General features: G+C 33.8%; 2 protein-coding genes across 3 annotated transcripts; one reads left to right on the forward strand and one right to left on the reverse strand.

Moving 5' to 3' along the window:
* Positions 1-8,128: 8,128 nt before the first annotated feature.
* Positions 8,129-26,247, forward strand: LOC120078328 (calmodulin-binding transcription activator 2-like). 2 transcript variants are annotated; one of them, XM_039032567.1, is made up of 13 exons: positions 8,129-8,302; positions 13,137-13,256; positions 14,113-14,228; positions 14,475-14,563; positions 18,772-18,814; positions 19,858-20,035; positions 20,241-20,366; positions 20,504-20,826; positions 21,825-22,358; positions 22,627-23,312; positions 23,814-24,414; positions 24,940-25,266; positions 25,789-26,247. In XM_039032567.1, the coding sequence occupies exons 1-13, from the start codon at positions 8,263-8,265 to the stop codon at positions 25,900-25,902; spliced, it is 3,297 nt and encodes a 1,098-aa protein (XP_038888495.1). In that variant the 5' UTR covers positions 8,129-8,262; the 3' UTR covers positions 25,903-26,247. The 2 variants fall into 2 exon arrangements, with proteins under 2 accessions (XP_038888495.1, XP_038888496.1); XM_039032568.1 differs by having other exon boundaries at positions 20,244-20,366.
* Positions 26,248-46,856: 20,609 nt separating this feature from the next.
* On the reverse strand, positions 46,857-56,788 carry LOC120077288. The gene is made up of 2 exons (XM_039031178.1): positions 56,438-56,788; positions 46,857-46,982 (listed from the first exon to the last, which is right to left on the reverse strand). The coding sequence occupies exons 1-2, from the start codon at positions 56,786-56,788 to the stop codon at positions 46,857-46,859; spliced, it is 477 nt and encodes a 158-aa protein (XP_038887106.1).
* Between the last annotated feature and the right edge of the window lie 15,301 nt (positions 56,789-72,089).

Consider the following 72,089-nt stretch of genomic DNA (forward strand, 5'->3'; position numbering starts at 1 on the left):
TAATTGATACTTAAATATTTTGTTAAGCTCCAAAATTCACATGAAACGTCCTAAAAGGCCTCTCAAACTTAACATGATTTAGGCCAAAGAAATAATTCAGTCATGGAGATATCAGCTCCCTTTTCTTCCATTTCTCGATCTCTAAAAAAACTACTCCTTCAATCAATGGTATAAGCAAGAAGAATAAAATTACTAAGAGACCTTAGGACTTAAATGTTTTAATAAAGTTGTATATATTAGTAGTTGGCTATGAGTTAATATGTTTAGATTTATTAGACAAAATAATACACATGTTAAGAATCAAAAAAATTGAGGATGTCTATTTAAGTTGTTTTTAAATTGGTTATTTCCTAACTCAAGATAACGTTATAGAAATTAATTGTTTGGGTAAAGAGATTTCTTATATTTATGTTTGAACCAAACCGAGAGATTTCTTGTATTATTTAAAGTCTTGATATTTAAGAAGAGATATGAGTATTGAAGTAGTAAGGGAAGGAAATTGGAAGAGGAATATGTATGATGGAGTATACAGATAAACTGTTTGGTCCATATACAGAAAAGTTAATGAAACATTCAAAATTTTAGAAGTATTTTTGAAACAAGATGCTAACATTTTTTTTCATTCATATCTTGATGATAATAGTTTTTTTTTTTTAATTTTGTTTTAAATTTAAGGGTATTAGTGAAACTTTTGAAAGCTCGTGAATTTTTTAAGAACAAAAAAAACTAATGGTAATGGGATATTTTTTAACCTTTTGTACAGGTTAGGGATATTTTTTTTGGACTATCTTGAAATTTAGTTTTACTATTAAAAAAAAATACATGTGCAATTAAACTCAACCCAAATCCTTAACATTTTCAAATTGGATCGAGTCAGATCATCGAGGTGCTCGAACTTTTTAAAGAGAGAAGAGGAAAATGGGTTGTGAATATGCATTTTATATGGAAAAGAACCCTATAAAGGTAAAATATATGTGAAAAAAAATATAACTCGATTCAATTTGATTTTAATTGAATTGAATTTCAAATTTACGAGTTCAGAAATAGAATTGACAGTTCTTAAAATTCTAATCCAATCTAAATTAACTTGCTTAATCTACTTCAATGGTTCAAGTTACTCGAATAAATGGAATATCCGACAATAATAATTACTCAAGAACATTTTCAAACCATCTATTGAAATTTGAATTAATTTTGAAAATAATAAACATGAAAAAAGAAAGAGAGAGAGAGAGTCGCATTACTTTTAGTAGAACATATGAGAATGAAGAAGAAAATTTGGTAAGGACATGAGGAGTCCGACAAGGATCATTAGGAAGCACATGTAATTCAATAATTTATTTAAATATAATTTTTTAAGGAAAAAAAAAAGGACAAAAATTCCAAACGCAATGCTTGCCAATTGTCGTACAAATTTATATCTTAAATAAAGCATTTTCTCACATTCTAATAATTCTTATTTTTTTTCCAATTTATATAATATAATTATGAACTTTGTAATTTGGTTGAAGATTACTTCTTAATTTTTAAAGTTTCGATAAGAGAGTTTAAAAAAAAATTAAAAGAAATACCTTTACCATATACTATTGATATTTCATTTCAAAAATAGCTTTAAGTTTTAAAAGTTGTATTACTATTTTATCTTTTTTTTTGTTTTTAAAAAAAAAGAAGAGAAATTTAAGAATTTTTGCATACTTAAAGGGTATTTTTGTAATTCAATAATTTAATTAAATAAAACTTTAGGGGAAAAAGGGACAAAAATCCCCATCGCCATGGTTGCCAAATGTCGTGCAAATATGTATTTTAAATAAAATATTTTCCCATATTCCAATAATTTTCATTTCTTTTAATCAAATTAAAGAAAATACTCGTCAACTTTATATCTTATTTCAAAAATATTCTTTAAATGAAAATAATTACTTTGTTTCAGAAATACATATTAACTTTCAAAGTATAAAGAATATTCTTCAATAATAACCTAACACCTTTATTGTAAGTATGTAGATGAAATCGTTAGTACTTCATTTCAAAACTAATTATTAACTATGAAAAAAAAAAGGTAATATCAATCTACACCCTTAAATTTTGGGTTGTATCAATTTAAACCCTAAATTTTGGAAATTGTATTAATTTAAACCTCAAACTAATAATTATATCAATTAAAATACTGGACTTTCATATGTGTATTATTTTAAACCCTGAACTTTCACAAATATATCAATTTAAACTTTGAAATTTTATAAGTTTATTCAAATAAAACATAATGATGAGTTCAAGATAATACAATTAGGAAAATTCAGAGATTAAATTGATACGCTTATAAAAATTCAAAGTTCAAATTGATAAAATTATTAATTTAGGGGTTAAATTAATATAATTTCAAAATTCATAATTTAAATTTATACAATTATTAGTTTAGGATTTCAAGAAAAATTTGTAAGCAAAAAATGAACAAAAATGGTTGCTAAATGCCAATTGTCGTACAAATAGGTATCCTAAATAAAATATTTTCTTTTCACATTCCAATAATTCCCACTTTCTCCATTTTCCTTTTTGCCCTTTTAGTCCCATTCCCATGTCACCGTTATGGACACACCGCCCTTTCCCTTGCTCCCTATAATAACCCTTTATAATTTCCAACATTTAATATTCTTTTTCATTTTTCTTTTGAAGATGATAATAGCCATCATGTTTTATTTATTGAGGGAAAAAAAATGAAGTTACGATGTTGAATACATAAGGTTAGATTATAAATTAGTACTCCAAATTATATGAACTTTCAGGAAAATGGAAATTGTGCGTATTTGACCTCTATACTTTAAAAAGTTTATATATATTCTAATTTTTGTATTTAATTTAATGGATTGGTGTCATGAATCCTGTTAATTTGACGTTTATGTTGTGTTTGCATGCATATGAAAATATGTAAAGATTGCGTGGTAAGTTGATTTTGCACACGTTTAGATATTTGGTAGCGCAAGCATTATACCAAGAGAAAATTAATCACGGGTCTATTAAATACAAATTTGAAGCTTATGAATATACTAAAATCCCTTTGAATACAAGGATTAAGGAGACAAGTAGACAACTTCAAGAGTTCATATGTCAAGGCCCTGTTATTGGAAACAAGGTCTAAAGGCCAAATTGATAATTTAAGTTTAAAGTATAATTTTGGCGCTTGGTCTATCTAATATCTATTTTTTGCCTTCAATTTCTATTTTTATTTTATTGGTTATTTAACCAATACTTGAATATATCAAGTTGAAAACATATTAGAAAATTGTCTATTTGTACATAGTTCAGTTGGTCATGACTAAAATATTAGAAATTCAAACAACTTCCATTCAATTTAAAAATACTTATGAGGAAAAAAAAATAAAAGACAACATCCTATTCAATAAAGTTCTTTTTGTTGAATATTGATTTAACATGATATCTATTATCAAAGGGTATGAGGTTTATATAATTTTAAATTCAAATTCACGTTGTCATTTTCTTCTTAGTTGATTTTAAATAATTCACTTGTCAACCTTGTAAATCAAACTAATCTATATGAGCTCATAGGTAAAGAAACATTTTGAGATATTACTTTTAGAAAAAAGAAAAAAAAAACTTATGAATCTAAAATTTCAAGTTTAATAGTCACTCCATATAAAATAAAGTAAAATATTAATGTTAGACATTAACTTTATATTGATTGGGTTATATTTCCAATATTCTAACAAAGAAAATAAAGGAAGATTGAAAGCAAAGTTTAGATATAAAGTTAGCAAATTTTGACATGTAAAATTGGCTTTTGTTTTGTGAACACATGACCTTAATTCGGATGGATTGAAAAGGTACTAACTTAAAAAGGGAGCCTTTGCTAGATCAAAATATTCTAATTATCTTTTTCACAAGGGAAAGAAAAAAAAAAATCAAAATGAACCAAAACATATGTTGTCATAAATGTAAAGGTTGAGTTCATACTGCTTTATTACTACCTTAAAAGGATTTCTGATCATATATACATATGTGACGGATTCTTAAAAACATAAAAATAAGGAAAATTATTTATACAAAATAGAAAAAATTAATATTTTAGACTTCTATCCGTTTCTGTTGTTGATAGACACTGATAGACTTTTGTCAGTTTCTATCAATGATAGATTTTTATTAGTTTCTATCACTGATAAATGTTGATAGAAATTTAACTGTGTCTATCAATATTTTTTTTACTATTTCTGTAAATAGTTTGACGTTAAAAATTGAAATTATGAAAACTTGCTCATTTTGTGAAATGGTGTAACTTTATAAATAATTATAAGTGTAAAATGTAATTTTATACAGCTGAAAATTTAAAAATGTAAATATGGTTGTCTTTGTCATAGACATAACCTACATTGGGAGAGTGCAAAATAGTGATTTATGGTGGATTATAGTGAAGTTGATAATAGGATTAGTAAACATATGTTTGGTAATTATTTTATTTTTTATTTTTAAAAATCAAGATATTTTTTTAAAGATATATATATATATTTTTGTAGTTTCTATATTTTTTTAAGTATAGGATTTTAATTCTTAACCAATTTTTTTTTTTAAAACAAAATTTTAAAACCTAAAAGATGATTAATCGATAGTGAAAGGAAACACACATAAAAGAGTCTGTTTGGTTAGTCGACAGTGATTGAAGCTAAAAAGATTTATTTTAGTCTTGAGTTTCTTCAATTGCTATGTTCTCTTTTTTAGGAGAAACTTTAGGTCCCATTTAGTAATTATTTAATTTTAGAAAATTAAGCATATAAATACTAATTAAACCTCTTTGTTATTTACTTTCTAGCAATGTTTTTTGTTCGTTTATTTTTGTTTTTAATTTGGCTAAAAATTCAACTATTTTACTTAAAAAAAATGAAAGTCATGGTAAGAAATTGAGAAGAAACATGTATGGTTTTCAAAAATCCAAATGATTATCAAACGGTTTTCATAATTTTGATTACTTAATTCATATTAAAAGGTTAATTCAAATTTAAACGAAAAAAAAGATAAATGGAACTTTGAAAGTTGAATTTGACAAGCCTTGAAATCTATGTAAGAGTTGTGGATTGAATGTATAAGATGGTTGCTAACGGTTAGTTTGAGGTTGCAATTTTAAAATGATTGCTGGCGTAGCTATGCTTTTAAAAATTCAATCGTAAGATTAAAGTAAATTAATGTTGAATAACTTTGAACTTAAACTAAAAAAAAAAAGTAGATTACATTGTTTGGTAATTAATAAATATTAAATTGTCTTGTTTTAAATATAATAACTAAAGTAGACCTATTATAATAGTTGTAAATGATATATTTTGTTTGCTCTAAATTAATTTTAAATATTAAGGAAAATAATTTTATTGCTTTAAAAAATCAATATGGTATTTTTTTTTAAGAATGGATGTATTCCACGTATGAAAATTATAATATAGATTTGATTAAGTGAAAAAAAAATAGATATATAAAATAAAATTCGATTTAAAATGATAAAATTAAAACTAAAAATTAATTAAGTTGTATATGATTTGAAGAGAATCTAAAAGCCGATAGGAAAATGATTTTAAAATATGTGTCAAATGTGTGTGTTTTAAAATGTGATTTTAATCAATTTAATCCCAATATATTTTACCAAACACGAAAATTGTTAAGATTCCCCCCTCTAATCCCAAATGCACCCTGATGGCAACCATAATTATTTTGAAATTATCCTCTGAATCAAAAGAGGTTAACCTCATTTAAATTAAAGACATGTTTAGGAGTGATTTGAAATGGTAAAAACCATTTTTGTCATTCTCAAAATTACCTTGTTGTCAATCATTCAAAACCAATTTTGATGATAAAAAAAATTGCATTTAAAAGTGTAAAATTAAATATTAAATTAATTTTGATTATCAAATACGTGTTTCGAAGTGATTTTAAAAATGACAAAAATGATAAAAATGATTTGAACAATTTCAATTCACTCCAAACATGTACCAAGTCTCGTAAATCAATATTCAATGTTGAATTTTTGTAGTTCAACTATGTATCGTTTCTTAACATTTTAGCCTGTTAAAGAAAATATATGATTAAACTAGCTAAGCTATACTCTTGATTGACATATCATTATTTTGAAAAACATGTCATAGCCTATTTATAAGGCATCAAACTTTTACTAACAAACTCAAAACATTCCTTGATGCGTCTCAAGTCTCACATAAAAGTTTCTTTCATACAAAAGAATGGAAAAAATTATCTGGTCCCTAGATTTAGAGTTTAGTTTTCATTTGATTTATAAACTTCAAAATGATACACTTTGATCTCCGATATTTGGTTTATTTTCTATATGATCCATAGGTTTGATAATGTTACATTTTTACATTTTTTTTTTCCTGATTTGGTCTCTAAGGTTTCAAGATTTGTATTTTTTGACCTTGATTTTTCTTATTAAATACTCGCTTTCTGCCACTGCTGTAAATGTATATTAATTAAATTAATTATAACTATATTAATTTTTCATCCCTATTAAAATTAATTGAAACATTTCACATCATAAATATTTTAAATTAGGTAATTGAAAATTAAAGTCAAATACCAAAATGAGCATTAGTAGATAGGCAAAAAGTAAAAAAGTAAAATACTGAAATCTAAAAACCAAATTAAAACTAAACTTAAAATTTAAGAATAAAAATGTAACAATTATAAGTAATGGATGAAGTTGTAAAATCGAAGAGTTGTGAACTCTTAAAACTCACTCATAAGAAGTCGATAAGATATAGAATCTATATTTTTTAGTTGTGGTCCACATACTTTTTAGGCCAACGAACAACATCATTCTTTCGAATACCTACTCCACCCGACTACTCGAGTTATTAAAGGGATGTTTGGTCCACAAACGTCATAAGTTGGTGTTAAACAACTCAATTTCAATAGTAATTGTCTATCATTCATCGAAGAACTCCATCTTATAATTTTGTATTTCAAATACAAATATTTTAACTTTATATATTAACTCTACACTTTATAACTCAGTATCCCAAACAAGCAGTAAAAAAAAGAGAAGGTAACTTTTTTGAGAACTTGAAAATTAACCTTACAAAACTTAAAGCCATCGAAAAAGACCGTTCGAGGAAAACGATTTAAAATGTTGGTGACAAATTTGATTTATATATAAAACAAAAGAGCAGTCAAAATAATCTAAAATAAAAATATCCATCCAAATATCTCTTCGTCCAATAAAAATTCAAAATACATAGCAGCGCTTAAAAAAATAAAAAAAATATAGCAGCTCGAGATTTAATATTCCGTTGCATTACATTATATATAATTTCATAATGTACATACGGAATGAAAGAGAAATGGAATGATCTGGGCGAGGGGATATTTGATATTTCCCTGTTATGAGAAAAAATAAAAATAAAAATTAAAAAAGGGGACAAAGTGGGTCCCACGGTCTGAAAATTAATTTAATTTTATTGATAGTAATAATAAGATTAGCTTTAAATACTATTTTACCTCTGTATTTTTAACGTGCTTTCAAAATGTTCATTTTAATTTTTATATTTTTAACTTTGAACTTTCAAAATATTCGTTTTAGTATTTGTACTTTAAAAAAATTGATCATTTTAATCCATTTATTTCTATTTTTATTTTGTTTTAAGGGATCAAAATATTTACTTCGAAAAGTTTAAAGATTAAAATGAATAAAAGTTGAAACATATAAAGATTGAAATTAATATTTTGAAAATATAGAGGAAAAATTATTTTGAATGATAAAATTATTGAAAATATTTACAAGATATACTAAAATTTTATAACTATTTATGATAGACGTTGATAGATTTTACTAATAAAAGTCTATCAGTATCTATCTTCGTCTATCATTAATAGTTCTAAAATTAGGTTATATTTTATAAATATTTTGATTCATTTTTTTATATTTAAAAAAACCCCTAAAATAAATAAAAATTAAAAACATAAAAACAAAAAATGAAAATTTAAAAAGTAGATTAAAATGGACAAAAGTCTAAAGGGGAAGAGGAAAATAATATTTAAAGCATAAAATTATTAGAGAGGAAAATATAATAAATGTGCTCTTTTTAGTTTTCCCCTTAATTTCCGAGTTTCCCCGAGGTTACGTCATTCACATTCACAAAGCTGACTGCCAAAGTCCTTTCCCCAAATTTCTACCTCTACCATTTCCCTTTCTTCACTTTCCCCTTTCCCCCCCTCAAATCTCTTTCTCTCTCTCTCTCTCTGATTCACTCTCCTCCCATGGCGGACCGTGGATCTTACGGCTTGGCTCCTCGTTTAGGTCAGATTCCAATTCTCCTTTTCTATCTCTCTCTATTTTATCTCTTATGGCTTCTTTCTGTTCTTTGCTTACTTCTGTTCTTTGCTTACTTCTGTTACTTATTCAATTCTACGATTGTTGCTTTTCTTTGATTTTATGTGGGTATTTCATGGGTTGGGAGGAACGGGTTGTTTTTCTTTTCTTCGGGCGAGGGATTTCTTCGGAGCTTTTGTTGAATGGAGGAGGGTCGGGTGGGGAACTGGGGATCAATCAGGGCGAATGTGATTCCGTGTTCTCTGTTTGTTTGAGCAATTATTGAGTGTTTCAAATCTTGGCCTCTTTTGTTCAAAAGAGCATTCTGGGTTCTTAGTTCTACTCAGCAGGCGCTCGAACTAGTTTTCATTAGCTGAAGTTACATCTGAATGAGTTTTTTTTTTTTGGGTGGGGGAGGGGGCGAGGTGTTCTTTTGAATTTGTGCTATTGACTTGCTTGGAATTTAAATTTTCGATGGGGAGTTCAATTTTTATCATTATGCAGACGCAGTTCTTTTTGGCATGAAGCATATGCTCTGTTTGTGAGAAAGAACTTGGGGGATTAAATATTTGACGGATCTTGTTAGTTAAATACCTTTTAATGACCTTAGTGGTTACTTACGAGTATTTCCGTGGAAACTGAAGCTTCCTTCTGCAAACAAACTATTCAAGAACTCCTTGGATGTTGGATCTTAGACTGGCGACTGTATTTGTAAATCTTCTTAAAATCCTGCAGTTGGCCAGGTGATGCTGTTAGTTAACTTGTTTCTGAATACCTCAAAAGGATTCAGTTTTCCACGTTGATGGTAGCTGTAGGGAAATTCATTCAAATCACTAATCACTAGTAGTCCGGCTCAAAGAAAAAATCCCAGTTTGGGCTCAAGTCCCTAAAAAAAAAATGTCTAGTGCAAAAGCTTGGAGGAATAGGTTGTTCACCTTTCAATCATGTGATCCTTTTCACACTTACTTTGAGGAAAGTTATGAAGTTATTTGACATCGCATAATTTCCTATTGATTGATGGTTGTGGTAGTTCGTTGGTTTCAAGGCCAATGCTAAATTTAATTGGCCTGTAGTTTTAAATTTCCTTGGAAGTTTATAAGGAAAAAAAAAACCCACTTTAGTAGGCAGTATTCAAAGAGGAATGATTTTACAATGTTGTAGTTTATTTGCCTACAAATCAACAAATAAACTATCTATGACTACATGGAAATTTCAATCGTGAGCATATAAAATTAAGAAGTTCATTCTTTCCACATTCCCTAACAAGTATTGAGAACAAGATTAATTCTTAAAACCTTAACTTTGCCAATAAAGGGATGATTGGTGAGGTGTTGAACAGAAATATGTAAATTGGTGCACTTGCATCATTTTTGGATAAGAAATATAGAACACCTACCACCAAGTTTAAGTCAAAACTGATGAATAATTATAGATGTTCATGGTTTTCCTCATTTCCCATTGTGGATGCATCATTTAAGTGAAAGTTTGGTTCAAATTCTCCTTTTATATTTTATCACAAGTCCTCACAATTGTTAGAACTTAAACTTTCCACAAGACATGGGATAGCATGGTTTCTTTCCAATGGATCTTTATAAGCAGCTTGGTAGATTCTATCTACAGGTGCTGGGAAAAACAGACAAAACAATGAAATTGGTCAAATTGTTTGGTTTGAGTTATAGTTGTCGGTTAGGCAAATTTTCTGAATATAAAATAAAAAGATGTTGGTTGCTTCATTTTGGATAGTCTTTTTTGGTAGTTTCATTCAATTTGATTCGGGTGATTTGGTGCCTGGTTCATTTGGTAGTTGGTTCGGGTTATAGTAAAACAATGATTTCAACATTGATTTTGTCCAAAATCCCTCTCGAACTGATTGCAGCCCTACTTTTTTTCCTTTCTGACCATGCAGTGGAAGATAAGATTGCTCGCAATTTCTTTGGCTTGATGTTGCTAAGATTTGTAGTAGAGGATTTGGTGTGAAGGGATAAGAGGACTTTAGGGAAACAAAAGGAATACATGCAAATGTTTACGTCACTCTTAATAGCTGCCAATTAGAGCTGTCTGTAATTGTGTTTGTTCTCTTTTCTTCATCCATATCAATTGAGATATATTTTGTAAGTTCCTTTGGATTTTAGTTTGAAAGATGGCTTATCTTTCTTATCGTTATTTTAATGAGAAATTGATTTTCATTGAGAAGATTGAAAGATTATAAAAGGGTATACATGAAAACAACCCAACAAAAGAAGCCACAAAAAAAACCCATCGTGGCTTGGCCTAGTGGTAAACAAGGGACATGGGTTAATAAAGAACTTAAAGGGAATGGGTTCAATCCATGGTGGTCACCTACTAAAGATTTAATATCTTACAAGTTTCCGTGGCCTACAGATATTATAGTAGGTTCAGGCGGGTTGTCTGATGAGAGTAGTGGAGGTGTGCGTAAGCTGGCCTAGACATTCATAGATAAAAGAAAAAGTCCAGCTATACACCGAAGGGCTCCATCCAAGAAAATCAAATCTAAGGGGCAGGTGCAAAATTCCTAGGAACAAAACCTTTCCACACTACTATAAATCTCCTATTACTCTCAAGCTTATTCTCTGTCAGGTAGCAAAAAACCAAAGCACCAAGAAAAAAAAAAGAAATACAAGGGTAAGCAATAAGTCGCCCACAAAAAGAGAAGGTCAACTACAAAAAGGGCCTCCAACCAAGCAAAGTAAGACCTAAGTCTTAATGGATGAATACAAAAAGCTTTGCCACCAAAGGCCAAAAAGAATCTTGTTTGGAGAATACTCAAGTTCTTTAAAAACTCTATCGTTCATCTGACCCCAAAGCCCACAGAAAACAACACATACCCTGTCGACTATAGAACTAGTATATATATTGAAATGGAAACAAACTTTTCATTGATATGATACAAAGAGACATACAATGAGACATATAGATCACAAAATTCAAAATGAACATAATAAAGGATCAGCAGGTGCATCGAGCCATCTCAACGTGGTTGACACAACCTTAGCACCCTCATCGAATCCCAAATCCAAACATCTTAAATCAAATTTTATAGAGCTCAGAGTAATACATCATAAGACCTAATACATGAAAACACAATTAAATTGAAGAGATAAAAGCATTCCAAAGGCATATATCTTGAATGGAGTAATCATGAAAGATCTTGGATTTTGAGCACCATGAAGATGTAAGTAGCCCTGCTGAACCGAAGCGATCTGACCAATCAATGGCTTTGTTGTGAAAGACTCTTTGATTACACTCAAACCAAATTTCTGAGTATAGCTACTAGTGTTGCCCTTCCATTATTGAATTGATTGATGAATACAAATTTTTCTTTTTTGGTTTTACACCAAAAAGACTCCAAAAAATGATTTCAAATCGATAGCAAACTTACATCACCAAAAAAAAAAAAAAGTGAGCCAAGTCCTTTGATGCACCATGGTGGCCCCAACAAAAAGAAGGAACGCCTCAAGATTATCATGGTGTATATCTCATTTTAATATTTTGTGTGTGTCTTATGCCCTCTCCCAACTCCGAAGTCCCACCACACGAAATAGAGAGAAGCTTGGACTCAAAAGGCTGAGAGCCTATCTTTTATTTGTGAAAAGGAAACAGACCTTTAATTTTTTGTTTTTGGGATAAACAAAAAAATTTATTACTAAAGAGGAGAATATAAAAAAAGGGGGAGATGAGATATCTCACCTCACCAAAGGGGTTACAAAAAAAGGCTTCTAGTTTCTTACCCAATAAAAAAGGCTCCTAGTTGGCGTAAATATGAACTACCTCATACCACCATATCTGCAACTTTTACCACATCCCATTCAATGTTACACCCTCTTGCTTGAAGTTTCGCCTTTCCATGACCAGTTTAAGTCCAAATAAAAAGAAAACCATGAAGTTCAAGATGCCTTTAATGGAACCTCCTTTTTGTGGGCATTTTTTTTCTTCCTTTTCATGTTATTGTATAAGACCATTCTTTCTCAATGAAAGCTTGGCTCACATTTGGAAATTGCATCTTCTATGCCTGTCTTTCCCTCTTCCAATTTTGAAATTTGCTCCCCAAAAAAAAAAAAAATCCATTGTTAGAGAACACATGGAACTAAAGCATTCAAGATTGGGATTTTGGTTTGAAAAGACACCTTGGTGGTGTTTGGTGCGTTTTTGTGAAGCCTGAAATTTGATTGAATTTCTTATTCCGTTTTTTACATGAAGAAGAAGAAAGCTTCCATTTAAAAAATAGTAAACAGAAAGTTATTTCATCCCTTTTTACTTTTCATGAGAAATTATAGGTTTAGCATTTTAAGCCTGGGTAGACTTGGTAGCATTGTATACCCTGGGTTTGGGTAGTTTGATCTTTTGCAAGTTTTTATTTTTTTTAAAAATTGTTTGTTGTATAGTGGACTGTTCAAACTGTTCTGTGAGGAGAGAGATTACGTTGATATTTTGCTGATGTGTGCAAATACATGTTTTATGGGAAATATTTTAACCAACTTGTTCTTGTTGTATGTACCGTTGTTTTCTGAAAATGAATGTTCATATCTCGTTAGGTTCTGTGTGAACTCTTGCTTTTAGCTCTCTACTAGTTCTCGAAGCTCCATGTTGGTCATACTCTTGCTCACATCTCACAGCTGTTAAAACTCCTCTGTTGGGTACTGCCCGATATTGAACAGTTTTAGCAGGCCATAAAGCATACTTTTAATATCTGCCATTGCCCATCATTCCTACTTGCTAATGATGCATCTACTTTTTGGGTTTGTGAAGTGAACTACTGTTTTAATTTCTTCTTTCACGGCTAACACAGCTTATATTCATGCAGATATTGAGCAGTTATTGATAGAAGCAAAACATCGTTGGTTACGTCCAGCTGAAATTTGTGAAATACTCCGTAACTATCCTAAGTTTCAAATTGCTTCAGAGCCTCCAGATAGACCATCAAGTATGATTCTCACAATCATTACTAAAAAAAGTTTAAACTATGTGAACTTAACTGCGGAGGTTGCTTGAGGGTTTCTTAATCACTGTCATATGTACTCTATTGGTATCTTTTGTTTTTCTTTTTTGAGATGATAAACAAAAGTAAGATAATTGAAGGTTTATACCAGGAATATTGCCAACCCAGTAAATAATTTGACTCCAAAGTAAAATATTTACTTGATCATCAAGGAATATTTATCGACAATCTGAGTTGTAAAATCTGAAAATTGAAGGAAGTTAAAGAAATGGTGATTGGTAAAACAGAACAAAGTCCTCTTTCATGTCCTATCACACTTGATGCATGGCCACATCTAAACAGAAACTGGAAATTTTATTTTTTCAGCCATGTTGAAAAGTCGTCTAAAAGTCGCACTAAGCAAAAATCTGCACATTTTACTAGTATTCTTGTAAAGTTGCTAGTACAATCGTCTAAAAGTCACACTAAGCAAAAATCTCCAAGGTGAGTGCCAGTTTGAAATTTTTGGACAGGGCTGCCTCCGAATTGCAGAGGCTCACCTTTCCCTTGGTTATTTCCAATGTCACCCTGAACCCACTATGCCATTGTACCAGGAGCTGTGTGCCTTCCCAACCATGTATAATTCAGATACTATTTTAATACTGCGTTTTATTGGAAAAAGAATGATATGGTTAGATCTTATGATGAGAAATGGAACATAATCTCTCTCTTTCGTGTCTTTTTCTCTTTATCTCATCAACTTGAAATAGTTAAAACTAGTATTGTTTCATTTACCACTAACGACTAAGGCTAGCATTCCTTGGACATACTATTGCCGTTAAAGTGTATTTGTACCTTTCAGGTGGGTCACTTTTTCTTTTTGATCGGAAGGTTCTGAGGTACTTTAGAAAGGATGGTCATAAATGGAGGAAGAAGAAAGATGGCAAAACTGTAAGGGAAGCTCATGAGAAGCTGAAGGTAACTTGTGGAAGGCACCATTCTCTGAGTCTAGATTTTGTTTCTCCACAATCACAAAAATAAGCTACTAACTATTTTATATTTATTTATTTATCTTGTTCTGATATTCTCTCTCTTTACTACTAGATCTTTGGGCCTTTCTTGTTTCTTATTTTTAAATTTTCTTTTCTTATTACTCTATTTAATGGGAACATGTACTTTATTATTTAGTTTTGGAGGTTAACTTTCTTTTAACAATTTTATTAGGTTGGAAGCATTGATGTATTGCACTGTTATTATGCCCATGGAGAAGAAAATGAGAATTTTCAAAGGCGCAGTTATTGGATGCTTGAAGAGTAAGTATGATGCTGATGTAAATCTTTCTTAGGCGGTCCCTTTTACATTCTCCTTGTAGTCTGCTTTATGCTTTGTTCTCGTCTTCATTCAATTTATTCTCAATTATTCCCTCCACAGCATCTCCCCACAAACTGTTTCAGAGAATGTTTGTTCAACTTTTATTTTGTGATCGTCACTCTACATTTGTGTTAGGATTATCAGGAAAGTGCTCTTTTTTTGGGATAAGATGTAGGACTATCATCGTGAAATATGAAATTGAAATTGTAAACAAATAAGGCCATGTAGAAAGAACCTAGAACTATAGTAGAGAGCAAAACACGAAAAAAAAAGTTTCAATTGAAGACCTAAAATTTCAACAAAATTATAATCTTGTTGCAAGCTCTATAAATATCAATGGTAAACTTGATTATATCTGGTACTTTGAACATTACTTTCATTTCATTAATTCAATGAAAAAGTCTTGTTTTTGTTTCAAAAAAGAAAAAAAATATAACGGTAAACCTAGAGATTTAAGATAAAATGGCCTTCTTTCTCCTTTCTGTTTTCACTTGTGGTGGACATTATGAGTAGGATTGTTCCTTTGGGACAATGGGGGACCTTTGGGACAAGGGGTGAAGTTGTGAACTCCATAGAGTTGTGAAGTCTGAGGAGTTGTAAATTCTTGGGACCTACAGTGTAAGGAGTTATTGAGGTATAAAATTGATGTATTTTAGTTGTGGGACCCACAAACTCCTTGGGCCAAACACCCCCTTGGAGGTTGACGACAACACCCTTAGGGGTTGTTTAGGACAAATGGTGGAATAGTGAGTTCTAAGGAGTTATGAAGTTTAGGGAATTATGCACTCTTGGACCTATAGTGTAAGGAGTTGATAAGATATAAAATTGATGTTTTCTTAGTAGTAGGACCCACCAACTCCTAGGGCCAAACAAGGAGTGGAGTTCACAACTCCTACTTCATAACTCTTTGGGCCAAACTATCAACTCTTTATACTGTGGGCCCCTAGGAGTTCACAACTCCCTAGACTTCATAATTCCTTACACCTCACTATTCGACTCCTTCCTTTAAACAGCACCCCCTTAGGGTTCTTAGGTGGGTAGAGACAAAATTGATTTTGTCTCTCCTACAGTTTGCAAACAATGTTGTAAAACCCAAGTAGAGGGGTACATGAATGAACCGAGATCTCATCCGAATTAGAGAGATCTTGAGGATATGAAAGTGTGGTTAAGAAAGACTTAAAAGAATTAATAGCTATTACCTATACCAATAAGGTGCACCTTTTTGGTGGCTCAATTATAGGAACTCTAGATGCACCTTTTTGGTGGCTCAATCATAGGAACTCTAAAGTTAAGTTTACTTGGTTTGGACAAATTCTATGTTATATGACTTTCTGGGACTTTTCTTAAGAAGCATGTGAGTGAGGATAAAACATGTCGAAAGGTCCTGTATTGATTTGTGGGACAATCTTTACTCTTAGAGTAGTCCAAGACAAGTAAGAATGATGCTGCAAGGTCACAGGGGTGCAGGAGAATGTTAGGGTCATTAGAAGCCGAATTTGGATCTTGAATCTTGATTTGAATCTTGGGCCTAGTGCGTGATGAATATGATCTTTTGCGTGGGAAAGACTCCTTTATTAATCTGAATTCCTTTGTCTTTATTTAGACCATGTAAGAATTAAAGATTAAAAGGGAAAACTGTTTACTAGACCATGTCAGAATTAAATATCAATAGGGAAAATTGTTTTTTTTTTTGTTGGGGGTTAACTGCGATCATTCTAAGCTTAGTAGATGGGCGTCTAGGGCAGTTTGTGCAGTAGAGACATCCCCCGGCTGTTTACCTTGGCCTTCCTCCTGGTCAGAATCCTAGGAGCTGTTCATTTAGGGTCTTGTTGTGGAGAAAGTTCAATAGTGTCTTCTTTTGGGAAGAAAAGTTACTTTTGAAAGGAAGGTTTGCCTTGATTCAGTCTTTTCCAAGTGGAATTTGGATGTATTTCCTTTACTTATTTAGGATTTCAGTGTCAGTCTGGAAGACATGAGTGATTTTTTTTGGGAGGGGCAGGTGAGGGTAAAGGCTCTCTTCTTTGAACATGGGTAGAAATCGTGAAGCTTGAAGACACCAAAAAGGAAGATATGATACTCCAGGTTTTTATGGGAGAGATACAAGAGCTCTCTTCTACTTCCATAAACCTTTTGCACGGTCTTTAATAATAACTAGCCCCACGTCCCGCTCTCCATCCATCCTTTGATTCCAAAAGATTTATGTTGGGATTGCACCATAATTAAAAAGAAGACTTCTTGTGATGATTGATACAAAATTCTTAGAGAAAGTTACTCTAGTTTTCCTATATTCTAGACTTATTTAAGAGATCGTTTTTTTATTATATTTTTTTTTGGGGAGGGGGGGTGTGAGTTTGGGTTGATAAACATGTGGGTTTAAGATGTTTGAATTTAGGAAACCAGTAAGGTATAGGTTTTGGAAGCTCTAGATAGTAAAGTATAGTTGTCTCATAATATAGTAAAAAAAATTTAAGCTACACAATTATTATTATTTTGAATTTACCTTTTTTTTTTTATAAAAATATATATAAACTCATTTTACTATGTTGAGATATTATTTGTGTTATTTTATAATATAATGTTTGTCGAAATCATGAGTTTAGATCATAATGAATTTTTGGGAAAAATAAGCTTTTCGTCCAAAGGTTGCCAAAAATAGGTGCGTTTGGTCCTTAATGTTTTAAATTGACCATTTTAGTCCCCGAGTTTTCAAGAATAGGTTTAAAAGCCCCCTCAACTAATAGATCTATTAAAATTAAACATAAAATTGAGTAAATAGATGATGGCAAGATGATTTGGAAAAAGAGTATATATTTTTTAATACTTGCTACCTCTCTCTTCTTTCTCTCTCCTCTTTACTCCCTCTCTCTCATCCCTCCTTCTTCTCTTCTCTAGTTCTCTCGCCTCCCTTCCATTGAATAAGGATGAGTTTGTCTGAATCTGTTGATCACAAATCTATGAGGAAAAAGATCTGAAGTAGACTTAGGGAGGACAAAACTGAAAACTATATCCACATAATAGCATTTCAGAGCGGGAAATTTCCAATTTCCAATGATTTGAGCAACTATAGACTTTGCTTTGACCCCTTAAACAAAAAATATACACGAGGATTTCGAGACGAACTGAATTCACTTGCCTACAAGACTAACAACTCCTAATCGACATGGTGAGTGTGGTGTACAGACAACATAAATGCTGCCAATTTCAATCTTGAATAGATTTAACCATTTCAGCAACCTAGTAGATACGTCCTCTCTCCTCAGCATTGGATAAAAACAGAGTTTCTAAGCTACAGTACAAAAACATTTATAATATAAATATTGTGAGATCTTCAAATGAATGGTTTGTAAAAGGAGAGACATGAAGATAACATCAAATCTCATATTCGAGATTTTGAACATTTTCATCCGAACTGTTTGAATTAAAAACAATAAAATCCTAGAAAGAACAAAAACACAGAAAACTAGAGAAGAGAAGGTGCAGGTGATGAGAGAGGAGAGGGAGCAAAAAGGAGAGAGAGAAGAGAGAGATGGCAAATATTAAAAATATATATTTTTTCAAGTCATCTTGCCACATCATTTCATCTAATCAATTTTATGTTTAATTTTAATAGATTTATTAACTGATGAACTATTTAAACCTATTCTTTAAAACTTAGGGACGAAAATGGCTTATTTAAAACATTAGGGACCAAACACACCCATTCTTGAAAACTCAGAGTCCGAAAGGGTACACTCCCCCCGCGCCGCGCCCCTCCCCCCCTCTTTATTTATTATGCAATTTTATTTAAATAAAACCAAAATATATGTATTATGCTATATCTTTAAATGCAAAATTCGAAATAATACACTTCTAAAATTTATTGTCATAAACACATTAGATTTGTTTTTGTTTTAATTTAAAAAATTGGTTTGTTGTAGTATAATTTATGACATAATTTTAATCTAAAAAATATTATCAAATGTAAATAATTTTTTTTTGTTAGCTATGATTTATAAAACAAAATGCTAACATTTTAAAAAAAAATTAATTGTTGCTTCGTTTTATAGTTTTTCTCTGTTTAAATTTAAAATTTGAAAATTATTCATTTAGTTTAATAATTTAATTTCTTTCTTTTCATTTTTTCCCTCACCAGCTTATTTGCTTGTTGCAGGCATTTAATGCATATAGTTTTTGTTCACTACTTGGAAGTTAAGGTAATTTAGTGCTTTAATTGTTCGCTCTTTCTGCTGTTTAATTTGTATAATTTTCCTTACCGTTATTGTTTTTAATTTATCTTGATTTCTCTGAGATTTTTTTTTTCTTTAATTTGTATGTTTTCTTTTCTTTGCCTTTTCACAATGACAAATCTAGCTTTCTTCTTTAGAAAAACGAAAGATAAATAAAAAACATAGCAATGGAAGAGGCTAGCAAGAAACAAAAAATTAATTTGTTGCTAATAAAATGCAAAGAAACACACTAACCTAAGCATAACTCAACAGGTCAAAGGATTATATCCTCGACCAAAAAGTTAGAGGTTCAAATTCCCACCCTCATATCTTGAACTAATAAAACGTATAAAGCAAAAAGCACATGAAAATGACAAGATACATGGATTCAAAGTGACGCATTAAGATGAACCAAACTCTAATACCCAAAAAAATTTATCTAGCAACGGCATCTAAATAAACCCTCCTATTTCTATCCAATGAAGTTGTGAACAAAATGGCAACAAACCAGATGTTTATGAGAACTTTTATTTGGGCCCAATGAGATTCTATTAATGTCCTGTATTAGTATCCTATTCATTGAGCTGGGTGAGTCCCATGGCTGCTTATGTTATTTGGTTCTACCAAGCTATGAAGCACATTGGGTACTTTTATATGTATGGGTGTTTTGATAAGAAACTAAGGGCTGCTTGGCAACATTTATGTTTCTCATTTCTTGTTTGGTTTCTATTGTCTTTTTTTAATGAGGACGATCGTGTGTCTGTGTGCTTTGCACTTTAAAAAACATGAATGCTCCCTCAATGCTTAAAAGAAACATGGAATGCTCCCAGACACTAATATGCTAAAGATCTTTATTAAATGGCTAAGATGAAATTCTTGATTGGTATGCGTCCCTAGATAGGATGAAGTATTCTCCCATCTTTTGCTGTGGAGTATTGTTGCTGCATCCATAGTTTTTTAAAAATAACTTGGGATTTTGTCATCAATATTTAATTTAACTATCCAACTCATATGATCATTTTTTTTATCAGGGTAATAGAACCAATATTGGAGCTGTTGTTGAGACTGATGAGGTTTCATCAAGTTCACAGAAGAGCAGTCCTAAGAGTTCTAGCTATTCCAGCAGTCATAATCAAGCAGCTTCTGAAAATGCAGATTCCCCCAGTCCAACTAGCACTTTGACATCATTTTGTGAAGATGCTGATACTGGTATGTTCATTCTCCTTGGCTGTTTATTGCTTGGTCTTTGAATTTTTTCTATTTTTATGTAGATCTCAGGGTCTTGAGATTTTTTATTCATTGGATGAAAAAGGTTAAACACATACTTGGTACTTTGATGTTTGATCTTAGTTACTGAAGTTTTTACTCTACATTTATAGTGGAGGTTGCTACTTGAATTTTCAATTTTGTGCAGAAGACACTTACCAAGCAACTTCAAGATTTCACTCATTTCCTACGTCACCAAAAATGGGAAATGGTCTTCTGGTGAATAAACAAGATGCTGGTCAATCAAATTTTTATTTTCCGCATTCCTCTTCCAGTAAGCCCATTTTAATTATTTTTTCCCCCAAACCCCGTTACAATAGTTAATATATACAATATAGTCATCAAGTGCTGCCTGATAGAGGCTTCGACATAATCTGACATTTCACAATGTCGACTTATGTAACACACCAGACAATGTTGAAGCTTGGTCATCAGTTCCTGCTGTGGATTATTTAACACAAGTTCAGAAAGATGGACTTGGGGGTAGCAAAGGTGATACTGGTGTGATGGGTTCTCAGAAGACACTCAGTTCTGCGTCATGGGAAGAGATCTTGCAACAATGTACAACTGGATTTCAAACCGTACCTTCTCATGTTTTAACCTCTTCGATTGAACCTCTGTCTTCTGGAATTGTCCTTGGACAAGAGAATTCAATTCCTGACAAGCTTTTAACCAATAATAGTGCTATTAAAGAGGACTTTGGGAGTTCTCTGACAATGACATCAAACTGGCAGGTATTTTGAAGTTTTTTCATTACCATTTCTTTGTTCTTAAATCCAATCTGTATATTTGATTGTTCGTTAAAAAAAAAAAAATCTGTATATTTGATTGAAGAAAATATTTCAGTCTACATAGGCTTCAAAGTCCCCACAAGAAAGCTTTAGTTGGTTGGGCTTTGGTAGACTAGATTGGGATGGTGAAGTTCAGTTTATAGAAAGTTTACCAGACTGGCATTGTATCACAGAGACGGACGATGGATTCTTAGCCTGGCCGGTTATTATAATTCTTCCGTTTCATACTCGCACTTAATTTAGTGACTGACTGTATAGTGTTAAAGAGAGCTACTAATATGACTGTACATGCACACATGTGCACTGACACACACGTATATTTTGAGTTCAACAATATGCAGGGTGGGAGATTCTAACCTCCGACCTCTTGGTCAATGGCAAAATGCTTTATGCAATTTGAGTTATGTTCATGTTTGCATACTTGGACAGTGACTCATTGCTTATCTGGGCTTCATGTAGTCACCCATCTATTCTGTTTCTAACCTAGATAGCTAACATTTTCTCTAAAATGATGAAGAAATATTATGTAAGAAAAAAATTAATTAAAAAAACACAGTTGAAAATGATGAGTCGTTGAAAGTCCTTTGGTCACTCTGGATATAAACTTTATGAATGTGATGATTCATGCTACTTTGTGGAGAGTTTGGCTTGGGTTGGTCGGACTCACGCTCAAATTCTTAGGTTGCTTCTAAAGTTGCAACCATGTTCTAGATCTAGACCTAGGCTTGTATGAGGTGGTAATGTAGGAAGGTTGGAGTTTTTAGATAAAAATGTTACATGAAAGTTTTTGGTCACCTCACCTCTTATTTTGAATGGAGGTGCCATTCAATTGTGTTCTTGCTCATTTGTCAAGTTATTCGACAGTCTTTAATACAAAAGAATTTAACTAACAATTTGCACGCTGCAGATAGTTTATAACTTTTTTCTGGATTCAACTGCAGGTTCCTTTTGAAGACAATACTTTGTCCTTCTCAAAAGAGCACGTTGACCAGTTTCCAGATTTGTATTCAGTTTATAACCTAGATAGCAGGTTAACTGAGCAAACATCTCACAATGCAGCTTTTGGAAGTGGTCATGAGATGTTTTGTGCTCATCCTGGCATAGAGAATGAGAAGATTTTGCCAAACCTTGAATTACAGTTCAAAGAAGGAGAATCGTATTCAGCTATGAGGTTGAGTTCTGAAAATGATATGTCTAAAGAAGGTACTATGAGCTATTCTTTGACTTTGAAACAATCATTAATAGATGGAGAGGAGAGTTTAAAGAAAGTCGACAGCTTCTCAAGGTGGGTATCTAAGGAGCTTGGAGAAGTTGATGATTTGCACATGCATCCATCATCTGGCTTGTCTTGGACCACTGTAGATTGTGGTGATATGGTGGATGATTCATCATTAAGCCCTTCTATTTCTGAAGACCAACTTTTCAGTATAATAGCCTTTTCTCCAAAGTGGACACTAGCAGATTTAGAAACCGAGGTAAACCAATGTTTGAAAAACTGAGAGAATAATTTTGAATTAAGCTTGAGAAAAGACCCGCCAAAGGCTTTGTAATTTATTGGTTTACTATCTCCATTTGTCTACAGTTTCTTATTTACTTCTGTCACTTCCCCCCTCTAAATATGTTATTTCTTCATTTCTATGTTTCACGTAATTTATAGACTTGTGAGACATTGAAGATTTTCTTTTTTTTTCTTTTTCTTTTTCAGAAAACTAAATTATCTCTATTTTCTTTAAACCCAATCAGGTTGTGATTATAGGGAAGTTTCTGGGGAACAATCTTGGCATGAACTGTCATTGGTCATGTATGTTTGGGGAAGTCGAGGTGCCTGCAGAGGTTATGGCTGATGGGATCCTGTGCTGTCATGCTCCGCCACATAGTATTGGGCGAGTCCCTTTTTATGTCACATGTTCCAACAGAGTAGCTTGCAGTGAGGTGCGTGAATTTGATTACTTAGCAGGCTCTGCGCAAGATGTAGATGTTACCCATATATACACTGCTGGTTCAATGGAAGAACGTATGCATTTTCAATTTGAGAGGTTACTGTCTCTTGGATCTTTAGATCCTTCAAATGACCTCTCTGAAGGTGCTTTGGAGAAACGGAAGTTAATCAGAGATCTGATCACAATAAAAGAAGAAGACTTGTATGGGGAAGATCCAAATCCTCAGAATGATCCAATTCAGCATCAAAGCAAGGAGTTTCATTTCGTAAAGCTGATGAAAGAAAAGCTGTACTCATGGCTTATCCGCAAAGTAATTGAAGGTGGCAAAGGTCCTAATATATTGGATGGTGAGGGGCTGGGGGTAATTCATTTAGCAGCAGCCCTTGGATATGATTGGGCCATCAGACCAATTGTAGCTGCAGGAGTGAGTATAAACTTTCGAGACATTAATGGATGGACTGCTCTTCATTGGGCAGCATTCTGTGGCAGGCAAGGACCCTGAAACTCGTGAAAGAAAACCCTTTCATTCATGCTAATCAGGAACTCATTGATAAAGCTAAAAAAGAATGCTTGGTGCCTATTCCTTTAATATCAACTATCAAGAAACCTTTACTTCCTCCTAAGATCTTCAAAATTTCTTAAGTTACAAAATAATGGTGCTGACTGGAATCAGACTTTGTTAGTTCATGCTAAGCATGCATGTAGGTACAAATAGATACAGTAGGTTTGGTGTAGATGCATGTAAGAACCTAAAAAGATGAAGGAACAGTAATGTTAAAATTAAAGTATCAGGGTCAATGATAATCTTTATTTTGATTTGGGAGGAAAGAAAAGCTATGAGATATTTGAGTGTAAAGAATTTAGTAAGTTATGTAATGGTAAATATGTAGAAAAATAATATTTTGTTCTCCTCTTAATTACTTCATCATCAACAACACTGCTCATCTGAATTTAAGTAGATTTCCATGCTGATGACCCTGTTTCATGCAGGGAGTTGACAGTTGGAACCCTTATATCATTGGATGCTGCTCCTGGATTGCCGTCAGATCCTTCTCCAGAATTTCCTTGGGGCAGATTGGCTTCAGATCTTGCGTCTGATAATGGTCACAAAGGGATCTCTGGTTTCCTTGCAGAGGCAGCGTTGACCAGCTATGTCGAATCCGTATCAATGGCTGAATCCATATCAATGGGTGAGACTGTAGAAGATGGTGTGCCAGATGTTTCAAAGACGAAACCTGTGCAAACTGTTTCTGAACGAAGGGCAACACCAGTAAATGATGGTTTTATGCCTGGTGATTTGTCCTTGAAGGATTCATTGACTGCTGTCTGCAATGCTACTCAAGCTGCTGGCCATATATATATGATGTTTAGAATGCAGTCATTTCAGAGGAAAAAATTATCAGAGTGTGGAACCGATGAATTTGGATCCTCAGATGATAGTGCTCTTTCATTTGTCAAAGCAAGGGCACGTAAGTCTGGACTAAGTAACAGCCCAGCCCATGCTGCTGCAGTTCAGATACAGAAAAAGTTCCGTGGTTGGAGAATGAGAAAAGAATTCTTGCTAATACGTCAAAGAATAGTGAAAATTCAGGTTTACACTCTCTCATACGCAATTAATAAGCTCCATTATGTTAGTGACGTGTTTAGTTGATTATGAATATTTAATTGAATGAGAATAGGAAAAGAAAACTTCAAGTTCTAACTGCTAAAATTTGCTTGGTATGAATTTTTTTGGGGAAAATAGACAAACAGGGCAAAATTTATATTACTTTTTTGGATTAATTTTTCCTCGGTATCTATTGATTAGTTTTCAATATATAATATCCTAGGATTCTGATATTTTAGTTTAGTGAAAAATAATTAGAAATGCAATGCAAAGATATCCCCTTCCAATTTTGGTGAAATAAAAATATATTTTCAAACTTATTCTAAAATATAGCTTGATGTAAACAATTTTTAGGATATTTATCGAGAACTGATTTATTGTGTTGGACCTTTATGTGCAAGGTGCTTTCCAAGGGCTTTTTACTTGATTTATGATTTATGATCAATGAACTTCCTTCTGCTACATGAACGATGAAACAGAAAATTAACATCTAATTTTCATAATTGCAAGGCCCATGTCAGAGGGCACCAGGTGAGGAAGCAATATAGAAAGATTGTCTGGTCGGTAGGAATGATAGACAAGATTATTTTGAGATGGAGACGGAAGGGGAGTGGTTTGCGAGGCTTCCGATCAGATGCAGTTGCCAAGGATCCACCCTCCGTGATGGCACCACCTACTAAAGAAGATGATTACGATTTTCTAAAAGAAGGAAGAAGGCAGACTGAGGAGAGATTTCAAAAAGCACTTACTAGAGTCAAGTCCATGGCGCAGTATCCTGAGGGACGAGACCAATATCGTAGGCTGCTTACTGTGGTCCAAAAGTGCCGAGAAACCAAGGTATTGAGATCTGTCCCTTTTCATTTATCGCTCGTCTTGTTTTGTTATAAATTCTAGCTCTAGTTCGATTTCTTTATATATAGTTGTGAATTTTGTATCTTTAAACATTCATGTCAGATGTTAACACCTAGTATTGGGTCAAATTGGGTGTTCTACGAACTCGATTTTATCAAAGTTTGTAGCTAGATAATTACCATCTTGCCTATTAGCCTATGGCAACGTGTCGGGTGTCAGGTGACACTTTGCTCAACTATTTCTGTTGTCCATCTGATAATATTTGTGTATGTAAGATATTTGTTGGATAAATTTTAACTATATTCTGAACTTATATCAGCCATTTAAACGTGAGTAATATTTTTCTCAAAGTTCTGAGGTAGTTTCTATTTTCATTTTGATAAAAGTTAATAACGTTTAGTACTTTGCTTTGGTCATGGAACTTTCTTTCTTCTACTACTGATTTCTGTAATCAAGTTGACAATTGTACATTAATGGCTTTGTTCTATTGTTTGGAAAATTTATCAGGGGAGTCATATGGTTGTTACTAGTACTTCAGAAGAGATAATAGAAGGCGATGACATGATTGATATCGACACACTGCTGGATGACGATGCTTTGATGTCTATGACATTTGATTGAGAAACAGATTATGTTATCAATCAGCCTTCTGCTCTGATGCTCCTAACTTCAGCTTTTGCTTGTAAATACAACTCTAACTAATGTATCAGATTCAGATCTTTATATTATGAACACACAGTATTGGCTCCCTACCAAAAAGGGTATAGATTTTATAGGTTGGTGATAGGCTTACCTGATGTTGTAATTTATGGAGGAGAACCGGATCGTGTCAACTGATTAAATTTGAACCAAATTACTAGCGAATTTGTATATGAAAAGAACACTTGTTATTGCTGCAATTTGTATGTTCGTGTCATATTTTGAAAGGTAATTTTGAAGTTTGATTGTATTGGACGTTTCGTTTTATTTTTCTACTCTAAAGAAATTTCATCAACTTACCATCTTGAAGATTTTATTCAATTTATTGTGAAATGTTTATATATATATTTATATTGGGTGTTCTTGTTCTGACTTTCTATTGGTTGTCACTATAGTTTGTTCTCACGGAGTTGTAACAACAAAACAACACAAAAGTAGACCAAAGAGATGCACAGAGACAAAACGAATTTGTATCACTTTCCCACTAAATTTAGAAACACGGTCGACCTTCTTTCCGTAAGTTTTCATTTTAGTGAAACAATTCTACTTTGTTATCATGTAGAATTAAACGAAAAAAAATAAAAATTTAAAGTAAATTACATTCCTCTGAAGAACGTGTTAGCGTTGTACTCAAACTTCATGAGGTTGAATTTCCAGCAAAAATATCTAAGGTCCTATATGTGCAGTCATAATTTGCTTAAACAACATTATTTTAATATCTGATTATATTTTAATATCTGATATTAAAATAATAATATATTTATACGTGTGTAAATATACATATATATATGTATACATATATATATATACATACATATATACATTTTAATATAATTGAATCTCATTCAAATTAAATATAGGGGTCTTTTTAAATATAAAAATCTATTTTTAGGATTTTTTTATTTTTAAGAATTTCTCTTAAATATATATAAATTTTATTTAGTGTATCTTAGTACATTAGCGCATATATATATATATATATATATTATATTTAATATATCAAATACAATAGATATGTTATTCTCACATTTAAGTATTAAGTATACTAAAATCAATTTGAATTTTTCAAATTTTTTTCCAACTAAATTGATCCCTAATTGTTCGTATGAGCTAGTAAGGGGACCATCTGAGTCTACATATTAAAAGCTCCAATGACATAAGATTAATTAATTAACCCATTTAATTAATCAATTTTCATTCATTAATTATAGGTCACTCCACTATATATCTATAGTTGTATTCTTGTGCATTGTAGGACAGGTTGTGTCCATAGATATAGTCATTATAAGCAAGTCGATTCTTCACAAGTTATTCGTAATTATAAATGTGTTAAATGTCCGTTTTATCTCTGTAATTACATCTTGCACCTTAAATATCACTAATCCTGTAATGAACATTATATTTATGACCCAATATAAACTATCTTGCACCTTAAGTACCACTAATCCTGTAATGAACATTATATTTATGACCCAATCATAAACTAACTCCCTCCCAGGCTAGTGAGAGGATGAACCCCTATTAGTAGTTGTATTATGGTTGCAATTAGGAAGGAAAAAATTTATGCAATCTTAAAAAGTATTGGTTCCGTTTAATAATCATTTGGTTTTTGGTTTCCATCCCTACATTTGTTTTCTTATCTACTTTATTTTCTATGTTTTCAAAAACCATTCCAAAATTTGAAAACTAAAAAAAGTAGTTTTTAAAAACTTATTGTTTTTAGAATTTGGCTAAGAACTCAACTCTTGTACTCAAGAAAGATGCAAACCATGGTAAGAAAATATGAGGAAATAGCTTAACTTCCAAAAACCAGACAAAAAATGAAATGGTTACCAAACGAGACCAAAGTTTTTGCATGGAGAAGATAAGCTTCCTAGGATTTTGTAGTGTCTAAACAAGGAATGGAAGTTGAGAGTGAGAAGGTTAAAGCAATTAGGGGCTACTCTACACCTAAGAATGCTGGTTAAATTAGGATTTCTCGTGAGAGAGTTCTTGTGAAGTGTTTGAACTTGGAGTAAGGGACCAATTCTCCTTATCTCTTGGTATTCAAACAAAAAGTAATACAAATCCAGTCATTTCCTTTGGATTGAAATCAAAATTGACTTGAGTTTTTAATGTTTGAAGATTTGGGTTTTGTTAGAGTATTTAATATTGTGTAATAGCATTTTACACTATGTTATTTAGTTTAGCTCCCCCTCTCATTGTAGTAGGTTGGAATCCTAATATGAAAATCTTCATTTTATCTTTTTCTATTTCTCTTTGTTTTTCTCTATTTTTATCAATGGTGAAAAGTCTTATCATGTCTCTCTAAAAGTTTTCATGCTATCAGAGTCTTATCTGTGTGTTTTTCATGGATATTCTTTTTCAACCTCTGATCATGTCATATAGATGGTCGTCGTGGCTATGCTATCGCTGATCATTGATAGCCTTTAACATGGCTAGGGACACAATTTCTAGGGCTTGATGATGATGTAGATGAGGAAGTTGTCATGAGATATATGTGAGCATCATACTAGAAATGATGGGTGGAAGTCTATTTTCTGACAAATCAAGTCAATTTGTGCACCTGATGTTCCTGCTATTATTAGCCATTCTCTATGAAGCAAGGCGATATTCTTGGGGTGGAGCGTGTTTGACATGACTATATAGATAGTTGTGTAAAGCAAAAAAACATGATGTTCGTGAAATCGTTGGGTCTCCGATACTTCTACAAATATGGGTTTGGGAACAGTTTCCAACAATGGTTCCACAGCTCCAATATGTCAATGATCATCAATTAGCTGAACAAGCCTATGATTCTCGATATGTTAATTTAATTTAACCAATATTTTTTATATGACTGATATAATTAATATAAAATCTAAAATATTAATTTAATAATATAGGTGGAGAGACCAATTTTGTGTAACTAGGTCAACTACACATGTAGTGAGTTAGTATAGATACATGTTTGATCTGCTTCAACTTGATCAGGTATCACACCCCCTCTTAGATTACCCTCTTAACTTGAGAAAGGATGTGAAGGCAGCAGATGCCAACCCTCTATGACACCTCCTGTCCAACTTGAACTTGTAACCTGTTTCCTCGCACCTGTTTAACCTGTTAGACAATTTATAATTATAATATTCTATCAACATTTCCTCAGATATAGTCTTGTGGGCCATCCATACTCATTAACATTATACAACACAGCCACAACGTACTTAAGTTTGCTTCAAACAGAAATCACATTTAAGTACATTTACCAATACAAACTTAGGGTTCTACCTTTCCATTTATATGTACATGAGTTATCAGGTCCAAACAAAGCATGATAACCACCTAAGCAACTTTTAGTCTATCAGGATCTAAAAACTTGTGGCAAACTGGCCGTTGTTGTTGGGTTTTATGTCCTAAAACTCGTGGTATGTAAATAATGGAGCTTATTCTGAAAATTCAATAAAGGTGTTATTGAATAGATCTATTACTTGAATAAAAATCCAATAAACATAAAAGTCCCTTGACTATTGGATGAGTACTTGAACTTTATGTGGAGACATAAATGTGGATCAGGTTCGAGTAAATAGTCAAAATGATCTATAGTACATGGATAAGATTGGGTACCTTATTCTGGTAATATTATTGGATACGGCTTGCTCTGTAGTTGTTACAAAGAGTTGTAAAGTACTACAAACGAAGTGATCCTAATTCGTTCATGTTGGACATGAGGAGTGGGGATGTCCTTGTGCAAAAGAGTTTGTACAAGATCGGACCACGAAATGAGTCACTCTTACTTTATAACGCTGTTTATTGTTTAAGACTGACTATTTCAAAGTGATGACCTAGGTAACTTGACCTTAATCCTTAGCTAACTATGAACTCCTGTTTATCTAGGATTGCCCTTAGATTTGCATAAGTAAGGGTTGGCTCAACAGCGCCGACCCAATATGACTGTTATTTCAGGGGTGAGACTGGATAGATAGCTGGGGACATAGGGTGCAAGAGGGAATTCACTCATACCCGCTTTAGAAATAGTAGAAAGGTTGTTCCCTTAAGTGCTGATTCTGGGGCTTGAACAAGGGATCCCGCCCTCTCATTTGGCATGAGAAGGACTCGGTTTGTGATTGGATCACAAAAAAATTGTTCATTAGGTGATCAGTGGGAACTTAAGGAAACAAGAGATAATTTTGAGGGTAAAACAGAGATTTGACCCAGCTGTTATACAAAACAACCTGTGAAGGTTAACTTACTAATCATGGTTATATCGAGTGGACATAATATATCTACAGTGAGGGGGAGTTCAACTATGGACTTTAGTGGAGTGACCCATTAGTTAACGAAGGAGGTTAGATCGGTCTAATGAGTTTAGCCGATTAATCTCAGATCGTTGGAAGCCCATGATCTGTAGGTCTCATGAGGTCCCCCTACTAGCTCGGAAATGGAAAGCTCTAGAGTAACGTGATAAGTTAATTTGAAATGTTTCAAAATTAAAATCAAATGGAATGGAGAAAATATATTTAAAATATATGAAGATGAATTTGTGTAAAAATTAATATAATATTAAGATATTAAATTAATTAGAATTATTTAAATTATTTATTAATTTTATTAGAAAATTAATTTTTGAAATTAATTTTGTAAAATTAATAAATTTTGATTTTAGAAATAAAATATTATTTTAAAATCAAAATGGATTTTTGGAAATTGAAAATTACACAAAACATGAAAATGGGTTTTTCAATTCATCTTCAACTAGCTTACTTGAACCCACCTTCTCCTTTGCTCTACTCCAAGCATGAGCTGTATCCATGCAACACATCTCTTTGTATGATAGTCTGCAATATATTGAAGAGATTGAAGTGAAGAAAGGCATGAGAACCGACTGAATTTTTGCTGAAAAATTTGGATGAAGAAGGTGTTCTTCAATGGGTTTTTATTCAGTGAGTTTTCTCCATATTTTCTTTGATTTCAGCTTATTTTGAGTCTCACAACTCAATCTAGAGTATCAAGAGGATAGCAGGGAAGATCTTATAGTGGTCTACACAAGGATTCGGAGGATTTTGCAGTTGGAAATGGAGATTTCGTTGGTTCGGCCAAGGTTCGTTTATGAAACTCATTAAACTCTGTTTTTAGCATGTTTCTTTTCAACCAAAATTAATGAATTAGAATGCTTATGGATCCTGATTTCTTCCGCTGCGTGCTGGTGTAGATCCAACAGTCGTAAGTTAGGCCCCGGAAAATCAACCACTACCTGGAAAGTAAAATATTTGAAAAGAGTGAGATTTTGAATTGCCCAATGAGTGACTAATTCGCAAAACTTGTTTACATAAATAAGAGTATATATATATTGGATAAAAACACAAACTTCAAACACATAAACATACTTTCTTATTTCAGGGTTAGGAAAACAGGTTCAGCTGAATTATAGATACTAGCACTTAAACATTTCATCTTATAGAAAATCCTAAAATATATTACATAATACTTTCATACCTTATTTGTACTCTTTTGCCTTAGTTGAGGAATAACCTCTTTTGCTCATTCACTCAACGTCAATGGCCTTAGCTGATGTAGAGAAGTCTCAATACAATCAATGTTGGTAATAACCAACCTTAGCTACTGTAGAGTGATCTCGATACAAACAACATCGATAATGATCATACGTGCACGTGCATATGTCCCAAAGACTAATGTAAACATAAACATAATAGATGTCTTGGATACCTTCATCTCCTTCAGTATCAGGGTACCAGGATACCTTCATACTTTAGTATCGGGTTCAAACTTAGAATACTTAAAACATGCTTTGTACTAACATTCATAGCATTTGAAATCTTAATCATTCCCTAAGATACTTTGCATTAAAATAGGAAAATACATGGAAATTCATTGAACGTGGGGAACACTTTATCAAATCTGTTGTGCCGTACTTAAAACATTAAATATGTTTCATAGTGTTCACCTTTTTAGAAATTAAACATGCTTTGAAAACATTGGGTACATGGTTACTAACACAAAATGCATACTTTGAAGGAACTCTTATCAAAGAGGACCTATGAGCGGAAGCAAGATCGTTCCAAATTTATTGTGACATTCACAAAACATATAACAAGTTATGCATCTATTCACAAATTACGACATGCTTTTAACAATTAAACAACAAAGGACAAGAAACTTACCTTTGAAGAACTTTTCTTCCCTTGATCTCTAGCTCTCGTCAATATCGGTAAATCTCACTGTCGTTGTGATCGCCAAGCCAATCGTCCACTAAATTTCGCTGTCGCTCACCACCAAACGGTCTTCTACACAAACAGGTAGCAAGGAGGGCACCACAACTCAGTAACCTCGGTATTCTTGGAGTGAGAATCCAGAAGGTATGAGCTCTATTGGATTTGGTAGAGGGGAGGAGGAAACCACGATCGTTTACAATGACCAAGCATGTGGGAGAGATTTAGAGTCTATTGTATAGACGAATGCTTGATCATTTAAAAAAAGGTGCACGATCATTTAGGTAATCGAGGCTGGTCGTTTAAATGATCGTTTAGGAAATCTCACTCTCACGCGCGATCGTTTAGGAAAAGCTATATGATCGTTTAGGTCAACTGCGTGTGTACACAATCGTTTAGGAAAACTTGAGCTATCGTGTATGCTCCTCTGTTAGCTAGACGATGGGCAGTGTACAAATCGTGAAGCGATTATCCGATCTTATGTAAAAATGAAAAATATTTGAATTTTATCCTTCAATTATGAAAATGTGAATGCAACTCCCATTTTACATACAGTTTACTGAGAAAAACCACCAACAATTATCTCAATAATTGTTTAATTATAATAAATATAATATAGCATATTATATTTATAACTTATAGTTTTAATGTCACATCATATGCAACATATAAACCATAGTCATTTTCTCTTCCACTAGATATAAATCATATTTATATCATTTTTCTCCAATAAATGTATCTCATACATCATGTCAACTATATCATATATAATTGACCAGTTTAATCATATCATATATAATCCAAGTCACTCTTATCAATTTGAACACTTCAAACTAACCCAAAAACTGATTCTTAACTTGAATCCATTGAGCTACCAAGGGGACTTTATGGACATGTGACTTGAAGCTCCAACGGTACGTGAATAGCTGATTAAACTCTTTAGCCACGAGATCCACCATCCGTTAACTGCCAGACACTTCACTAAAGACCGACAGCTGCACTTTTCTCAGCACAGATATATTTCTGTGTCCATTGGATATAATCAGTCAACAGTACGATAACTCTTCACAGATGCTCGTAAATACAGTTGGGCCAATTTACCGTTTTTTCCCTGTAGTTACATCTTACTCCTTAAGTACCATTGATCCCTCTAATGAACAATACATCATGATCCTACTAGGAGTGGACACCTCTTGGGTCATGAGAAGGTGTGCGGCGCCACATTGTTAAGCCCCGAAATTAGCCCTTAAGGAATCAATTTGTCTACTTACCCTACTTCGGGGAAGGAGTGAATTCCATCTTATGTAGCTGAGTTCCTAGCTCCCAAATCGGAAGAATCCCCAAAGTGGTAGGTTTGAGTCGGCAATCAGGCCACTCACACCTATGTAAATCAAAGGACCGCCTTCAAAGGAAGAAGTTCCCAACTCACTTAGGATTAAAGTCATGTTACCTATGGTCATCCTAGTGAAGTCAAGTCTCTGTCATGAATGGCGTTCTATAACGAGACTATAACACTTCGTGGTCTGGTCTTATACAAACTCCTTTGTATAGGACACCCCCGCTCGCATGTCTCCACATGAATGATCAAGATCAGACCATTTGTAACAAGTCACAACACTTGTAACTATTCTACAAAGCGGGCCACATTCGTAGTGTCACCAGGATAAGGTTTTCGTCCTATATCCATATACTACAGACCATTTTGGTTATCACTTAAGGCATAATCCACTTATATGTCTCCACATACATGTTTAAATTACAACGATAACCAGGGATCTTAGTTTATTGGTTTGTGGTAAAGCAATTAAAACATCCCATATTTCATAGGCAAAGTGAAGAAAATATCATATATTATTACATCACAAGCGTTTGTTCAATACAGTTTTTACAAACTACAGGACCCAACGAGAGTTTAGGACATCTACCCCAACATACTTTGCCTTGTATAAAAAACTATACTTTAGGAATGGACCATGCATCCAACACGTATTTCCTTATGTTAAAGCATGCATTGGAAATCACTTATGGAGAATATACTTTAAATAAACATTCAACTAATACATGCGTTGAAATCATATTAGGAATTCACTTATAAAACTAGTCACTCACTGTCTTTGCTAGCCTCCAAGGGGTGATAGGCTTGTCCTATCTTTGTTTGGCCTGCTACATAAGTAAACACCCTTGGTTAATGACATTGGCTCCCTTTAGAGCTTACTACTTAAAGTAACTTATACTCTTAGGCCTCTTAGTTCCTTAACTTCATTTATCTTTTGTTCTCCCTTTTGAGTCCATACTTTCATATTAAGAATTAACATCCTTTAGGAACCTCTTAAATAACTTACCAACGCTAGGTCACCCAAAGCCAACGTAATGTCCAACACTTAGTCACTTAAGCACTTAACTCGGCTGGATGGGTGCAAGGCACGTGCACATTGACACTCAGGTAGGCACTAGGACGCGCTCATTTCATATGTGTTAGGCACTAGGTGTGCGCTACACTTTGCATGGTCGCCTGGCGATGGGCGCTACTCTTTGCTACACGGCCTCACCTCGTTTGACTCCTTGCCTCGGTTAGCTGCTTGCTTGCTCAACAGTTGCAGCTGCCTACTTGTTCATCGACAACAATTTCCTTATTTCACTTTTAGATCATATAACTTAAAATCTAGGCATCAAAACACAAATTTCCTGTTAAGAACTTCTTCCTTAACCTCCTAACTTTCTGACCTTAAATCTAAAGCTTCCAATTCTTCTTGGTGAGCTTGAATTCCTTCAATCTATCCAACTTCCTCAAGTAATCAAGAACTCTAGAAGCACTCTTCAAATTCCTCAAGATTTTGGCATCAATTTGTGAGAAACTCTTCTTGGCAGCCTCAGATATCCTCCTTCATCGGTTGAACTTCAAGTTGGCTGTAGTTGTCTTCATTACCTTAAGAAAATTTGGAAAAACTAATTCCATTTCCTTCAACTCTTATTTATACTAAGTCTTGCATGACCAACTAGATTAATTGGGTGACACCTAGGCCACTAACTCGTGATTAATGCTTTTAATGTTACCACTTAGCCTACCAATCGACCAGATTAAGGTAAGCTTCCCCATCTCTTCAATGCATAGGCCTTGCTCTTGATGCCAATTCCCTCTCGGCCATCAAACACTAAATAGCCTTCCATCAGTACCTTGTCTTAGGCGCTTCTTCCTCAGCACCTTGTCTTGGGCACTTGGTAGCATACCTGTTTGCCTACCTTAGCCTATTTAACTTCTAAAGAGGCCAACACGTACTTCATGCTAAGCTGTCTGATAATGGAAATGCCTTTAAGCAGCCTATACTTAACCATTAACCTTTATGCCTTGCAGCCAACACCTGGCCATTTTCTTACTCACCAAGTCCTTTGCCTTTGACTCTTCAACACATAGATGGTAAACTCCATAAGTCTTCAAAATATTTACTAAATATTGGAACTATTCAAATCCACCTGAGAGCTTTTGTTTCCACACTTAGAATATTTTTCTTCTCTTAACTCAAATTACTCATTTTCAAGGCTTTAACACTTAAGAATTTCTTTTCCTTTTCAACTTATTCATTAACAAAAACTCATAACGAATCATGCTAACTAGTTAAAAAGCTTAAAATATTATACATCATAATAGTTCTCAAACATAAATACTTAGGAGGACAAGTTCTAGGGTTTACAATTTACCTTTCATCGAAATTTAAATTAAGGATCCTTACTTGAGAATATATGGATATTTGCTTCTTATTTGCTCTTCTACCCCATGATTCCTCCATAACACCTTTACTAATGGAATAGTCTTGTTTCTCAACTTCTGTTCTTTTCTATCCAGAATCTATACTGGATCCTCACATGATAAATTTTCTTTTAATTGCATTAGTTGTACCTGTAAAATGTGTGAGGGATCTAGTACATACTTCCTTAATATAAATACATAAAAAACATTATGTATCTTAGATAGTTCTGACGATAGTTCTAGTCTATAAGCTGCTGGTTTGACCCATTCTACTATCTCATATGTTCCTATATACCTTGGGCTTAACTTACCCTTCTTGCCAAAATGTAACACTCCCTTCCACGGTGACTTGAGAAAAAATCTCGAATTCTAATTCTCTTCTTCTCTTATCCACATAGCTTTTTTGTTGGTCACGAGTTACTTTCAAATTTTCCCTGATCAACTTCACATTCTCTGAGGTAGTTTGAACTAACTCTGAGCTTATTAGCTTTCTTTCACCTACTTCATTCCAATAGACTGGAGTTTTGCATTGTCTCCTATATAATGCCTCATATGAAGCCATTCCAATACTGGAATGATAACTGTTATTATAGGCAAACTCCATTAATGACAAGTGTGTATCCCAACTACCTTTGAATTGTAATACAAGCTCTCAACTCGTCTTCCAGAGTCTGTATGGTTCTCTCTGACTGTCCATTCGTCTAAGGATGAAATGTTGTACTAAGGTGTAGCTTCGTATCAAGAGCCTTTTGTAAACTAGCCTAAATTTTCGAAGTAAACCTCGGGTCCCTGTCTGATATAACTGATACTAGAGCTCCATATTGGCTCACTATCCTTCAAAATACAGCTTAACGAACTTGTCAAGTGTAAAAGTTACCTTGACTGACAAGAACTTGGCTGTTTTTGTAAGCTTATCAACAAGTACCCATATACCATCATATCCACTCAGAGTCCTGGGTAATCCAAACAAGAAATTTATAGTAACCTGCTTCCATTTCCACTTAGGTAGTGGAAGTGGGTTAAGTAATCCTACCGATCTTTGGCGCATATGTCTACGTACTCTTTGTAAGCTTGTCAAGGTTTAATCTACTAACAGATCAAACATATGTCTACGTACTCTTCTATATCACATTTCATTCTAGGCCACTAATACAACTACTTCAAGGTTCTGTCCATCTTAATACTATCTAGATGCATGACATAAGCTGAAATATGAGCCTCTTCTATGATACGATTCTTCAAAGTCGTATTGTTAGGCACAAACAATTGATTTTTCTTCAGTAAAGCTCCATCTAATCTTAGCACATAATCCGTCCTTTGGTTCTTACTTACTTCTTTAGCCAGCTTCTTAAGACTTGGATCTCTTGGTTGTCCCTAGATAATGTCATTCACCAAAGTCGGTTTTACCTGGAAATGAGCCAGTAAGCTTTCTAACCTCCTGATTGTTAAAACAACATTTTCATTCCTCAATTCTTGTAACAATACTCCTCTGACTGTATTAAATATGGCCTTAAGATGACTAGACTTTCAACTCAGTGCATCAGCTTCCATGTTAGCTTTTCCTGGGTGATACGCAATAGTACAATCATAGTCTTAAAGTAACTTCAGCCACCTCCGTTGCCTTATATTTAACTTCTTCTACTCAAAGATATACTTTAAGCTCTTATGGTTAATAAAAATATGACAACTCTCACCGAATAGGTAATGCCTCAAGATCTTTAGTGCTAACGGCTGCTAGTTCCAAATTATGTGTTGGGTAATTACATTTATGGTTCTTTAATTTCCTTGAAGCATAAGCCACTACCTTTCCTTCCTACATCAGAATACAACCCAAACCTTGCCCGAAAGCATCATAATATATCTCAAACTCTTTCCCTGTAACTGGAAGAGTTAAGATAGGTGCTGATACTAGTATCTTCTTCAACTCTTGGAAGCTTCTCTGACACTACTCAAACCACTCAAAATTAACACTGTTCTTGTTTAAACTTGTCAGTGGAAGGGCTATTTTTTGAAAAACCCTCTACAAACTGCAAGTAGAAACCTGCTAAACCAAGGAAACTACGAACTTCTATCACTAAAGTGGGTTGTTCCCACTTAACTACAACCTCGATCTTCTGAGGGTCTACACTAACACCTGCAACTGATAGTACATGCCTTAAGAACACTACTTGGTCAAGTCAAAATTCGCATTTACTGAATTTAACATACAACTGCTTATCACGTAGGGTTTGCAACACGGTCCTCAAATGTTCTGCATGCTTCTCTTTATTTTCTGAATAGACCAGGATGCCATTTATGAAAAATATCACAAATTGGTCCAGGTATGGATGGAATACCCTATTCATCAAGTCCATAAACACTATTGATGCATTGGTTAAGCCGAATGGCATAATTAAAAAGTCATAATGCCCATGCCTAGTTCTGAAAGCTGTCTTAGGAATATTTGATTCCTTAACCTTCAATTGATGATATCCTGGCCTTAAATCGATTTTAGAAAACACCGTTGCACCCTTCAAATGATGGAATAGATAAACTATACGAGGTAAAGGATACTTATTACGTAGAGTTACCTTGTTTAGTTGCTTGCAATCAATGCACAACCTGAGGGTACCATCTTTCTTTTTCACAAATAATATTAGTGCTCCCAAAGAGGACACACTCGGTCGAATGTAGCTTTTGTTTACTAGTTCCTCTAACTCAGTCTTTAATTCTTCCAACTCAGCAGATGCCATTCTAAAGGGGGCCTGAGAAATAGGCTCTGTTATTGGAATCAAGTCAGTTGTAAACTCCACCTCCCTGTCAGGTGGTAATCTTGATAATTCTTTCGGAAACACATCAATAAACTTCGGTACTACTGAAACATCCTCCGATTTCAACTTTTTTACATGCAACTCAGTTACATGAGCCAAGTATGTTGTACATCATTTGCATAGTAGCTTCCTGGCCTGACTTTCTTAACACTACCTCTTTCTTATAATAGTTTACAGATGCATGGTATCTGGATAGGAAATCCATTCCTAGGATGACATCAAATTCTAATAGCTCTAAAGGAATTAAGTCATTTAGCATGCTTAGCCCTTCAATCACAATCTCATAGTTTCTATAAAATTCACTAACTATTAGAACATCACCAATCAGAACATAAATAAATAACTCATCAGACATACGTTCTAGCATCTTATCAATAGTTAGAGCAAACATGCTAGAGGTAAATGAATGAGCAACTCTTGGATCTAGTAATACATGTGTAAGCTAACTACAAAATATAGTACTAGTAACATATGGTGCCTTTTTGGCCTCTTGCTGGGTCATGGCGTATACCTTCCCTTGTTTTCAAGGTCGTCCTATGACACTTTTTGGTTTGGCACTATTGGTGCCCTCACCTTTTACTTTTTTTGTTCTATGCTGGTTTACTGTTTACAACACTGCTTTCTACTTTACCTGAGTCTCCTCAATCAAATGAGGGCATTCTTTCTACCCTATCCACACTGATAGTAGGCATTCACTCCACTGTAACACTGCCCCCAGTGGTTTTTACCACAATTGCTACACAATGGATTTCTGGCTGAACTGGCAATAGACTCACCTGTCCCCCTGAAACATGATCCTCCAGCCGAAATAGCGGGTTGGCTACCCCTTCTCTGGCTTTGTCTCTGCTGACCTCCAGATGTACAGCCTTGGAAGTAGATTACCCTCCAAAATGGGGCTTAAAGTTCCTCTTACCTGAAACACCTGGAGTAAATCTTCGTCGATCACCTCTATCTGACTGGTCACGAAAGCTGTCAAACCCTCTCCCAGTTTACCCTTTGAAACCGAAGAGTATATGACGACAGTAGTTACCGACCTAGGTGCCGACACTTACTGCCTAACTTAAGTGAACCTGCTTAACCTTGAATATGCAACGACTTGGTACAAACAAATCCATGGAATTAAACAGTTCAAGTCTTAATCATAATTCTAAAACAAACAAACATATGTCTAATGAAAATAAGATGACCAAAATAACATGTGTCCCAAAATAGAATAAGTTTCACAAGTCCCTGACTTCTTTCCAAAAGTGTGCACATCAAAATAAGTTTAACCTAAGCTTCTTCCTAAGGTCACCAAACTTTGGGTGGAAAACTGCAGTGGATTCAACCGCGAGGGAATTGATCACTACCTGGAAAAGAGAAAACATTTGAAAACTGTGAGCTGGTTGCCCAGTGAGTGACACATATTCTTCTCAAACCTTTCATATGCTTTAATGTAAAATAAATAACATGCTAAAAAAATAACCTCAAGCAACTTGCATAGTATCATACATTAATCATAGCGTTATAATCAATCATGCTAGCAAACCTTAGTTGAGAATGAACATTCATAGCTCAAGCTCCTAACATCCATTCAAGGCCGTAAGACCCATACTTCGGTCCCTTAATGAAGACTGTGGCCAGGAGACCCATACTTCGTTCTCTCATAAAGAACTACCTATGTGCACATGGAGTATACTAAGTACCGTCAACACCTTAGGTACTTCCTCGGATACCTTCTATACCTTTGGTACCCAGTACATTAGAAACATAACATTCATGGGAAGCTCTAGCATCGTTATCAGTTACATGAATGCTTCACAATTAATAACATGTAGTTGCATTTCTTTTCATGCATTCTTAACATATGCTAGGATTAACAAAACTCATTTAAAACAAAAACATAACTCTAGTTGCTTGGAAACCTTGAACAGTAGCATGAAATTCATTTGAACCGCATGCCCCTTTTGTGGACATATTTGAAAACATTTAGTCACTCACAAATCCTTGGGCTTGGTTCTTCCTAAGTTTTATAGGCCTCTCCAATGGACGTAGTTCCTATACATAAAAGAATAAGAGTTTAATTGTTACTTGGCCTCCCTTTTGAGACTACTCTTTTAACTAAGCTCATACTTAGCAATGGATTGTCCAATCGTCCACATTTTCCAGATTCACTTCTAACGTAAATAACTTGAAAACTAGAACCCATTTCATAAAAGTTCCTTCTCCAAACAAATTCATAATTTCGTTACCAATGTTGCCTCAAAGTTTCAGCATGAAACTCATTGTGGTTTAACCTGGGCTCTCAAATCTTTCCTGACAGTCCTAACTGTAACTTCCTGTTTCAGTAAAGATTCTAGGGTTACTTCCCAAAATACATATAACTCGAATCATAGACCTTTTCTTTCCAAGGTTCCTTCTACAAACTTACTTGAAAGGGTGTTCACGAGAATACCTTAAAGTTTTAGCTAAAAAATTAAAGCAGTTCAGTCTAGATCTATGTTTCTTCATTGAGTGCCTAGAAATGCCCGAAAATGAACCTTCAGCACTTCGTTCCTTCTCTGGCCTTTTTTCTGATGAGATCTCCCTTTCAAAGCTCGATTTCAGCAACTAGACTCGAAGAGATTTCCAATGGTTCCAAGTTCGCGTTGTTTGCTCAAGTAAAACATCCAAAACGAGCCCTTGAAGTTCTCTTCCTTTTTATATTACTGTCCAACCCTTCACCTGAAATCTCTTTAAGCCATCTCACCTATTAATGAAGATCAAGGGTTGATATTAAGCCATCTGTCCAACTAACTAAAAAAGGAGTCTAAAATTGAGCGTTTAAATCTGGGTGGTTCGAGCAACTCGTTTCTCGCTGAGGAAACTTGATGGGGAGATGTCCTTACTTGACAGACAATTCTAGGACTTTCTATCAAATACTCAATGGGAGGACTTGCTACTCGATAGGGAACTTGACGCTGAGAGCTTGCTCAAAATGCGCCCTTACTTGACGCTCAAACTTAACACGCAAGCCTTTCTCATTCACCCCCGACACTTGTCTCCTTCCTCGCTTACATATACTTGACACTTGGCAGCATCTACTCGATGCTCGACCCTTCTCGATCACGTATACTCGATGCTCGCCTCCTTCCTCACTCACTTATACTCGATGCTCGCCTGACGTTTACTCGATGTTCAAGCATCCTTCAATATGACCAACACTTAGCCAAAATTTCCCTTGTCAAGCCAGGATGGTGTGAACGAGACCTAAGCTTCCTTACTTAACCATTTTATCTGGTTTCAAACTCATCTTTTACTTCGAAATGTACAAATCCAAACTAACTTAGATACTTAACCATTTTCTCCAGTTTCAAACTCATCTTTCGCTTAACTTAACAGTAAACATCGTTAAAAAGGGAAAAGTAAGGTGCGGGTCTTACAGAAGCCACTTCTGACTGCTTCCCTGTCCTATCCTTCATCTCTTATGCTTTTCTTGACCCTCATCGCTGTCTCCACTAACTGTGAGAAGTCTGTCCAATTGGCAGTAGTGGTCACAAGAATACGAATCTCATTCCATAACCCATTCTCGAATCTCTTGCACCTGGTCTCCTCCTCAATAATGATAGTGGATGCATACCTTGATAATTTGGCTGCTCGTACTCTGCCATAATCATTGAGCTCTAAACTAGCCCGAAGAACTCATTCCTCTTGCCATCATGAAAGGAACTAGGGTAGTACTTGTGCTGGAAAAATCTCGTGAACTCTTCCCGGCTCATCAATTTGAACTTCCTCTCTTGGAATCTAGAAGTCTCCACCAATCTTTTGCCCTTTTCTGGAGTAGAAACATAGCTAACTCAACCTCACGGTCGTTAGGACAAAAGCACTTTTCTATCAGATTTAGCCATACTTTGGCATTTGTCGGGTCTGTTGTTCCCTTGAAGGTAGTGGCACCTAGTTCTTTCATTCTCTCTATGTCGTACTTTTTCTCAGGGTCTGTTTGTACAAAACTACACTAGCTACTGATTCTAGGTTATTATTTTAGAAACCCTATCTTCCATGTTAGGATCAACCCTTTTTTTAAGGTTACTAGACCCTCCCTCTGACACGACATCCTGTATCAGGGGACCAGAATACCTTCATCTACTTTAGTATCGGGTTCAAACTTAGAGTACTTAAAACATGCTTTGTACTAACTTTCATAGCATTTGAAATCTTAAACATTCGCTAAGATACTTAGCATTAAAATAGGCAAATACATGGAAATTCATTAAATGTGGGGAATACTTTATCAAATCAGTTGTGCCCTACTTAAAATATTGAATATGTTTCATAATGTTCACCTTTTTAGAAATTAGACATGCTTTGAATTGAGCACATGGTTACTAACATAGAATGCATACTTTACCTCGTATAAAAAACTATGCTTTAGGAATGGACCATGCGTCCAATATATATTTCCATATTAATGCGTGCGTTGGAATTCACTTATGGAAAACATATTTTAAATGAACATTCAACAAATACATGCGTTGAAATCATATTAGGAATTCACTTATAAAACTAGTCACTCATTGTCTTTTGCTAGCCTCCAAGGGGTGATAGGCTTGTCCTATCTTCGTTTGGCCTGCTACATAAATAAACACCCTTGGTTTATAACATTGGCTCCCTTTAGAGCTTACTACTTAAACTAACTTATAATTTTAGGCCTCTTAGTTCCTTAACTTTATTTATCTTCTATTCTCCCTTTTGAGTCCATACTTTCATAATAAGAATTAACATCCTTTAGGAACCTCTTAAATAACTTACCAACGTTTGGTCACCCAAGGCCAATGCAATGCCCAACACTTAGTCATTTAAGCACTTTACTTGGTTGGATGGGTGCAAGGTATGCACGTACTGACACTTAGGAAGGCACTAGGATGCACTTACTTCATATACGTTAGGCGCTAGGTGTGCAGTACAATCTGCAGGATCGCCTGGTGATGGGCGCTACTTTTTGTCGCACAACCTTATCTCGCAGGCACTCAAGCCGATGCCTACTCACACTTGCCTGACTCCCTGCCTCAATCAACTGCTTGCTTGCTCAATGGTTGCAGCTGCCTGCTTGCTCAACGGTTGCAACTACCTACTTATTAATCGACATTAATTTCCAGATTTCACTTTTAGATCCTATAACCTAAAATCCAGACATCAAAATACAAAATTTCCTTCTAAGAATTTCTTCCTTAACCTCTTAAATTCCCTACCTCAAATTTTGAGCTTCCAATTCTTCTTGCTAAGCTCAAATTCCTTTAATCTATCTAGCTTCCTTGGGTAATCAAGAAATCTGGAAACACTCTTTAAATTCCTCAAGATTTTGGCATCAATTTGTGGGACATTCTTCTTGGCAACCTCAGATCTCCTCTTTCACTGATTGAACTTCAATTTGGCTGCATTCCTCTTTCTTAGCTCAAGACAATTTGGCAAAACTAATTCCATTTCCTTCAATTCTTATTTATACTAAGTCTTGCATGACCAACTAGCTTAGTCAGGTGACATCTAGGTCACTAACTCGTGATTAATGCTTCTAATGCTGTCACTTAGCCCACCAACTGACCAGATTAAACTAAGCTTCCTCATCTCTTCAACACATAGGCCTTGCTCTTGACGCCAACTCCTTCTTGGCCATCATACACTCAATAGCCTTCCACTAACGCCTTTATTTAGGCACTTCTCCCTGAGCACCTTTCCTTGGGCGCTCGACAACATGCCTGTCTGCCTACTTTAGCCTATCTAACCTCCAATGAGGCTAACGCTTACTTCATGCTAAGCTGCCCGCCAACACCAACGCCTTTAAGCAGCCTGCATTTAACCATTAACCTCTATACCTTACGGCCAATACCTGGCCATCTCCTTACTCACCAAGTCCCTTGCCTTTAACTTTTCAACACATAGCTGGAAAACTCCATAAGTCTTCAAAATATTTACTAAGTATAGAACTATTCAAGACCATCTGAGACTTCTGTTTGCACACTTAGAACATATTTCTTCTCTTAACTCAATTTACTCATTTTCAAGGCTTCAACAATTAAGATTTTTTTTTCCTTTTTAGCTTACTTATTAACTAAAATCATAACAAATCATGCTAACTAGTCAACCAGCTTCAAACATTATACATCATAATAGTTCTCAAATATAAATATTTAAAAGGACAAGTTCTAGGGTTTACATTAGTTATGTGAATACTGAACCTAATTGAATTTTTTATACATATATTTTTTTATGTATTTGTCTTTAATATTTTTAATATAATATGTCATGTTTCAGATTACTTGGGAGTCTTACAAAGCTGTCATGGACACTTTACCCAATTTCTATACAAATGACCAAGACATATGGAAGACGATAAGTCTACTCATATGTTTTCACATTGGTGAAGGGCATCTTCATGACAGGATGAACAAACAGTTTAGTTTCCAAGAGGATGTCCCTACTGCATGACATTGACCTGAGAATTGCAGATTGGTCTGAAAAGGTTGTACATCTGGTAGTGCGGCGACACTATCATAGACGGTTTATTGTAATTGGGGTTTCAATTGGGACATTTGATAGGGATGCAACTCAAGATTATATCCATTGGTATAATAATATTATGAGGCGCTACATTATTTGTCTGAGAGTAGCTGTGGGTCATCTGGTACGTAATTAAATATTGTCTAATTATTTTTAATTTGAGTTTATTTTAAATATTAACTAATTGTTTTATAATTCATAGAGATCGAGCAACAGTAGCCTTCGTGATATTGCAGATGATCTAAACTAGTTCCTTATTATATGTAGTAATAATGAGAGTTACATGGAGAAGATACACTATATGTACGATATACCTATTGCAGCTTCACTAGTTGCTAGGCATATGGGATGTGCTCGAGTAGAAGAAGATGAGTTTGATGAGGTTGTTCACAATGTGGAAGAATTGCCTCCTATGACGCAAACGCAGAGCCACACTGATTATGCTAGTCTGATGATGATCATGCTAGCCTTTGACTTAGAATATTATGATTCAGAGGTCAGTCCATTGTCTTCATACATGGATGGACAATGGGCGCAGTTGTGAGGAGCATAACAAATATTTATACTATGAAGCGCCTGCAGAGGTACCAGAACCACCATAGGGTCAAGAGGAACTAGAGCAACCTAGAGATCAAAATCAACGATGACAACAAGATCAAAATCGACGATGCCTTCCTTGTAGGACACATTGATTATTTATTATTGTTATTATTTTTAAATGAATGAAAAACATTAAATTGTTGCATTGATATGAACATTTTAATTTACATGTTATTATTTTCAAACTATGAACAATAGTTGTAATATGGAAGAAAAAGAGATTGAGAATTTGTTATTTTCTATAATATCTCTTAAACTTAGAAAAGATAAAGATAAAACAATGGTTAATTTTTCTTATTATTAAGAAATACAACCGTAAATTTTTCTTATTACTAAGAAATAGAATCATAAATTTTATAGAGTACGTTTTTTCTATTTAAAAGGAAAGGAAAAGGAGCCATAATTATTTTCAAAACTTAGAATATTTATCCAAGTTTTCCTGAAAAATGCATTGAAGTTAAGAAGAGATTGAAGATTTTGTTTTTATTATTTATTTGAGAAGTAACCAAAGTCATTTGCATTGGTGGATGAGAAAGAACACTCTAGGAATTGTATTATAAATATATGTTCCTAATAGATTAGCTCAAAGTTTGGAATTAAACATATAGTTATACTTCGATTAAATATTATTTTAAGCCAAGTAGAGATCAGAGCGATTTAACCCAAACATATCTCACCCATAAAATTGTGGGTGATTATTTTATTAATCATTTTATTATTTATTAAAAGTTTGAAGTTGAAAGAATGTATATCTACGAATGTTTTTAGAAAAATTGATATGGCAATCTTAGAATCCTTTGGAAATCTCATGCTTTAAGCCAAAATTAGTGACTTTAGAAATGTTTGAGATGTGTTAAGATATATCAACTGAGAATTTTAGAAAAGGTGCATGTTTAAAGAGAATATGACTTTTTCTTTTTATAATGATTTGAGAATGTTGGGATTTATGAGATTTAAGATAAGAGTAGTTTTCAAACCACTAGATCTATGTACTTATGATGATTACATGTATGTTATGTTAATGTGAATGTATTTTTGTAGTATACGAGATATGTCTTTGGGATCCATTTTGGTGTACACATAGGCTTTGGGCCCTGTATCAGGGTGTTTAGTCTTTTGAGGGAAATTCTACATGCACACATGATCAAATTAGATTGATATACTACATGCCTTGAGATTACTCGACATGTAGTATAATCGTATATTATTTTGCTATGTGTATTTAGTTTACTGTACGCTAGTATGCCCAGAGATTGGATACAAATTTGGTGAAGACTTTTTCTAGACATGAGCTCACTCGTCTCTTTTTTTTTTCTAGTTTCTTGATGGTTTAATTGGCTCAAGAATATTGTTTATTATTTGTATTGATTTACAAATCTTCAGTAAATACTTTTCAAGTGGATAATTTACAACCAACAGTTTTTCAATTATAAGTACCACTCATTAAGGGGCAAGGAAAGCAAAAAATCAAAAATTCGCTTAAACCGACCGAAACCGCTTGTCGATTTGGTTTGAAACTAGGCGATTTAATAGTTTCGGATTGGAAAAGTAAAAATAAAAAATAATTGATCGATTTCGAGTTGGTAAAAAAAAGTGAATTGAAAAACCGAATCGACTGAGTTAAGTGTCACTAACGAAATCAAAAGATTACTTGGGAAGGTTGGTGGGGGAGCATGCCTAAATGCACATGGGGATGAGTTCAAATCCCAGGAGAACGCATGACTTTATTTCATTTTAGATTTAAAAAGGCACTTACGATGCTAGTCATTCCCCCACATGCTCAACATGTATGTGCAACACGTATCATTAGGCTTGTTAGTTCATCCTCACTTCCTAGACTTTTTCACCAGGTAGCATTAGAGTTTCAGGTGTGCTTACTAAAGCTAATATCTGTCACCTATCTTGATAGGCATGCTATACATCATTTTATATGTACATTATTTTGGGAATGCATTTGTAAATATAGGTTGTTGGATTGAGATTTTATGTTTTATCTAGATTGTAATTAATAGTGCCTAGCATAGATTTGATGAAATATTGCTACTTTCAACTCTTTGATAATTAGTAAACTAAATGAGTCATTATTATTCGTTTTAGATTGTGCTATGGTGTGGTTAATTATAAACTGATTTTAAGTGATGTGTGGTATGCACACTTGGAGGTAGAATGTGAGTTGAAACTAATTTTTGGAATTGTACATTATTTTTTAGGTGTGAATTTTATGTTTTCAAAAGAAAATTTGCCAAAATTTTCATGGAATTTTATTAAATAGAATTTATTCCTCATAATTTTTCAAAGAAAGTTTTTGCTAGCTGATTGGCTCATTGAAGGGTGTCAAATTCTCCGGTGGATCAAATAAATTTCCTTTAAATCCATATCACATAATATTGTATTATGTATATTATATCTCAATTACAGAAATAAAACATGTGTAAATATACATATGAAAACATCTTAAAATATACAGGAAATCTTAACAATAAAATATTTTATTTAGCCTAAAATTAAGCTAAACTACACAATTACGTTAACACCTTCCTTAACTATAGTAGTGGAAGTACTAGTTAAATCCACAAGAAACCTTTGTATTTCTCAAATAAAATGCTTAAAATCCCAAGGTAACAGGGGGATTTGGTTGAGTTTTGCTTGCAATCAAAATATGTAAAAGTAAACTTGCACGAAAGTAAATGATAGTGAGAGAGAGTTGTGAAACTATGATTAAACAAGGCTAGCTCGAGTTTATTTTGATGTTTCCCCATTTAGTTTAATCAATCATCGAATTCTAGATCATACTTCTTGCCAGCCTAGCCGAATTGATTAGAAATGCTAAACAATCGTCGTAATTAACTAATTATCCAACATGAGTAGATCAATTCATACTAATCACTTGAACTAATTGTATTAAGTTTTAAGGATTACACTAGGGTGGAACTCTAACAGAAAATGTCGTCATTAGAAATCCAATGTGATTTTCCTCAAGGTTGATTAAAACAATGCTCATTAGTAGTCAACTTATAATAAACAAGTTAATCTAACCTATTGCTACTTGGTGATTTAGAAAAACAATTTACAGAGATGAAGTACAGATCATGCAATTATCAAAAAATACAACATGCTACAAAAAGATGAAAAGAAAAGAAATTTTAGGGTTTTCAGAAAACCTTACCTTTGAAGACTTTCTTCATAAATAACCTTTCTAATTGGCACTACCATGAATGCAACCTTGGTATCCTCTGGGATGAGGGATGGTGGACTCTGGCTAATTTTTGTATTGAGGGAATAGAGAGAATTTTTGAGAGGAAGAGAGATCTGAGAGAATTCCTGCAGGAGGAAGGAAGAACCTCTGTAACACGTATGTGGGAGAGACAAAAGGAGGAGGGAGTTACAACTCCCTCCCATAATTAATTTTAAGATTAAAATTAATTAATTTTAATAAATAAATAAATAAATAAATATATTTAATAAATATTCATATGATAACTACTTTATCATATGATATATATTAAACTATATGTTATATCAAATATATATATAACCTATAGTTTCAATATTATATCATATACAATATAACATATAGTTTCTTTTCTCTCACTAATGGCATTCAACATAAATCATATTTATATTAAATTTTAATTATATGAATCTAATTCACATAATTAATATTTGAAACATATTCAAATATTTAATTCCTCTTAAAAATACTTTGTATTATAATGTATCAATCATATATAATTAACTTAATTATATCACATATAATCAATTCCCTCAATTAATTTAAAAAATTCAAATTATTCCAAAAACAGATCCTCATTAAATCCTGTTGAGCTACCGAGAGGACCTCATGGACTTGTAGTTTGAAGCTCCAACGGTACGTGAATAATTAATCAAATTCTTTAATTAAATTATTCACCATTCATTAACTGTTGGGCACTCCATTAAAGACCGACAACTGCATTCTTCGTACTACAGAAGTATTTATGTGTCTATTGGATATAACCAGTCAACAGTACAATGACCCTTCACAAATTGCTTGTAAGTACAACTAGATCAAAATTATCGTTTTACCCTTGAAGTTACATCTAACTTCTTAAGTATCACCGATTCCTCTAATGAACAATAAATCATAGTCCCACTATGACTAATCTCTCTCAGGTCAGGAGAGGGTATGGCGCCACATTGTTCAAGCCTTGGAACAACCCTTATGGGAGCAATTTATCTACTTATCCCGATATTGGGGAAGGAGTGAATTCCATCTTGTGTAGCTGTGTTCTCAGCTCCCCAATCAAACGAATCCCCAAAATGGTAGGCTTGTTGAGTCGGTGATTTGGCCACTCTCACCCATGCAGATCAAAGAACTGCCTTCATTGGAAGGAGTTTACAACACACACAGGATTCATATCGTGTTACTTATGGTCATTCTAATGAAATGTAAGTCTCTATTAAGAACGGTGTTATATAATGAGACTACACATTTCATGGTTCGGTCTTATAAAAACCTCTTTGTATAGAATATTTCCGCTCACATATCTCTACATGAATGATTAGGACCAGATCATTTGTAGCACTTTACAACAACTGTAACATCTACAAAGCAGGCCATATTTGAAGTGTCACCAGGATAAGATATCCAACCTTATCCATCTAGTATAGACCATTTAGGTTATTACTTAAAATATATCTTTACATACATGTTTAAGCTACGAGTTAACCTTGGAACTTAGTTTATTGGTTTGTGATTAATGCAAAAAAATTCGGAATAAAATATCATATATTTTATTAAAAAAACAATGAGTTTGTACAACACATTTACAAACTATAAGACCTTATGAGATTTAGGGCATCAACCCCAAACATAATTAAGTATAAGTTAATACCAATCAATCATGCAATCTAAAATAGTTCGTCAAACAATTCATAGAAAAAATGATTAGTAAATAATTCATTCAAGAGGGAAAATTTATAGACAAAAGTATGAAATAGTTTGGGAAGAAGAACAAGCCTCATAAATTAATCTAAAAGGGAAAAAATCTCTAAACCCAAGTTAGAACTACCTCCCTTAGCCAAGAATCTGTTGGAATAAAGAAGCATGCAGTGGAAAAAAACAGGATCATTAAGCATTCTAATTCATTGATTTTGGCTTTCAATTCAGCATGCTCATAAACTAAAAGAGAGTTTCTATTGGGGTTGGTGCCCTAAAGCCTCGTGTCCTATAGTTTGTAAACAGTATATACGAACACCTGTGATTGTTAATATATGATATTTACTTCACATCTTGTTGTTTTGCTCAATTGTTTGTTTTATTTGCTTTACCACAAACCAATAAACATAAAATCCCTGGTTATCTGTATGTGACTCAAGCATGTATGTGGTGACATACAAGTGGATCATGTCTTGAGTGATAACCAAAATGGTCTATAGTATATGGATATAGGAGGGAAATCTTATCCTGGTAACGCTATGGACGCGGCCCACTTTGTGGAATGATCACAAGTGTTGTGACTTGTCACAAATGGTCTGATCCTGATCATTCGTGTTGGGGACATGCGAGCGGAGGCGTCCTATACAAAGAGTTTGTATAAGACTGACCACGAAGTGTTAACGTCTTGTTATATAACACTGTTCTTGACAGAGACTTCACTTCAATAGGATGACCATAGGTAACATGGCCTCAATCTGAGTGAGTTGGGAACTTCTGCCATTGAGGGCGGTCCTTTGATTTGTATGGGTGTGAGTGGCCAGGTCACCGATTCATACCTACTTATTGGGGATTCGTCTGATTTAGGACTGGGAACTCAATTACATAAGATGGAATTCACTCTTTCCCCGAGGCAGGGGTAAGTAGATAGATGGCTCCCTTAAGGGCTGATTCCGGGGCTTAAACGATGTGGTGCCACATACCTTCTCTTGGCTGAGAAGTGTTCACATATTGTTGGACTATGTTGTATTGTTCATTAGAGGAATCATGTGTACTTAAGGGATGAATGTAACTACAGGGCAAAACGATAAATTGGCCCAGCTTACTTATGAGCATCTGTGAAGGGTCATCGTGCTCATGATTGGTTATATCCGATGAACACAGAAATATATCTGTGGTAAGAAGATTTCAGCTGTTGGTCTTTAGTGGAATCACTGACAGTTAACAGATGGTGAATCTCGTGGCTAAAGAGTTTAGTCAGCTATTCACGTACCGTTGAAGCTTCGAGCGACAGGTCCATTAGGTCACCTGGGTAGCTTGGATAAAGTCGAGAACCAATGTTTGGGTTAATTTGAAATGTTCAAATTGACAAGAGGTATTTCAATTATATATGATATAATTGGACTGGTTAATTATATATGATATAATTGGCTAAATGTATGAGATACATTATTTTGGAGAAAAATTAGATATAAATATGATTTATATCAAGTAGGGAAAAATACTATAGTAGATATATGATATCAAACTATAGGATATAAATATAATATGATTATATTTATTAATTAAATTAATTGATTAACTATTTGATGATTAACCGATTGATCCACTTCGACGTGGGAAGTGGGACTGTGAAGGTTATGGTAATTGACGGATTAAAACAATAAAAATCGTTTTCATTTTAAAATCAATCGTGGATTCGTATTGCCCGCGCCCAAAGAGAATCCGTGAAAGCGATCGCGAGAGCCTATTTGATAGAAGCTCGTTCATCTAAAATGATCGTCTACCTCACGCGTTCTCTAAACAATCGTATACATATTTCCAGAACGATCGTTCAGTTTTTCCTACACCATCGTGTAGCTCTACTATATGATAAGCATTTCCGCTATATGATAGCAGAGTTTCATCTCCCACTTGCTTATTGTCTACACGATGTCTTCTTCTCCGTCCTCTACCAAACTCACCAGAGCCCACTCTTTAGGTTTTTGACACCAAGGATACCCAGGTTTCTCTTGTAGTGGTGTCGTCCCTACTGCATTGTTCGTGTACGTTCGGATCGTGCTGTTGCAGTCGACATACTCGCCGGGTGCTGGTAGATTGGTGGAAGGTTTTTCGTTGCTTTGGGTTCACACATATGAAGATAGTCTTTATCTGGTATGAACCTTTTTCCTTGTATTTTATTGTATTCTGAGCATGCCGATAATGAGTTTTATATGCATAACTGTAAGTATGGAATGTATGTCGTTTGTGTTTCGGTCACTGTGAAATTGGAGTGATCTACGCCTGCTCATGGAACTCTTGGTATGAGATCCTTCAGTTTCAACACTAACCTTTAAAGTACTTCTTGAATCACGATTTTCAGATACAATCTTCCCTTCCTTTGGATGTGAACCACCACAAGGTCTTCCCTATTATTGTCTTGGTGTCTTAGACTGTATTGTGGGACTCAAAATAAGCTTGAATTAGGAAAATGGAGGAGAAAGTTCTTCTGGTTTTCAGCAGAATGAAGACTTTCTTCAAACATATTTCTTCAAACTGAAGTTTATATTGTATGATATTCAAGCAACAAACTTTTTGTATGAATTCCAGCTCAAGCTTGAGAATTTGAGCTGTAAAAATAGTGGAACCATGAATGAGCTGCTAGGTGAAGAAGTGGGAAATTCCCACTTTTCTAATTTTCAATTTTTATTTCAATTTTGAAACTTTTCCAAAATTAAAATTAAAAAATTAAATTTTCAATTTTAATTCTTTAATTAAAATTTATTTTTAATTAATTTTACAAAAATTAATTTTTCTAATAAAATTAATAATTAATATTAATTAAAAAATTAAATTAATTCAAATTAATTTAATAGAAAATATAAAATTAATTAATCACCAATTTCACTATCATGAATCCCTATTCAAGAATTTAATATTTAAATCATACTTAAATATTAATCGATTCTCCAATTTTGTTTAATTCCAAAATTAAATGTGTAACTATATCATATATAATTACTAATTCCCTTAATTCTACTTTGAACGTTTTAAATCAACTTATCACACTACTCTAAGGCTAATCCATCTGTGAGCTAGTAGGGGGATCTAGTGGACCTACAGATCATGGGCTCCAACGATCCAAGATTAATTGGGTAAACTCTTTACATCGAATTAACCTCTATTCGTTAACTACCGAGTCACTCCACTAAAGCCCGTAGTTGCATTCCCCTCACTGTAGATATATTGTGTCCACTCGATATAACGATGATTAGTAAGTTAACCTTTCACAGGTTGTTCGTAATAATATATGGGTCAAATGGTTGTTTTACCCTCGAGATTACCTCTTGTTCCTTAAGTCCCACTGATCATCTAGTGAACAATTGGTTTGTGATCCGATCGTCAAACCGAGTCCCTCTTGAGCCAATGAGAGGGTGGGGCCCCTTGTTCAAGACTCGGAGTTAGCACTTAAGGGAATCAACTCTCTCTTATCCCTGAAAGCGAGTAGGAATGAATTCTATCTTGCACCCTATGTCCCCAACTATCTACCCGGTCTTACTCCTGAAATGAGAGGCTTATTGAGCTGGCGCTTTTGAGCCAATCCTCAACTATGCAAATCTTAGGATAATCCTAAATAAACAGGAGTTCATAGTTTGCTCACAATTCAGGTCAAGTTACCTAGGTCATCGTTTTGAAATAGCCAGTCTTGAACAGTAAGCAGTGTTATAAAGTAAAAGTGTCTTATTTCTTAGTTCGATCTTGCGCAAACTCATTGCACAAGACGCCTCTACTCCTCATGTCATTACATGTACGAATCAGGATCACTTTGTCTATAGCACTTTACAACTCCTTGTAACAACTACAAAGTGGGACGCATCCGATAGTGTTACCAGAATAAGGCACCCAACCTTATTCAGATACTATAGAATATTTAGACTATTAACTTGAACCTGATCCACTCTTATGTCTCCACATAAAGTTCAAGTACTCATGTAATAGTCATGGATCTTTTAGTTTATTGGATTTATTTCTAAAATGAAATAAGCAATTCATATATTCAATACAACTTTATTGAGTCAAACTTCAATAACAACTTTATTGATTTACAAAATGAGTTTATTGTTTACAAACCACGAGTTTTAGGACATAAAATCCAACAAACTCCCACTTAGATTAAAACCCCAATGGTAACATACATATGTATATATAATTCTTTGTTTTTGAGTTTTACAGAAAAATACAATAAACTAGGGCATCACATTCCCATGTTTTGCCTTTAGATATCACATACCCATTTGTATGTATCACATACCCATGGGTTTTTTTCCACTTTCCCTAGGTTATACAACCTATAGTTCTAGTCTCACTAGATGATCCTCAAACACTTTAGCCGAGAGGATTGCTGTAAACACTTTAGTATACAAGGGATTTCTCATTAAACTATATAGGTACTACAACTTATTTTCACAACTTTTTGTTTCTCGATGTCGTCACCAAGACTTGATGACTTGAGTTTCTAATAAACTCAAATAATGGCTAGGTTGTCATACATTCCTCCCACTACATCAAGGTACCCTCAACTCTTTGAGTAAGATGCATCTGACCTGTCTAAACAACTTTTGTTACAGTATCAGCTTTGATCAATAACTCTTATTGGTATACACATCCTTTTGTGGAATACAAATAATACATGGTGATCTCGTATATTTTTCTAGAGAATTTTATATTTGTCAACACAAACACTTGATTTTCATCTTCTTAAAAAAATATACTACTTTTGGGTTGCCTACAGATAGACATGTCTTTTGAACAATATTTCAACACTTAAGAGTTCGACACATCTCTAGATTTCTGAATTATGTAAACATCTTTTACATATCATAAACAACTTTTATGAGTATCTCATATGGAGTTTCATAAAATACCTTATAATTGGAATGATGTTCAAAAAAATTAAGGCAACTAGGTGTAGAAAGTTTTCACGAAATTTCATGTTCTATCAAAATAGCCCTAGAAATCTCAAACTCTCTATTTTCTTTACTTTGATCCAATCGAAGTATTTCAAATTTATTTTATCTAACAAGTTTTGTACACCTTAAACTCTTCAGTGTTCTAAACTTATTACTTAGGTTAAATAACTATTTGCCTTTATTGATTTCTAGCCGCTTTTAAATATCTAAATATTTGCAAATGGCTTTTAACTTGGTTGGTTCTAACAGAAGTTGCTATAGGGTAGAACAAACATAACTTTTGTTAATGAACATTTCATTCATAACAAAAGGTTTATACAATGTGTTCTTTACGAAAGATAAAATAACTTTCACTATATAACAAAAGTAAACAAGTTTATCTTTCGACAACAACTGCATTTCTCACTAGTTTTTCTGAGAAATTCTCTCTTATTTAAAACTTGGAGTTTACAAGGAACTAGTTTCCTTGTCTTGCTTTCTCTGCTCTATTTTCTACAAGGTATTTTGGCAGTTCCTTTTCCAGTGCCCTTCTTCGCTGCAGTGGAAACATTTTTCTTTATCTGCATCTTTTGCTTTGCCCTTTCTGCCAGTAGGTTTCTTTTTCCCTTTCCCTTTGTTCTTCTTTACTGGAATACTCTTACTCTTTGAAGAAGAAGCAATATCAGGCCTTTTAGTGGACGATCCTTTTTTTTTTTTTTTCCTGTAGTAGTAACATTTACCTCTGGTTCTAGTCCTTTTGCTCTCATCATGGTATGGTAAGCCTGAAGCTCATTGATAAACATAGTCAAGTTAAACTTTATTTTATTCATCAGTGCATTCATACAGAACTGCAAGAAACTTTTCAGAAGAGATTCAAGAATAAAACCAACTTGACTCTTCTCATCAGTGATAGCACTGTTTACTTCTGCCACGTTGAAATAAACCATCATGTCCAGGACAAGTTCTCTAACAGAGACCCCTTCTTTCATACAACAGTCATGAACATATTTGATTGCATCATGCCTCAGGGAGAAGGACGATTGTCCAAATATCTCATGCAGAGATTCCATGATCTCCTTGACAGTACTCATGCTCTCATGTTTCTTGGCTAATACATCAGATATGCTGGCAAGAATATAAGAACGGGCTTTCTCGTTAGCCCTGATCTATCTGTCGTATGCATCACAAACATTTCCGTTTGTACTTGAGCTAGAAACGGAGGATATTCCTCTATTAAAACGAACCTCAGGTCATCTATCACCAGTATTGTATTTAAGTTTGATTTCCACGTAGTATAGTTATCCCCGGTAAGTTTATCAGAAGCTAATAGTTGTACTAAAGAACTCATCATTCTGAAAATATAAATAAATTTTATTCGTGAATTGCTTTTAAACCCAATCATGTTTTAGCAAAGTAATAATGTACCCAAAATTCATTATTTTTGCAACGATACTATAGTAAGTCAGAATAAGTGCTATCAAGGGACAGTCAAATACTCCTTCATTAAAGCAAGACATTCTTGACTAAATACTATATCCAGAATAACTCATATTCCGATAGTCATTTAGCTACCGTTTTTGGTCAGAACTTACTAACACCTTAGTAATCCCGTAAGTGTAACCTTCCATTTTCAAACCTCAGAGATCGGCCCCAATGATGCTACCGAATTGGAAATTCAAGGTTGGAAAATAACCTAAGAAATCCTATCCATTTCTGGAGTTTGAGTTGTTTCGAATCCTATGTTACAACCCTCCGAGAGGATGGCGGTCGTTAAACGACTAGCAAGATCGACTTAAAGATGACAGGCAAGTGCAACATAGGAATCTCACGGTCCAAACAAATGGAAGCGTTGACACATATCCTTCACCCACTTACTATGAACTATTTCCTCCATTCACCTTGATCTTGACCCATATAAACACTAGATCAGTCGAGGTATAATCGACATGAAGCGTTGTATGGACCTCATGGTGTGAACTTTCTAGGGATGTGAGAGTTGATATCAATATATCGTATATTTGATTTTACATTGAACAACTTCACTTCATTCACCTTGATCTTGATCCCATGCCAACACTTTCCGAATGGAGCAGTTGAGGTTCATAATCTACATGAAGCGTTGCACAGATCTCACGGTGTGAACATCTTAAGACGTGAGATTTAAAATCAAAACATCACTTTTAATTTTACTGTGAACAACTTCCCCTATTCACTTGATCTTGATTCATGCCAACACTTTCCAAATGGAGTAGTCAAGGTTCCTAATCGACACGAAGCGAAGCATGAATCTCGATGTGAACTCTCAGGGACGCGAGAGCTAAAAATAACATATCGTATATGTTATTAATCTCTCACTGAAGCATTCTAATAAATTTCCACTAAAGTGTTCTAATAGCATATCATATATGTTATTAAACTCTCGCTGAAGTGTTTTATATTTGGTTCAGTATATCTTTACTTAAGAATGTTCCAGCTAATTAAACAACCTAAGTCTAGGTGTTTATCCAAGTATAACATTTATATTTGGATTTAACCGACGATGTCTAGGTGATAAAACAATTTAAATACCTCACACAACTCACGTATTGCTCATAAAAATGATTAACAATGCTCAATAATTCGGTCATAATCCCCGGGTAGGAGGTGTTCCATAGACCGTCAACTTAAATACCCCCGGCCTTAGACAAGATTATATACCGGTTGAGTTTGTAACCCTAGTTTTACAAGATATCGACCTATTTTAACTATTAAAATAGATGGTTAATCTACGTGAGCATGCAACTTATATTTGTTATGGATTAAATGTATAACCCAATTTTATAACAACTTACAAAATTTTAGACATATTAAGCATCCATAACATACAACAAAGGCATTCAACATTTAATATAACATTTATATTAAAACATTTGAAACCCTATACATGCGTACTATATATTATAACACTTTATAACATACTTTCAATGCATGTAACATGTTTTCTATGGTGAGATTTTAAATCTACATGACATACTTTATGCACATACATGATTTATTTAATTATAACATACATCACATGCATAAATAATTAAACACAAACTGATATGATTTTAGTTTTGACATTTTCAAGCAAGCAAAGGCCTAAATATTACAAAATTTAGCAAAAACCAGCTCCAAAACACTTCTGGATCACTCGAACCGCCTTGAACTGGACCCGAACCTCTCGAATCGGACTTCCAATGCTTAAGACTATGCTGAACTGGACAAAAACTATCGAGTACCATCAAGCATCGAGTATGCCATTGATCATTGAGTATGCCCTCAGGCAGAGTATGCCATCGTGCATTGAGTATATTTTAAGATATGACAGTGCCAATCAAATTTGGACAATATATGAAGGATATGATACAACTTAGCAAAGAATGATTTCTCTATGTTCTGTTTTTATTTTATACAATACTGCTTTTTTACTTATCAAAACTCATCCTTAGCTTGTTGGTAGTCATGCATGCTTAAACTTCTGTTTTACCTTTTGGATGTGTGCTCAACTCTCAAACTGTACTTTTATTTTGTTTTTCCTTTCATATTTATTTCCATCTTTTATATTTTATTTAGATATGACCGTGCCAATCAAATTTGGCCAACATATGAAGGATATGATACAACTTTTTATTATATTTAATTGTCATTGAGACTTACTTGTATTAGATGACATAAACTTTTGATAATATATTTTCCGATGTAATGTATGACATATCTTCTTTTATTATATTATATTGTTAAAAGAAAAAAGAAAAAAAACAAGAAATAAGAAATAATTATCAAACAAGTTTCTGTTTTTGTTTCTTTTTATTCAAGAAATAGGAAATAGAAATAGTTATCAATCATATGCTTGTTTCTTGTTCTTAGAAAAGAGAAAACAAAAAATAAGAAATAGGAAACGAAAAATAGGAAACGGAAACATTATGAAACGATTCTTAAAAGATCAATCCAAAGTTTTAAAAAATTCCTTCTTTCAATCCACTTTCTCCAATTTTACTCAAAATCTAAAACAACCTACTTAAAGAGTGATATACTTCATGGAGACAAATTTCATAATTGTGGAAGAGTGATGCACTTTATTGAGGATAATTTCATCACATGGAAGAGCGATAGCACTTCATGGAGGTGAAGATCATAATTGATGAAGATATGGTGACTTGTAGACTAAATAGGCCTACAAGTGGAAAGAAAATGAGTAGCTCACCCTTTAGGACAACGATGTTTCTTAAGTGGGAAGGAATATTACAATCCATGGTTTTGTTTTGTTTAATTTTTTTTATTACTGTTATTTAGTTTTGTTTTATTATTTTCATATTTTTGTAACCCATAGTTAGTTGGTGGTTTCATATAATAACGGAATTCAAAGTAGTAGCTCACTTTAGAATTTGTGGTAGTAGGTTGTTTTAAATTTTTAGTCAATTGGAGAAAGGGAAGGGAAATGAGAATTTTTATGTTGAATTGATTTGTTAGTCAATTCAAATCCGACGACTAACTCGAGGCTTCAACAACCACCTTCGACGACAAATTCCGACAACCAACTCTAATACCACCTTCATGCGACAAACTTCGGGGTTCAACAGTCACCTCCGACTACAATCTCCAATAAAAATCATCTCCAATGATCAATTTCGATGACCACTTTCGCCCGACCAACTCTAGGATTCAAAAACCACCTCCAATGACAAACTTCGACAAAAACTCCAATGCATCTTCATGTGACCAACTTCAAGCTTCGACAACCACCTTCAACTACAAACTCCAACAAAAATCATCTACGATAATCATCTTCGATAATCAACTTCGATAGCCACTTCCGACTACTAGAAGACTAATGACGGTTAAAGTATGTTGTAGGATGTTGATTATATATAAAAAAAATTCTTTTGTATACATTAAGTGCAATATTTATACGTAATGAATTCACATATCAAATGAGTGCTAAGAATATTTAGACGAAAAGTATGTATGTAGTTGAAAAGTTTGTAACATATAACAAAGAAAAACCATAAAATGAAAAATTTTTTCCTGGAACATTTTCCAGCAAGGATTAGTCAAAAATAGATATTTTTTCTCTGGGGATCCTCCAAATTTAAAGGAAATGTAAGTGAAACTATTGAAGAAATATGGTGACATTTCATTCGCTGTTACGATGATGGGGGAGATTTAATTAAAAAAAAATCATGACATAGTAAAAATATAGAGCAACAATAGAAAGAAGAAGAAAAAGAAGAAGATATAATGAAATTCATGAAGAAAAATTAGCTAGAATCAAAAGTTTATATTTCACTTTAGTTTCTCATTTTATTTAATCATATTTCTACAAGAAATGTAATGAGTTAATTGTTGCTCATTGTCAAAAAAAAAAAAAAAAAAAAAAAAAAAAGAAAGAAAGAAAGAAAGAAAAGTTTTAAAAATTAAAAGAAAAAAAATTGCAATCCATATTTTATTCAAACAAAGATGGATAGAATTATTGAATAAAAAAATTCAAAACAATAATAGTAATCATAAAAGCAAATTATTTAGAGTTCAAAAAACTGAATTAGATACTCAGATATATGAATTCAACTCTGCACTCCAAACACAGATATATGAACTCATACCAAATAACTCTACACCCCAAACACAGACATATGAACTCCACAGACATATAAACTCTATAAATCTTATCTCAACTCAACGTCCCAAACAACGTCTAAAGGAATTTTAATTTAATTTAATTTAAAATTTACTTTTTTCATATAATATATACTTTTTAAAGTTGCGCTAATTTTGACTTTGACTAGTCAAACTCAAATCTCTTCATTTTCTTCCTTAATTTTCAAGTCCCCGACTATCTTTATTAGACCAAATTTAATAAATCACATATTTTTTTCCAAATCAACACAATCTTGGCTCCAAAATCCAAAATAAAATCCATATATTTTCAAGATAATTAATTTTAAATTACCTGAAATTCGAGTGATTAAATTCTTCCCTCCTCAAGAAACTTTGGTCTCTGAAAGTTCTAATCCTGAAATAGCTCTGGTACTTCATTCTCATTTCATCCTCACGCTCCCATGTTGCGTCTCCCAATCTGATGATTCTACCATAGAACTTTCCCTGATGCTATCTTCCGATTACATAAAGTTTTCACCTCCCTTATACTAATTTGCTTAGGCTTCTCTTTATAACTCAAGTTCTCATTTATATGTAAAGGCTTGAGTTCACCATATGAGACAAATTGGCCAAATATCTCAACATAGAAACATGAAAAACGTTATGATTCGTGGAAAGTGACGGTGGCAAAACTAAGAGATGAGCTATAGAGCCATCTTACCCCAGGATCTCAAATGACCCAACAAGACGTAAACCCAGCTTCCCTTCTTTCCAAACTTCAAAACATTTTCTATAAGTGCTACATTCAAACACACCTTATCACTTACATCAAATTGTATCTCCCAACATAACTTTTCTCTCTGTTTTATCTTGTATGCATTCTAACTCTAATCTTCTGGATAGCTTCATTAGTAGTTCGCACAAACTCAAGTTCCAAGAATTTTCGTTATCCAACTTCATCCTAATAAACAAAGGACTTGCAACTCTATCCGTATAGAGCTTCAAATAACGCCATGTCAATTGTAGCTTGATAGTTGATATTGTAAACTGACTCCATAAAGTGCAAGTGAAAATTCCAACCCCTCACAAAACTAACACACAAATACATAACATTTCCTCTAAAGTTTGGTTCAAACACCCTGTTTGACCATCAAATTGTCAGTGAAAAGCGGTATTAAATTCTAATGGAGTGTTTAACGGTTTTCTTGGAGACACTAACATACATAATGAATGTGAAACAGGAGCCTCTATTTGATGCTTGTGAAGAGTAATTGACACACCCTTAACAATGACATACAAAATAGGTCATACGCTTTAGATAAACCTAGAGGCAACAAAAACCTCTAAATTGCTTGACCAAAGTGTTCCAACGTCTTAAAAGTTCAAATTATATCTTAATTTGCACCTACACTCCTACTGAAACATAGAACTCCTTTCATAGATATTATCCAAAAGAACGCATGATCTCTTCTAATTTCCACTGCAACACATGATTTAAGCCAACTACAAAGCTGCTTTTATTCTAAAATAGTCAACTGCGATGTGTGCAACTTCGTCCGGTTAGGACATACTCATTGGCAAGGGTTGTATAACTTACTTGAGATAGTTTTCGCATTACTTCTTAGTTCCGAAATAACCTTATATGGGTCTTTAGACATTATTGCGAGCCCATAAATCTCTTGGAAAACTTGATTTGTGAAGTCTTTGGATACTATAAAGCAATTACAATTCAAAACATGTTACCATGGTTCATAATAATGGTACTTACCCTTGAAGATACTGCTTGGTATAAAACCTTTCTGATTCATAAATCTAGCTTCCAAAAACCTTTGCTCCATAAAGTCGATCAAAACATTGCTTATGCAAAAGAAAGTGTACAATCGGTGACGCCTCGAGCCCAGGATCGAGATTTAGATTTGGCATCTGACAACCCTAACATTCCCTTGTGCTCCTGCAGCTTGGTTATGCTATCATGTTCAATCTATATTGGTTGATACATAGTGACCTGGATCCATCTTTTCTTTTTTTTCCTTATAACAAAATTGGCGTGGTTCAAGGTGGAATATTAGAGCATATGAAGAACTTTGTTAAATAGTTCATGTTTACGTGACTTGAGTTACTTCATCCCATTCATTGCACTATCAACTCTAAAGGAATCGAATCCCGCAGTGGAAACACGTGAACACGTGTGCTTATTATTTACGTTTCGAAATTACAGAACATACAGAGAACTTTAAACATATTTATCTAAGCATGCTTTCCTGTGAAGAAATTCAAGGAGAAAGAAATACATTTGAAGAGAACTCTTTAATATTCTCCAGTTCTTCATTGAGATTCACGAACTCTTCAATCTTCTTGGATCTCAAACAAGACACCACCAACAAGTCTTCCCCGCTATTCTCCGATAAGGAATAGGTTTGTGGGAACCTCTTTTGGAAGATTAGGAAGAATTTTTGTAGAGAAACCTTTTCTCTGTAACTTGAGAGTGTTGAGAGATTGAGAGAGAATTGAGAGTGAGAGAGAAGAAAATTTCTTCTGTGTATCTCCATAATGCATAACCCTTTTTGCAAGTTAAGTGAGAGGGAGATAACTCTCCTCCTACTCAACATTAACTCCCTTTGTAGGAGAGTTATCTTATTTAATTTATTAAATTAAAACATGTTTAGTTAATTTAATTAATTAATTATTAATTAATCTAATTAATTAATATTAGTTAATTAAAGATAATATATTTAATTAATGTTACATTTGAATCATATTCAAATGTATTTTTCTCTCATATATTATAGTTTTAATATGAATCTCATTCACATTAAATTTAATCTATAGTTTTAATATGAATCTCATTCATATTATACCTAACATATAGTTTTAGTATGGGGATTCATATTAAATTGGTTTAAACACTACTTTAGTCCTTATACTTTTGACTTTGGCTCATTTTGGTCCCTCTACTTTCAAAAGATTCATTTCGGTCCTATACTTTCAACTTTGGTTCATTTTGATCCCTCTACTTTCAAAATATTCATTTTGGTCCTTATACTTTCAACTATATTTTATTTTGGTCCTTGAACTTTTATAAAATGACCATTTTAATCCTTTAAAAATGAAAATGATGGGACAAAAGATTATCATTTTTTTAAAAGAATAAGGATCAAAATGAACCAAAGTTTAAAATACAAGGGCCAAAATGAGCATTTTTAAAGTCTAAGGATCAAAATAAACCAAAGTTAAAACTATAGGGATCAAAATGAACATTATGAAAATATAGGGACCAAAATGAACCAAAACCAAAAGTATAGGGACCAAAGTAGTATTTAAACCTATTAAATTTAATCTATAGTTATAATATGAATCTCATTCATATTATTTAATATTTGAATCTTATTCAAATAGAATATTCTCTCGTATTATATAGTTTAATTTTGATTCTCATTCAAAGTTAACTACAACATATAATGTATCAACATACATTATATTAATTGTATCATATACAATTAATCTAAATTCCCCTATAATTTGAATAGTTCAAATTCTTCCAAAACTGAATATTTTTTGTTTTATTCTTAGTGAGCCAAAAGGGGAATCTAATGGACTTATAGATTAAAAGTACCAGAGATAAGAGATTAATTAATTAATTAAACACTTTAATTAAATTAGTCAACATTCATCAATTGTGGGTCACCCCACTAAAGACTCACAACTTCATTCTTCACACTGTAGATATATTTTTGTGTTTACGAATACAACTAATTATTAGTAAGTCAACCCTCTACAAATTGTTCGTAGCTACAGTTGGGTCAAATTACCATTTTACCCCTAGAATTATCTCTTAGATCTTATGTCCCATTGATCCTCTAGTGAACAACCTATTCATGGTCCTACCATAAATAAAACCCTCTCGAGCCAATGAGAGAGAAGGGCCCCACTGTTCAAGACCCAGGGTCGACACTTAAGAGAGTAATTCATCTACTTAGCCTAAAGACGGAAAAGAGTAAATTCCATGTTGTTTCTAACTCCTTACTCAGATAAATCCCCAAAATGGTAGGCTTATTGAGTCGGTGACTCGGGCCATTCTTACCCATACCAATTAAAGGACTGCCCTCAAAGACAAAAGTTCCTAACTTACTCAGAATTGAGGTTGAGTTTCCTATGGTCATCCTATGATATGTTAATCTCTTCAGTCAACGGTGTTATAAAGAGAAACTAATCATTTCGCGATCCAATCTTATACAAACTCTTTGTATAGGATACCTTCACTCATGTCTTCATATGAATGATTTAAACTAAATCATTTGTAACACTTATAACTCTTATAAAATTTACAAAGTGGGTCATATTCGTAGTGTACCAAGATAAGGCACCCAACCTTATCCATATACTACAGATTATTTAGGTTATTACTTGAACGTGTTCTGCCTGTATGTCTACCACATATTGTTCAGGGTAAACCCTGGATATTTGCTTAATGGATAATTGCATATATAAAATAATCAACCATTATTTCAAGTAACTCATTAACTACGAGGCTATAAGGCATACATCCCAACAAACTTAGCTCTATTATTAAGTTTCTCTCTCTTGTACCAATGGTGATCTTTGAATATCCAACTTACTTACTTGAACACCTGTACAACTTTTTATCTACTTCAAGCTGGATTATTTTCCTTTTTCAATCAAATTGATGGCTTTGCTAGTTAATGTTCCCAACTTCCGCACAAAGTCAAAATCTCTTGAGCTTTGCTAACACTTTCAATGATTTTTCTTTGTATTGGTAAAGCTTCAAATTTTCTAATTTAATGGTTTCTAAACAACTATTATTACTAACAACTCCACTTTAAATTATCCCCCCTTAATCTTTTGTCTTGTAAAATGATTCTCATGCTAAATTTGAGTTTCATAACCAATGCTTTATGCAATTTCTTCCACTGATGTTTATTAAGGTTCAAAGCTCCAAATGGTAATAAGAGATTCTTCTTTTACACCAAAGCCAATACCTTGTACATATTTTATTACATAAATAAAATGTTTGTATAATATAATTACAAACTATAGGACCCTACAAGATTTAGGGCATCAACCCCAACACTAACATCCTAGGGTGTCTTATAAGTCTTGAACTGTATATAGAGACATATAGGGATCAATGTTCAAGATACAGCCTAAAGGGTCTATAGTATAGGGATAAGGTTGGGTACCTTATCTTGATAACACTATGGATACGGTCCACTTTGTATTTAATACAAACATAGTGATCCAACGCGTTTGTGTAGGAGACACGCGAGTGGGGTGCAATGAGTTTGCACAAGACCAAATCGCGAAATAGTAACCATTAGATGTAACTCCGTAGACTAGTTAGGCTTCTATTTCAGTAGGATGACCTAGGCAACTTAGTTTTACTCTTGAGTATATTATGAATTCCTATTCATAAGGGATTGTCCTATGATTTGTATGGGTGAGAGTGGCCAGTTCGTCGACTCAAAATGCCTACCATTTTGGGCATAAAACTGAGTAGCTACCTGGGAACATAATCATGCAAGATAGATTTCACTCATTCTCGATTTCAGGGTAAGTAGATGAGTGTTTCCTTAAGTGGTGTCTACGAGACTTGAACATAGGGCCCTACCCTTTCACTAACCCGAGAGGGGTTTCTGTTTAATGGTTGAACCATAAACAAGTTGTTCATTAGAGGAACATTGGTGCTTAAAGATGTAGAGATAACCCAAGGATAAAATGGTAATTTGACCCAACTGGTGTTACAAACACTCATGAAGGAATAACTTGCTGTTATTGGTCTAAATACATGGACATAGATGTTGGGGTTGATGCCCTAAACTCTCGTTGGGTCCTATAGTTTGTAAACACTGTATTGAACAAAGGCTTGTGATGCAATAATATATGATATTTTCTTCACTATTGTCTATGAAACATGGGATTTTTAATTGCTTTACCACAAACCAATAAACTAAGATCCCTGGTTGTCATTATAACTTAAGCATGTATGTGGTGACATAAAGGTGGATCATGCCTTAAGTGATAACCAAAATGGTCTATAGTATATGGATATAGCAGGGAAACCTTATCTTGATAACGCTACGGATGTGGCCCGCTTTGTAGAATAGTTACAAGTGTTGTGACTTGCTACAGATGGTTTGATCCTGATCATTCATGTGGAGACATGCGAACGGGGGCATCCTATACAAAGGAGTTTGTATAAGATCGGACCACGAAGTGTTATAGTTACGTTATATAATGTCGTTCATGACAGAGACTTCACTTCACTAGGAAGACCATAGGTAACATGACCTCAATCCTGAGTGAGTTGGGAACTCTTGCCTTTGAGGGTGATCCTTTTATTTTCATGGGTGCAAGTGGCCATATTGCCGACTCAAACCTACCACTTTAGGGATTCTTCTGATTTGGAAGCTGGAAACTCAGCTACACAAGATGAAATTCACTCATTCTCCGAAGTAGGGGTAAGTAGATAGATTGTTCCCTTAAAGACTGATTCTGTGGTTTGAACGATGTGGTGCCACACAAATTCTCATGGCCCGAGAGGTGTCTACACATAGTAGGACTATGTTGTATTGTTAATTAGAGGGATCGACGGTATTAAGGAGTTAGATGTAACTACAAGGGCAAAACGGTAAATTGACCCAGCTGTACTTACGAGCATTTGTGAGGGGTTATCAACTATTGATTGGTTATATCCGATGGACACAGAAATATATCTATGGTGAGAAGAGTGCAACTGTCGGTCTTTAGTGAAATGCCTGAAAGTTAACAGATGGTGGATCTCGTGGTTAAAGAGTTTAGTTAGCTATTCACGTACTGTTGGAGCTTCAAGCCACAGATCCATAAGGTCCCCTTGGTAGCTCAATGGATTTAAGTTGAGAATAAGTTTTTGGGTCAGTTTGAAGTTTTCAAATTGACAAGAGGAAGTTTGATTATATATGATATGATTAAACTAGTCGATTATATATGATATAGTTGATATGATGTATGAGATACATTAATTGGAGGTAAAGGATATAAATATGATTTATATCTAGTAGAGGAAAAAAGGACTACGGATCATATGTTGCATATGATGTGATATTAAACCATAGGTTATAAATATAATATGATTATATTTATTTTTAATTAAACAATTATGAGATAATTGTTGGTGGTTTCTCCATAACTGCATGAAATAGTGGGAGGTTGCAATCAGTTTTTGTAACTGAAGGATAAAATGAAAATAGTTTTCATTTTGCAAATAGATCAGACAATCGCTCCACGATTAGTACACTACCCATTGTCTAGTAAACGAGAGCATACACGATAGCTCAAGTTGTCCTAAACGATCGTGTACACGCACAACTTACCTAAACGATCGTATAACCTTTTCTAAGTGATCGCGCGTGTGAGCGATTTACCTAAACAATCAACACCGTTTTACTAAACGATCGTGCAGCCTTTGCTAAATGATTAAAAATCTGCCTATACGATAGACACCAAACCTCTTCCACTTGCTTGGTCGTTGTAAACGATCGTTCCTTCCTCATTCCCTCTACCAAATCTAATAGAGCCCACACCACCTGGATTCTCACTCTGAGAATACCGAATTTACTGAGTGGTGGTGTCCTCCTTGCTACCTTGTTCATGTAGAAGACCATTCAGTGGTGAGCGACAACGAGATTTGGTGGACGATAGACTTGGCGATCACAGCGACTACGTGAGTTGCCATTCTTGACGAGAGCGAGAGTTCAAGGGAAGAAAAGTTCTTCAAGAGGTATGTCTCTCGTTCCTTTGTTATTTATTTTTGAAAAGCATGCCATAATTTGTTGTTAAATGCATAACTTATCTGTTTTTTTGTGAATGTGGTATTTTTATCACAATGAATTTGGAAATCTTGCTTCCGCTCATAGATACTCTTTGATAAGAGTTCCTTCAATTAGTATCAAAGACATGTTCTGATATTCCAAATTCATTAATGCATAGAATATCATTTACTTTATCGTTGGGTAAAGCATGTCTGCACTCTGTTTAAATGTTAAATAGTTTTGTGGATGTGGATTAATGGAGTTTTCTGGGATGATGCCTCTGGTTATTTAATTCTTTTACATTCAAAGTTAATTGTAAGGGCCCCTGTGTTTTTGGGCGTATTAACTGGCTATCGAGTCTGTAAATTCAAAGTGTTTGAGTCTCTGTGAGTCGCTCGTGATGAGGCTTTAAGGATGAAGAGGACCAAGCATTGGTCGGGTCGGGTAAACGATGTCGTAAGCGATTGTTGAGTACGAAATACTTAGGAGTATGTTGATGTGCGCACACTAGATGCTCAGCAAGCTTCATTGTTTAGTTCCTGACTACACGATTGCAGAGTAAATTTGTTACTTTAGCACTTGTTATGTGATCGTCTAGACGATCGTGCTTTACAGAAACGTCATCGTCTAAACGATCTTTTAGACTTATGTTTAATGTTTGGTGCGCTTAACGATCGAGTGCCTCATGCTTCATCGCATTGTAAATGGTACTCGATCGTTGCTACACGATCGTGGATACCCGACCAGTTTGCTAAATTATCAGGGAGGCTTCGCCTAGGCGGTTCAAGACCCGATTTACCCGTGAACCGGTTTGCTCGATTGATAAATGTAATAGATAGAATTTTATTTCCATTTTTGAAGTGGTTCATCCCGATCCATTAATCTTTAATGAATGTACATAGGATGTATGTTTGATTATATGTCATATGGTATGCCATATAGTTGAAATCCCACCTTAGGTTATGCATGTTCATGCATCATATAATATAAGAGTTATATTTATGCATGCATTAAGCATAGACATGCATCATCTTTATATTATAAATGTTATAGTATAAGGGTGTATGGAAGCATGTTTGCTTGGCTCATTACAAATATATAAAAGTTATATATAGTAATGAATGGACATTGCATGAAGCATGACACATAGGTTAATTTTATAAGTGTTGTAAATACTAGTTATGCATGGCAATGTGTATGGGTTTTAGTTGATTCTTTTATAAGAGTTAAAAGAAAATTAGAACTAAAATCTATAAGAAAGACATGCATGCGAACTTAGGCTTGAATCATAGTTTTAAAAGTGTTCTAAAACTTGGTGGAGATAGACCTAAGATCACGGTTCTAATGAGATTAGTAACCTAAGGTTTAATCTTTTAATTAGTTTAATAGGATTAAATTGACTAATAAAAGATTAAAAGTGTAGAAAATCTATCTATAAGGGACCTTTTGTCTAAGGCGAGTCTGTCTAGGCTAGGGTATTTAAGCTGATGGAAACGGAACACCCCCACCTGTGAACCTACCTGGAAAGGTGAATTAGATAGATTTGATGCATGCATGAAAATTTGAGGACAGTCCGTTAAAGAGTTTAATGTGACTACTTGAACTTGTTTAATTTCAAAGATAAGAGTTGTTTTTTAGGAAATTAAACTGACTTAGATAAAATCAGTAGCCGGATGGTCTAAATTAATGAACTCATAGGGAGAACATTCAATGGGAGGTACTTGGGGTGTATGATACTTCATTAAACCTCTTCGTGTTTCTCCCTTTATGTTCACACCATGAGATCTATCCTCGGCGTCGTGGCTGTAGGATTGTATCAACAACAGCGGAAGTACAAGGATCATTTAAGCACTCAAATTCACTAATTTTGCCATAATATAAAGCATACTTTTGCAGAAAAATGGGTTTCAAGACATACCACTTGTAGAACTTCTTCATAGCTCATTCTCCAGCTGCAATCTTCTCCATATCTTATTGTAAACCACCTCAAGATCTTCTCTTTATTTTTTTGATGCTTTAGATTGAGTTGTAGGACTCAAAACAAGCTTGAATCAAGGGATGAAGGAGAAAAGCTCACTGCAACAACCTTGTTGAAGAACGATTCTTCAAACCAGTTTTTCTCTAAAAAACTCTATAGATTGCATGCCCAATTTTCACTGTAATCTCTTCATTATATTGCAGATCAACATGCAAAGAGAAGAGCTGCATGAGTTGCAGCTCATGCTTGGAGAAGACAAGCCCAAGATGTTGCTTTATGTGTGAGCTACTTGGTGATGGATAATGGAAAAAACCATTTTTCCATTTTGTGTTTTTATTTTCCAATTTTTCCAATTTTATCTAAAAGTAAAAATTTGATTTTATAAATCTATTTTGATTTTAAAAAATGAAAATTTAATTAATTTCATAAATTAATTATTAAATAAAACTTAATTAATTTAATATCAAATATTAAATTAATTTTAACACATATCCGTCTTTATATATTTAAATCATATTTAAATATATAAATTCTCCTATTCCGTTTAATTCTAAAATTAAACATAATTATATTTCATATAGTTACTAATTCCCTTAATTCTAATTTGAATGTTTCACATTACCTTATCACGCTATTCTAGAGCTAGTCCGTTACGAGCTAGTAGGGGGACCTCGCGGACCTACAGATCATGGGCTCCAATGATCCGAGATTAATTGGCTAAACTCATTAGACCAAATTAATCCTCATTCGTTAACTAATGGGTCATTCCACTAAAGCCCATAGCTGTCTCTTATACACATCTAGATGTGTATAAGACACATGATTTAACCATAACCAGCAAGTAGACCCTTCACAGGTTGTTCGTAATAACGGTTGGGTCAAATATCTGTTTTACCCCCGAGATTACGTCTTATTTCTGTCTCTTATACACATCTAGATGTGTATAAGAGACAGCCCTATGTCCCCAACTATCTATCTAGTCTTACCCCTGAA

This window comes from Benincasa hispida, chromosome 5, assembly GCF_009727055.1.
Source record: "Benincasa hispida cultivar B227 chromosome 5, ASM972705v1, whole genome shotgun sequence".
Classification (NCBI taxonomy): domain Eukaryota; kingdom Viridiplantae; phylum Streptophyta; class Magnoliopsida; order Cucurbitales; family Cucurbitaceae; genus Benincasa; species Benincasa hispida.

Bases quoted from the DNA above. Each gene is read 5' to 3' on its own strand.
- LOC120078328 (XM_039032567.1), top strand. From the start codon at position 8,263: ATGGCGGACCGTGGATCTTACGGCTTGGCTCCTCGTTTAG. The intron at 14,229-14,474 runs GTAACTTGTGGA...CAATTTTATTAG, and splicing joins AAGCTCATGAGAAGCTGAAG to GTTGGAAGCATTGATGTATT. The intron at 23,313-23,813 runs GCAAGGACCCTG...TGTTTCATGCAG, and splicing joins TGGGCAGCATTCTGTGGCAG to GGAGTTGACAGTTGGAACCC.
- LOC120077288 (XM_039031178.1), bottom strand. From the start codon at position 56,788: ATGAGTACTGTCAAGGAGATCATGGAATCTCTGCATGAGATATTTGGA. The intron at 46,983-56,437 runs GTAAATGTTACT...GTGTGCATGTAG, and splicing joins CAAAAGGACTAGAACCAGAG to AATTTCCCTCAAAAGACTAA.